The sequence below is a fragment of the Alosa sapidissima genome, chromosome 1 (assembly GCF_018492685.1).
Source record: "Alosa sapidissima isolate fAloSap1 chromosome 1, fAloSap1.pri, whole genome shotgun sequence".
Classification (NCBI taxonomy): Eukaryota; Metazoa; Chordata; class Actinopteri; order Clupeiformes; family Clupeidae; genus Alosa; species Alosa sapidissima.
In genome coordinates, this window is record NC_055957.1 from 15,296,392 (window position 1) to 15,358,963 (window position 62,572).

Sequence of the window (62,572 nt, forward strand, 5' to 3'; positions counted from 1 at the left end):
ATTGACCCAGGAGGGCGCCGTTACTCAATATCTGTTTCTCAGCAGCTTGGACAGTATGTGCCTCTATAGGTGTTTTCGTGAGTATAGATGTAAAATGGGGTGGGGTAAAAGACAGGCTCTAATACAGTATGTCATTCAGTTCATTAATAAATTATCTTACAATAGCCTTTTTAATGTGTCATATATGTCGACACAATTTCATGCATAATCAGAAGCCCTCTCACAGTTGAGTGTAGAGGTCCCATCTAGAATTTTCAGATGGCTTGTTGTAGGCCTATCAAAGTTATGACACTCTGTGCTTGGGAAATCTTTGCTTGACTAAAGCTGCTGTGTGGAGTATAATGTTGGTTGATCCACACTTCAAGGGGAAAAGTACTCTTTGGCACCTGATCAAACATCTCCTAAGACCTCCAGGAGGAACAGGGGCAGGATTTCTGTGATGTCTTGTGATAGACTGGAATTATACAGTGCTTCTACAGATGGAGCACTAGAAGATGTGTTAATCTGGTGGTCAATTTCATACAACTAAATATTATCACAGGTAACTCTTTCTGTATTATTAGCAAAACTATAATATTTGTCTTTGCCTCTTCTACAATAGATAATCCAGAGGTCACATTAAAGATGGCAATGTTTTGCTCGATGTCTTACAAATGCAAATGCATGATGTGTTCTTGCAGTTCTAACATGGGTGCTTAGCTCGTGTGTCAAAGATTCTGTCCATTCTGATGTTCTGATGTTTCCATTCTTGAATTTCCCCTTGGGGATCAATAAAGTATCTATCTATCTATCTATCTATCTATCTATCATGTTCTCATAATATGCTGCTCATTTAAGTTTAAGTTCATTTATGGTGATCAGAGGCACTATAGTGAGGGCAAAATCACAAAAACATGCGAGATGGCATTCTGACTTTTGTCGGACAACCGGCATCTCCACAGTAGATGTTATTTATAGCGAACACGAAGAGGAGAGAATAGCTTCTACTGCATTGGCCTAATTTCCTGTGGAGCATGAAATTATGCTGATGCCTATACATTTCTATTTCTCCCTCCCTTTGAAGTCCCTCTCACCAGCAGCAGCAGCAGTGCATCTCGCACAGGCTGAGGAGCTGCAGACACTGCATTAATGCTGACACAAAGCCCAGCTCACAACACAGCACTCTGACAGAGAGGAAGAGGGAGAGAGAAAGGGTGAGACAGAGAGAGAGAGAGAGAGAGAGAGAGAAAGAGTGAGAGGATGGAGAGAGACATAGGGAGAGAGAGAAACGGGAGAGGAGAGGAGGGCAGGAGGAAAGAGAGAGGAAGAGGAAGCAGAGAAACAGAGAGCAGGAGGAGAGGAGAGAAAGCGAGAGGGAGGGGAAAAAGCTAGGAGGATGGAAGGAGAGGCGGCAATGGAACGAGGGAGAGAGAGGGAGAAGGAGAGAGAGGCAGCCAGTGGATCAGTCAGAGGGGAGTTGAGTTATTTCACACCGGCTCCCAGCAGCCATTTTCTAACGTGTGCTTCTGGGTAGCAGTGGATCAGAGGCCTTTGTCACTGCGCGTAATTAGCTTGCTGATTGAGCCATAGCCACCGCTTGCTCTTTAAATCAGTGATTCCGTTCATTTCTCATGCTGTAACATCTACTTGGAATGCTGAAACAGTGCGATGTTATCGTCTGTGCTTACGCATGGGCATAGGGATTCTATTCTTGTAAGCATTGTATGGTGGGAGTGGCTCAGTAGAGATCAGAGAAAAAATGGTTGTCAAGGCCATGGACATGTGCTGGTACAAAATCATAATGAAATTCCCTTCTCTCTCTTATTATGACAACAAGTGTCAGCGTCTTCTTGTTAAGAGATTACTGTCTCAGGATTGACATCAGTATGTGTGCAGGTGGAAGGCATCCAACAAGAGGGATATGCTTTGAATATGCCTCTATCAATATGCCACTCTGTCACTTTTATTTCGTTCTGCCTTTCTGTGCCATTCTTTTATGTAAGCTGTTAATGGTGACGAAACTAATAAACTAGGCTATATAAAGCATGGCTCCTCCTCATCTTGACATTTGTTCTCGTTCATTGCTGTGCTTTGGTAATTTCTGTGTAAAGTGACTGTTATGACGAAAGCGTTTGTTATTTGTCGGGTGCCGGGCCTTTGGAGTAATTGTGCCATGTTAGGCTATGTGTCAGCGATGAGCAAAGTTCACTGCCTCCACATGCTCCTGTCCTGAGCCAGCCAAGCATAGGACGGGAAGACCAGCATGACGTTGCCATGGAAACAGTGCACGGAATCTCAGAGCGGAGTGGATTATCTGGATAGAACTTCAAAAGCATGGTAGCTATACATACAGTACATTGGCTATACATGCAGAGTTGTGCATATAATTATGTAAAAACAAATCAAATGTCAGTCAGAGGAATGTGAATTTTAATTCCATTTTATTATGAAAATCAGTTTGCAGATTTATCATATATAATATCATTTAAGTATATATCATATTTATATATGTCATATTTTTGTTTGTTGAGGGATGCATGAGGACAGCATATTTTTAATAGGAAGACTATTGCTAGAGGAAATGTCTGTATACTGTATATCAGCTAGATTAAAAAATACTCAAACCATAATATTGTACAAAAAACATATTCAGTAAAAGCAATATACTTCTCAAACAAATTAAATGCACAGGAATCAAAGTGAGAAGTCACTTCACAGTTGTGTTTTTTTTGTCCTTGCCCTCATGCTGGTGAACACCAATAGGGACCATGCTGTACAGGTTTCGTATGGATTGCAACATTACACGCGATACCAGCACCTCACCATCCACAGGACCCAGTACATTCCTTAACCCACACAAGTTTAAAGTGCTCTCTATGCCAACTAGCTAGCTTGGCATATGCATCCAAGTTATCAGACATTGTTTAAGGTCCTTTTTGACCATTTTTTAAGGTGTGTTTATAACCAGAGTTGTGAAAAGAAAGAAAAAAAGGCCAAGGAAATATCTTTAGATCCCTCAACTAATAATGACCAAAGCCATTATGAAGTGTTATGCTAATTCCTCTGTTTCCAGTGTGGGAACGTGAGAAATCTTATGAAAGGGTCATGTACATACAATTTTACACTTATTTACAATCATGAAAATGTGGAAAAACAGGTGACACCAACAAAGTTGAAACCGTAGAGCCTGCTGACAGACATTGTTAAAGTAGTTTAGCATTGCTTAAACAGGAGACAGAGGGAGATGGGCAGCTATATGCATTGCGGAGTGATGTGACAGAAGAGCCGTTATGATCGCAAGCCTTTAAGTCTTTGTCTTGTGACAAGCTCTCTACCTCTCCACCATACTGGCCACAGCCTAAAGGGAAGTGGAGGATTGGAAATTGCACAGACACTTTGCCATGTAAAGCCAATGTGATTGCCGCTGAAGGGGAATGAGAGATGTGGGGGTGGCGAGACTCCCATGTCCCCTAGTAGAATCAATGGTGCACATCTCAACTGCCACCAAACCAAGAGTGAAAGTTTGGTGAAACTTGTGTCAGTCCTTGTTGTCAAGTGTTGTCTGAGTAAGCTGGTGCATCCAAATGAGCGTGAAATTGACAACGGCGTTTGCGCGACTCCCCTCCCACGACACGTTTGCATCTTGCCGAGCGCATTCCACCCCCTGATCCTGAGCCTTCCATCATCTCCGGAGGCATTTCAAGGATGACTCACTCGCGCTCAGAGCTGCATGGGATTCTATGGGAAGCGGATACTGAGGCGTTTTCACATCTCACAGTGGCAAGGGGCCTAGGAAGGCGCCGGCTCTGGGCTAAGATCTGAGCCAGAACCGTCTCCAGAGCAAGCTACAACCTGGGCAATTCCAGATGACTCATGTGGAAGTCAAAGAGAGCAAGTGGAGGAAGGCTAGTCCGGATTCACAGTAATGTATATTATCAAATTCATTCATTTTCACTTTGGCTTACACTGGAGACATGGCTGTGCAAGATTAGAATTAAAGGACTGGAGGACTCAGGAGAGGGTTTGGTTGCACAATAATATTTTTGCATATAACCTTGTGGAGTACAACCAATGTCACCAGATGTGTCTGCAAGGTGACAACTTCTTCACTCATAGCACCATTAAAGTAGAACTATCAGAATCAACATCCTGCTGAATGACATGCTAAACATACAATAAAAAACAGCCATGGACAAACACATTTAAAACATATGTTTCAGCAGGGTGGACAGTAGCTGTTATTCTACAACTTCATATGAATCCACAGGATCAGAGCAAATAGTTCCAAATGTCTTAGCAATGACCATATTGTGCATCTCATGAATGCATTTAGAGATTGAAACTGCATGAGTTTACCCTAGAGAGCATCTGTCGCTGTTCCCCACCCCGGCCAGCTTCAGGCCATATCTGGTCCAAGATGGAGCCGCTATCTCACTCTGTGATAGCCTTAGCTCTCATTATAATAGAATATATTTGGCATTAACATTGCTTTATGCTTGGTTTTTGCCTTGTACACAATGTTTACATTGGTATTTGCCATAATCATCTCTGCTTCTCATCTGAGATGCAGTATATACCATTACTGCAAAATTGATTGTATGTAGAGTGAATTTTACACTGACTTTGGACATGTAATTTCAGAGAGGAAAAAAAGTACTTTTGCACAAATTCACTTGACCAGTTTGTTAAAATAAAATAGATCCGTACATAATGTTACAGGGTTCAGTACATAAAATGTCAATGGCAAAAAAACATTGTGACACAGAGATACGTTGACACAGTGCAATAGCATGTTGTACTGTATATTACTTTTGCTTCTGAATGATTTTCCAAACAGGAAAATTCAATTTGCACTACCGTACGATTACACAGAAGAGTACTTGACAGATATCAATTTTACATATTAAGGTATTCAATGTACCTTTTTCCACCAACCTATTTTACACACTGAGGTCAATACAGTGACATTAATTAGAATCTAGTAAAGTGCCCAGTTGTTTTGTATTAAATGAGATACAATGACAGCGCCAGGGGAAATTGGTTTAAAAAATAGAAGTGTGCTTCTCTTCGGCGTCAGAACGAACATGTATAGCAACGGATTTGTTTGGTATTATAATCAATTGACACACTGACTGAAGCCATAACACAACAATATCAAATTGCATCTCATAGATAAAAACAAACAAAAATAAACATTATTTTTAAAGGTACCTTTAAAAAATGTAAGACCTCTCCGTTATCAGGATACCCTGTTGGTCACATCAGCCAAGCCAAAGAAACAAATAAATAAAATAGATAGTCTTGTGCTTTTGACTTAGTGCTGAAACATATCACCATCCTACTCTGGGTAAAATGACAAGGGCCATTTTGTTCAACAAATGCATTGAGTCCAGCCAGGCCATCACCCTCTGATCAAACACAACAAGACAACAACACATACTCAAAGCACAGAGAGAGAGACCAAACAATGTTCAGCCTCTCAGAGTTTGACTGAAATAAAGTGCAATGCGAGCAAATTCTCACACTGAATTTGAAACAGGTTAGGGGTTCTGCCCAGGTACTGGCTCATTAGTCATCTGGGACACACAATCTGCATGGTGAACTGAGCCCATCTGTTTCAGGACAGGGACGCCATGGAGTTTGTCTCTCCACTTCAGTCCTGACTCTATAGAACCTTGTGCAACATAAATCTGAATAAATAGGTAATAAATAGAACTCAGTCAGCCAAATGATCTGGACTGATGTTTGTTAGTTCACACAAATAAGTGTTTTGTTATTTTGAGATATTTTTTAAAAAATCAAAGTAATTTTTCTTTCTCGCAAAAGGTAATGATGTTCTCTGTCGGGGCAAGCACTAGTTGACAAGCAGTAAATAATCAAGATGTACTTGTATGCAACACATGGTCTATTATTACATACTGGCCAAATCTGATGAATTGGTCTGATACAAGCCAAGAACAAAGTCCAATTCATTCTGGGCACTGTGTATCCTGTATTCTGTCTGTATGATATCATGAGATGGAAACTAACTGCCTGACAAATTACAAGCCTATATTGGTGGTTAGAGTGAGAGTGTGGCAACAATGGACATGAACTGACCTGCTGTCCAAGCCTAAGACAACATGTCTAATATTTATGTTAAGTGTTTTTGTTATGAGCAAACTTTGTTTTGTAATATTCTTTTTTTCCAAAATGATACCACTGAACTTGAGTGAAGAAGGGTCTAACAGCAATAATGGTCCTGGATCCTGAGGATTTCAGTCAAACATGACTGCACAGTTAAATACAGGCTTGGGAATACTATAAAAGGTTACAATACTGTCAAAACAAACATTAGTAAACTGGGCGTATAATGAATAGAAGCAGTGATGTGTTTATGTTAAAAGCACAAAGAAGGAGAGATCAGCAAGTCTGAAGAATTTTCCTTAAGCTTGGACATTTTTGGACACATTTATAATCCTACTCTAATTGCAGTATTTGCACTATCTTATTATTATCTCTAACATGAAAACCATGCAGATAGACGTGTTATCTTCTATACTTGAATGAAATGATTGTCATAAATATTTCTGTCTACACTCATGAAATGGAATTGTGGAACTCTTAGGCCAACAGATAAAGGAAATCTTCCTTGCATCAAATCTACCTTTGAGAGTTAGGTTGATATAATATTCAAACTTTTATGCGTGATCTTTTTGTCATTGTGCTTTGAATTTCAAAAAACCTGTTGTGAACACTTTAAAATATTTTTGCAAGATGTGAAAGGCAAAAAAAAAAACAGTGCATTTCTGCTGGATGCCCTTTCATCTTTGCTGTTTGTCCGTCTTAGGGAAACTTTTATGGAGTTTCAGAAACCCATCCTGCAATGATGTCTGCACCACAGTGCCTGAATGACAGCGTAGAAACCCAACTGCACTCAATGTTGTTGTGCAGTTGGGTTTTTAAGCAGTTATGAGAAACTAAATTTGCATAATGTAACCAGTCTCATCTCAGCATAGACATCCTGACAAAACGGAGGCCCATCGTATTACATCTCTGTTGAATGGATCTTCCATGTATTCCTTTCCGGTGGGAGGGGGGACATGGGAGGGGGGGGGGGGGGGGGGGGGGGTTGAAATTCTATTCTACCCAAAACCATGATGGTTTAGTTGCTTGACATACAGTAGTTTACACAGACAAGGCAATAAGAATGGTATGGCTTTGGAAGAGCATATACATGTGTACCTGTGAGTTTAAACAGGCGGCGGGCCCCCTTAAGGAGAGATGGAGAAAGATGGCTGGTTGAATGCACAGAAGGGAGAGGGAAAGGCATGCTTGCCATTAGGATGAGTAGGGCTACACTGACGACAAACAAGGTCCCCAACCATGGTGAACCATTCACTTCCTCATACCTCTTCCTGTGAGGCTGACGTTCCTCTCGCTTTGTTGGTTCCAGTCTCTGCCATTAGCCATTAGCGTTCCCCCTGCTATCCCCAGCTCTCATCTGTCTACATGACGCTGCATTTGCCCTTGAGCTTGTCAGCTCGCGACTGCTTGCCTGACCGCTTGCCGTCAATGTTCAGGCTCATGTTCCTCTTCTTGTCCAGGTTGAGCAGCTCCTGGAAGAGCTCTGTGACGTTGTGGTTGGTCTTGGCCGAGGTCTCCATGAAGGCACACTTCCAGGAGGTGGCCTGGGCCTCGCCGTCCTTGGTCTCCACCTCACGCTGGGGCTCGTCGATCTTGTTGCCCACCAGCATGATGGGGATGTTCTCCACGTTGCCCTTGATGGCCAGCACCTGCTGGTAGATGGGCTTGAGCTCCTCCAGCGACTGCTTGCTGGTGATGGAGTAGACCAGGATGAAGGCGTGGCCCTTGGAGATGGAGAGGCGCTGCATGGCGGGGAACTGGTGGCTGCCCGTGGTGTCGGTGATCTGGAGGGTGCACACGCTCTTGTCACAGCTGATCACCTGCCTGTACGTGTCCTCCACTGTGGGGATGTAGGTGTCTCGGAAGGTCCCCTTGACGAAGCGCAGCACCAGAGAGCTCTTGCCGACGCCACCGGCCCCGAACACCACCACGCGGTAGTCGTTACTCTGCTCTGGCATCTTGAGCGTTACCTGGGCCTTCGGTTCCTACACCTGATGAACAGATATCAAAAGATCAGCATGGCAGTTTTCAGCATAAAACACGCTGTTTAGAAACACACTAAAACAGAAAAATAATGCTCACTGTGGGAAATGAGTTCTAGGGATCCCCTAGCACCTGTTACATTTTGCCATTGTTACATCAATGAGCTCGGAGAAGTAATTTTGAAGTTGACAGCAAAAAGGAACGTTGATTTGGGATGGGATACATATCTCTTACGCATACTGTTGTTAGCTATGAAGGTCTCCATATCAGTGTCATTAAAAGTGCCTTTATTCCTGAAACACTTTTACTGACTTACTTAATTCTAGTCTAATTCTTTATGTGACAACACAATTCTATAATCATTAGCCATAAACCTTATCTAGATTTCAAATCTAGATACTTGGATTAATTTCTAGAGCATTTTGATACACTAGCAACATGTTTCTCAAATGAAGTGGTTGAGACACAGTGTTCAGCACTGTTATTCAGTTCATCATTACGCATCTGTGCTAAGCCCTAAAATAACATTTCGCTTCCTCTGCAGAATAGGCCAGTGAAATATTTATTACATTCAAGGCGACAAAAAATGTATTCATAGTGGAAAGGTCTCAATAAAACAGTGAGTGTGCGTGTGTGTATCTGCTATCTGCTGACATGATTGCATTGAAGTTTATATTCACATGTACACAGATGGAGTCAATGGTCACACTTTCTATCCCCATTTCCTATTGTGACTGAGGAGTATCAATGACTCGGGCCTGTAAGGACTGGCAAGAGACACTGACAAAATCACATGTGAAGCATAGCAAGATCAAGAGAAGAGCAAAGGCAATAGCTCAATTCATTTCAGTGGCCTCATCCAATTCCAGTGCCAAATCAAACCAAAATAGATGGTAAAGGAAAATGGAAATGGTATAACAGCGAGACTGACAAACTGGCCATTGCTTTCCACTGAATGCATTATCATCACAGCTAATCAACAAGTGCTTCAGTAATACAACAACCCACATGCATTACCCATCATTTGAAAATTGACATTGGAGTGAAATTACATGGTGTACAAAGTGTGACAGTGAAATTTCAAATCAAACGTACAACCCGGGGACATTCCAATCTCACTATGGCGTAATGCTGCTGACGGTAATCTCTCCAAGCTGGTAACATTGCCTGCCTTCCCTTCCTCGTGGGGAGAGAATTGCTGTGTCCACCCTGATGAGACTCAACTCTACACACTCTGCATTGGAATGGACCAGGACATGCTCACTAAAGCGCAACAAGCCCACGAACAGACACGCAGACAGGCGGCCTATCTGCTCTGAGAACACCACTGTGTGCTCCTTCCCAGTTCTCCTGCTGTCCAATCAATAAGCAAAGACACTGAGGCTTTGATCAATGCCTGTGTCTGCAGAGTTAAGCCTGATGACAGGGCACAGCCCCCCACCCCCACCCTGACTTCCCCCTTCTCCCCACAGTGAGGGGAGCTGTGGATGCCAGGCTGCTCCCTGTGATTGATGTCAATCCTCCGAAGAGCAAGGGTTTCTTCTTTATTTATTTGCCTTTGCAAGGCGGAGGGGCCGAGTGACTTATTAATGGCTTTAACGGATCTATCCATCCAGCCAGACTCCATTATAGATTAAGTTGGGCACTAGCGGAGATTGCTATGCATGTCCCTCATTCAAGGTCCTCCAAATCACGCCCACGGTTGTGCTGATGTGGCAGAATTTGGGAATAACCTTGCATTTAAGTGCCAGCTTTGAGAGTGGACGAATAAAGAGTGTGCCATTCCAACATCAAACCCTATTTTAGTCCAACTACTAATGTATGGCTTTAGCTGACACAGGGAGCTTCAGTACAATCTGCAGTAGAAATCCTCATATACACACCATACAACACAATTGCAAACCATACAACACAACCATGACCACCACACATATTTTGTATTCATGTGAACACAAAACATGCATAAGCTGACAGGCAGCATGGCAATATTGTGTACATAGGACTCACATAAAGAAAAACACCAGAATATGACGATGATGACTACAGATTATACTATAGACTATAGATTCCTAGACTGAGTCAGTGTTTTCTTTTCACTTTAAGACAAAAAGCAGTGTGGTTTGTCATTCAACTGGAGTCGATTAGATGTTAGCCTTCACTAATCTCAACAAGGAGCTTTATGACATACACACCATTCTGCCTAAAGAGCTGCTTTCACACCATCACACATGCCAGCCTGCACAACAGCCACCCAGGGAGCGCTATCTGCTTCCCATGCCCATAAAAAAGGCTCCTCAACTCATCAAGAGTGGCATTAAGGAGCATTAATTACTGTGTGTTTGAATTTTTTTGCCACAAAAGTAGGCCATTCATAGCAAACGTAGGCAAAGACTTGGCTAGCAGGCTGACCCCTTCCTCTCCCCCTCCCCCTCCCACGGCCCTAGATTGCTAAGGGGTGCGAAGCAGCTGGAGGAAGCATCTGTGTGTGTATACATTGGAGTCTGTATGTGCAGTTGAGTGAGAGCAATCCTGTGGCTGTGTGTGTGCGTGTGTGTGTGTGTGTGTGTACGCACACATGTGCGGGAGATACTCTAGTTCCGCACGTCCGCTGGGGATTTCTCTCGCTCCGTGGGAGAGCGTTGGTTACTGCAGGAACGGGGCCCTGGGGCACGGCCATGAGAGAGCGAGTACGATGTGGGGGCTGGGGGAAGGGAGGTGGAGAGGAGGAGGAAGAAGGAGCAAGATGCACAAGGCGAGAGAAGGAAACGTACACAGGCTCTGGTCTTACATCACGATTGTCAGGGATGGATCATGCTGCATTAGGAGAACAGGACGCAGCACGGTTTTCATTGTAACTGAAGCGTATGCCCATGAAATTGTTTTTTATTTTTTTTGATTGGATGATTATAGCAATAAACATGGTGCCATGCAAATATCCCATTCATTTCAAGAGATACAGTATCTAATACAGTAGCTAATGCTCTAATGCATCAGATGGGAGATATCAGCCTGCTAGGGCTAAGTGAGTCATCAGCTTCAGCACCAAACAAATCACCAAAAGCCTCTGGACAACTAAACATTGCCTACAACATTAACACATTATATTTATTTTTGAATTGTTTAACTGGTCTTACCTATCTTGGAACAGTATGCGTGTGCATGTGTGTGTGTGTGTGTGTGTGTGTGTGCATGCATGTGCATGTTTGTGTGTGTGTGTGTGTGTGTGTGTGTGTGTGGTTGTGTAAACACACCTCTATTGCAGGCCTTAATGTGAGAGTAAACCCACAGACTAAAAATACCCACTATCCATCTGCCATCTCTCTGCACCAAATGTTGTGTGGATTAACACAAAGCCATTCCCTCTCGGAATTGCATGAGGGGATGTAGCCCATGTAGACCAAGTGAGAAGTTAAATGGTGCTTCAGAGTTTTGAGACACTCCCTGACACTAGCAAGCAGTCAGCTTTCATTAATCCACAAGCCCAAATACAGTAGCAAGGGCACAGGATTTCAGTCATCTCAGCACCATGATATTTCTTTCACATGGACTACTGAAAGACAGGATGCAAAATAATGATGCATTAAGCACCACCAGCATCACACAAAACCATGAAAACCATATTTATTGTGCTATTATTCTAAACCGCACATTCTACACACAGTTCTACAACAGAATCCTCCAGCTTGCCGTATAGTGCATCATTATCAGTGCGTATGAAACACTAATACAATGAATTAGTTTTTCACTGCAAAGCAGAGCATTCATTTGCAACAATTATTTTGCTATAGCTCTCACTAAAAGGCACACAGATAGACTAATAAATTGACCGAGCGCAATACAGCCAAATCAGCATACCTTGGCTCAAAAAGCATCTTGTGTGAAGTTCTCGCCTGCATACTTTCCTTTGCTTTGGGATTCGATCATTTGGAGACTCCCTCCCTGTCAGTGTTAAAGGACAGCACCGGTCCTGATGTGGTTCATTTTCAGGCTGTCAAACAGATTGACCCACTGTGGGCAGGGCTTACTGGCTAATCATCATGATTAACCTCGTCTGCGCTTCTGGACATGATTCCACTGACCCAGTTCAGAGGATTTAATACCCTAGCATGCAACCAAGACATTAACCTTGAAGCTCACATCTTTTACAAGCATTCACTGCTGGTGAATTCTTTTTCCCAAAGCATGTTTTTCCACATGGCTTACACATTATGCACATGTGGGCTAAAACTTAAAAAAAGTCAGCAAATATGTAAATTGTGGAGAATGTTCCTAAATTTAAGCTGAATTAATTTGATGATGAAGTTAGAGATAGCTCTACATCAGATGTATGCCATGTAAAATCTATATCACCATTGACTAGAACATTGTAAAATATTTCATTCATGTGTGTAATGCTAGTAAGCATGGACAGTCTTCATGTTCTTGGAAAACCAATCCTTGCACAGGACCATGGACAGAGGGGCAGGGCATAGTTACATATCCAGGATTGGTCAAGGTCTAACCTGTTCATCTCTAATGAAGATGGTTATTGAGTCTGACTCTTCATTAACAGCATTCATTAATTAAGGCCGGAGCACCTGACGAGCCTACTCCGCAGAGTATCATCCCTGCACTTGATGGATGATCAGTGGGCTGGAATTAAGAACTACTTACTGTCATACTGGGCTCTAAAGGAGGATTTAAAGGATGATTTAACTCATTCAGCCTCTAAATAGTATAAAGAAAAGGCACTCTAGCAGCCCTAGGCAGTCTATTCATCATGGTAGCATGATGTTAGCATTGTAAAAACTGTCATACATATGTCCTTAGTGATCATATACCACTGATTAAAGTGAAAGAAAAAAAAAGCTTAATGGAATGGGCTGAGAGGAAAGAGACCACCCTTTGATCCTGGCTCATAGAAGAAAGAGACATGGCCATGGTTGCTGGTACTATAAATGAAGAGAAGACCAGAATGTGTTCTCAAGTGCTCTGTTCCATGGAAAGCATCTTACATATGCAGGCACTGTTTTTGTTTGTTTTTGATGTCCCAGAGATCCAATGGTCATCTACCTAGCTGCATCTTCTACCCCACAGCACCCATTATTGCTATAGGTTAATTAATATGACTAACATTCTACAACGCACAGATTAGTGGGCCACCTTGAGGCAAGGTTTTATGCCACAAAACAAAAGAAAGACAGGGATCATTATGGATACAATACCTTCTGATACACTCTGAAACAAAACAAGCAAATATTCTGCGCCATTACCACATGCGCCATGCGTCTAACATGTTGTGCCAAATGAATGTACACCAAACGTAGAGTACTGCACGGCCTTTACTCCTCAAGGTGTTATAACCGAAGATAATGTCCCTACAAACCACGTCTGCAGCACCCAGCAGCACCATTATAGCCATTATTGTGAATGCACGTCGTCTACACTGTGACGTCGGTATCTCATTCAGCAACGCGAGTATGGACATCAAGCTGACATGTGTGCATTGCCCTCACTTTTACACCCGTTCAGGCAAAGCCATGAGCTTTAAATGGTATTCACAGCGGACTACTGACATACTTAATTGCTTCGTTGTTGCAAAGATAATGTGTAATGCAATCTGGTCTTGTTTTCCAAAAGACAATCACGGCAGACCAACCAAGAGGGCTGCGCTGACTGCCATCCGTACACAAACTGAAAGCGTTCACAGAACCGACATGGATTCAGCGAATATTGCTGTGACGATCCAATTTAAACTGTCGACACAAATAACTTACAACCTTTTCCGTGACTGGTAGCCTATACTAGCCTATACGCATGGTTGAAAATGTAGTCCGACGCGCACGCATGTGGGCTATTGTTTTTTTGTGTGCATGGAAAAACCTATAGCGTTATTTCCTAGCCCTACCCACAGGCTCCGTGGCTTATTCTTCCTACTTGTGTACAAGGGTCTTTTAGCAGTCCTGATAAATAAATGACTTGGTCTTGAAGTAAAGCATGATTTGAGCATCACCACTAGCGCATCCGCAGCTGTTTGTCGATCCACCCTTGGTATATCGTACGCAGCTCGTTTCATTCATAAATAGGTGAGGATTGTCATCACGTCCGTACTGTCATTATTTTCCGGGCATGCCATGATACTCCGCTCATGAACAGAATGCGTTTTAAACCCCCGCCTGAAAACTGCCCCACCACTCATCCACCTAAACGATGAACCTCACGTTGTTACATTTATTCAAATGATCATAATCACAGCAAAACATTCTCCACAGGCATGTAGCCTATGTTTTCCCCACGACAGGATTATATGCTGTAGAACTATAAAACAACAATAAACAAAATCTTCCAGGGCTGACGTATCGACAGTACGCGCGTAACTGTAAAAGCCACACCAATTCGTACGAAAATAGTAACAGATTTTGTAAATCAGCGTCGATTCAAATTACTTACCTGAACTTATATTTAATCGTCCCGTATGACTTCAATAAACAGATGAATGACAGACCAATCGCGTCCTAACGCATTTTACAGAAAATAATGAAGACCTGATAGCCTATAGTCCAGTCTCAACTGCGGCTCTCTCTCTCTCCCTCTCTCTCTCTTTCTCTCTCTCACTCACTCTCTCTTCTTCGTTCTCTATCTCTCGCTCTCTCAACTCGTTTCAACCTTTTGATTCCAAAGATAGAAGGTGGGAGGTACTTCCATTTCCCATCTTTCTTAAATAGGCACACTTCACTCCAACGTTCAAATAAGGTGATAGGCTATAGTGATAGGTCGGTGGCGAGTATATGCAAGTCCTTCAACAATCCCATGACGCTTCGCCCACCAGTGTTCAGAGATCGAGCCAATTATTGTTTAACACTGATACTTGAATAGGTGGGCTTGCAATTGGTAATGTCGGAATGCATTATTGTTGTACAGTCTGTCGTTTTGCTCATTGCAGCATTTCTGCAGAGAAGGTTCGTCTATACGAGTGACGGATGAGTCAGAAATGTCCAAATCAGGCTCATTGCCTGATCACTGCCCGTTACCAACATGTGCACTTCTACTTGCTCATGTGCCAGCGTGTGCAGCATAGAGAGCGCGCTCCTCAAGTATTACATTAATGCAATGGAACAAACAAATGGTCCTGAATACTACACAAATAATCGAGTGTCACTAACTATGACAAAATCGCCTCAGAGTGAATACAAATGAAACACCCAAATTGAATTGCGTGCGCTAAAATGACATCTCCCTGATAATTATCCGTCTAATTTGAATATGTAAGGCAGCAATGCAAGGAAAAGAGAGGCCCTGTATCACAAATGGAAATGATAATTTTACGTGATGATAATAATATAAAGAGTCCAAAAGAGGTAAGCTTATATTCAAATATTGGAAATGAATAGCTCTCATTTCTTGGTAAACATGCATGGTGCTTCTCACACTACTGCCTCCAGTCCCCATTACCTGCTCCATCTGAGTCCCCCACCAATCCAATTCCGTGGGAAACTGAGGGTGGAAAGATGATAACTTTATGACCAGCTGGTCAAGCAGGTGCCAAACCCTGAGGAGGCCGACTCCTTGTGGAGAGAATAGTTTGCTGTCTCTGACTGAGGTGATGTTCAAGGTGAGTCTGGTTTAGGGCATAGATTAGGCTATAGGACTTACGTTTATGTTGGATGCAGTTAAGAAGTGTGCCTTCAAGTCATGATGGATTTGATGGATGATGAATATGTTGCCTATTTAGTTCCGTTAAGGGCCCAAAGCATTCTTGAAAGCATTGTAAGCCTGAGAAATTCCCTCTTCCCCCTCTTTTGAACGTCTTCCGCCAGGATTTATCACTCTCAAACCAGGGGCCAATGTCCGTACATCTGTCAAAAATGGAATCTCATGGTGACAACAAGAGTGCATGCACAGTGTTGCACGTGTGGTAAAACAAGCAGGAAGGTGTGATCAAAAGCATTAAGTGGACAGACTCAGATTGAAATAAAAAATAAAATAAATAAATAAATACATAGATAAATAAATACATACATACATAAACAAATACCATGTACAAGTTTGGAAACATCTAATCTTTTATGGGTCCTTCTTTTTCTGACTATTCTAGATTGTAGAACAAAACTAAAAACTCAGAACTACATAACTCACATGGGGTTATGTAGTAAACAAACAAGAACTAACAAAGCAAAATGTTTCATATTGTAGACTCTTCAAAACATCTGCTATGATGGCAGCATTTTACTTTTGGCATTCTCTCAACCAGTTAGGCACTGGGAATTGTTTTCCAACAGTCCTGAATGAGTTTCCATACATGTTGAGCACTTGTTGGCTGCTTTTCGTTTACTCATATCAAGGCGTATTCTAGATCAGTGGTTCCCAAACTGTTTTTCTGCGTACCACCACCTACCACTGACTCGGCTTGCGTACCCCCACCATCCGATACATAAAAACGTAACACATTCTATTAACGCATTCCAGGCATCATAATTATCCCATGATAACTAATAACAAAATCAAAAATGTGCAACTGGTCTATGAGCTCACACACTTAAAAAACAGTGTGGAGAACAACATTATGAAACACAAAGAACAAAAGCTTAAGATTTTGAAAAATACCTTTCTGACATTGCCCTTTTCATCTTGCGTACCCCCTAGTAGAAGCTCAAGTACCACCGGTGGTACACGTACCGCAGTTTGGGAATCCCTGTTCTAAATGATCATCTTATGAAGTCTATGATGATGCACATGAGTTTTGTTCTACAATGTAGAAATACTGTAGTCTGAAAAAGAAAGACCCTTTAAAGACTATTCCAAACCTTTGCATGTACACACTCACACACACAAACACTAGTACACATTGATGTATAATATGAGTGCTGCATAATGGCAGAAGTATACTTGTGCAATGCATGCATTGGTGCGTCACCAGACTCAGAGTATATTTTGTCTGTTCTGACAGACCTGTTTGTGAAGCATGCACACACACGCACGCAGGCACGTCAAGCACTTCAAGCAGTTCAGACTGTATGGTTGTGTTGCATTTAAAAATCATTGAGTAACCAAAAGAGAAGATGTAAAACTTGATATTTACACAGAGATATAGGACTAGGGGATGGAGAGGATTTGGGAAGTGTGCTTTACTGCATTTTATTTTCATAGGTGTCACCATGTAGCGGTCATGTAGTACATAGTTAGAAAAGATAGATAAAGACAGCAATGAAAACAGATGCAATAAAGTCAATAAACAGGGTCCAAGATTAGTACTTGTGTAGTTTGAAGCCCTATTCACAACAAACAAACAAACAAACAAACAACTAGAATACTAAATATCCTACTCTATTATAAAAAGGCTAGGTTTGACTGAAATAATGTCATATCATATATGACATGAGTATGGTTAGGCATATGGTTATATATTGCCATAGATGTTATATGTGTGTTTTTTTTTTTTAAACATTACCATCAGAAATATTTCACATGGGCTTTCATTTTATCAATCTAAAAAGATTGAGTGAAGACCTTATGTTTCAAAACGGTCATATTTCCCTGGAACACAGCATAAGGGTTAAAATGACCGGAAATTACGTTGATACTGTAGTGTTTACGCTAGCGTTACTGTTTGCTCTTTTGCGTGCAAGAAGCCGCAGAGAGTTGACTGGGACAGGACATTGGTGGAGGGCATACGAAGTCAAGACAGGGCACAGCAAAAAATATCCAGAAATGTTTTCCCTGTCTTCTACATTGCAACCACAGGTATGACAGTGGAGCAACTTGGTGGTTGGTCTAAACAGCGTTGATTAGCTTGCTGCGCTAACACCCTTTTAAAATTAGCACAAGCTATCGATGCTAACTGGCACCTCGATAGTTTGCTCGGTATGATGATGATTGGTCATTTAATCTCAATTAATTTAGTTTAATCTCGCCCTTTTCTACGATGTTATCAGTGTAACGTTATATATATATATATTTATATATGGCTATGTTAATTCCTTTATGTTGTTGACAAGGTAATCCGAGCACGCAACAAGTTTGTTAACCCCTATGCTCGCTAAACGCTTTCGATATCTGAAGGCCCCTGTTTATGAATCTGTCAACTATGTGACGTTATTGAATCTCGCAGCGTTAGCGATGCCAGCGTGAATACATTAACATGCGAGTTGTGAGGTAAAGTAGGATAGTGGCTTACCTACGCCAGCTAACGTTAAAATACAAATGTGCTTACGTGACCAGCTGTCTTCGCTGTGTTGACCAGCTAACGTTAGGTAGCCAGCTCTATTAACGTTAGATGACATTTAACCTTGTTCATGAGAAAGTCAGAGCCATGTTTCTTTGGACTGTGTAGGTTTAAAACACAAGCAAGGATCTGCCATATGATTTTGCATATGTTTGATGCATTGTCTCAAATTAACAATTCTAGAGGTGAACAACACGTTATGTTTGTTGGCACGCAATTTCTCCATCCTCCAACGTTTGAATGAGCTCAGTTTGTTGTACATTCTGTAAATAAATAAATTAAAATAATATAAATAAGATAAATTATGGGGGTTAATAAGATGGACTCACTTGTGGTTTCAGGTTACAGTCCAACTGAGCCACCTCATCAATGCCTTTCATTCTCTCAAGAGCTCTGTTAGTAGCACGCCTGGCAGAGTTCAGCATAGAGATCAGGCCCCAGAACAAGATGTACAGATCACAGAGGTAATCACTCTCATTTCAAACACACACACACACACACACACACACACACACACACACACACACACACACACACACACTTTTCGTTCTCACCATCTTGCCCTCTACATGGATTTTCAAACTCTTTCTCTCTCTTGTATTTGCTTAAAGGTGCATTTTTGAATACAAATCCCACAGATTTCCCCCTGGTTTCCCCTAATCATATCAGATTGTGTGCTGTAATCTGCAGACTACCTGGAACCTGAGGGAGCTAGGTTTGACAGACCTAGGGGTAGGACAACTAGATGAAATAATGAATAAGTTGCTGCCTAGCATTGTCCAGCAGGGGGCACTCCCAGCCTCAAACCCAGCCAAAAGCCCATGGAAAACCTCCCACAGCTCCACAGAGTCATTCTTCCACAACAAGCATGGTGAGAAATTATCGTGATACTTTAGCATTATTAATATAAGCCTATGCATGGTTTGAAATGTCCATATTTGGTCACATAAACTTACCTTGCTCTCTTATTCAAATTCTGTATCTCCTTATGGTAGGATTTTCAGGTGGGCGTATTTGTGGGGCTTCCCCAATCTTCTGTAGACAGAATATTTCTCCTCTACAGACTTTACATGTAGATATGCAGTTTTGGCCATGTAAGTCACTTGTCATCAGTACTCATGTTTTGTTAACTGTCTTTCAATCTTGACCTGTTAATAAACTGCTTACTTAATATGACCATTTAATTGGAGCTGTTTGTTTGGATGTTTAATTGTGAAGTCTCTTTCTTTTTTCAGCATGGCAGCAGAGTCGGGGCTTTAAGACCTTGAAGTCTAGAAGACGATTGCAAGGTTTCGATCGCTCAGTGGAATCTGAGGGGTTTACTCCTTCTTTCATGAAGGTTTGTTACACTGTATTGTTGAAAACTAAGGTTACCTCTACATTATTGCGGATTCTGTTTCGTAATGGGTTCCGTTATCGAATTTGATCTACGTCCACAGTGAGACGAAATCAAAATGTTGTGCGTCCACTTTACACCATTGATCCGCAAATCACACAACCATTCACTTATGTCTACCCTTTGTCAAGTCCTACATTCCTGTTATTGATTCTAGGTCAGATAAACAATGACCATTTCGTCCATTGACGTGAACATGCTAAGTGAAGAAACTACCGAAATGCCTCATATGGTGGACATTTTAAAACATTACACGGTGCCTCTCAAGATCTGCAGGAATTTATTTATCACATACACTGTTATAACCGTATACCATTTCTTTGAAGTAAGTTGCATATAAATCCATTACCATTCTGGTCAAAGTGACTATAATAGACTATAATGTTAAGGAATTTTGTCGTGGAGTTTGTTGTGGACTTCTGGAAAAGGGGCACATGGTCATTATCGCATGATGGCTGCACAACAAATCAGGTAAGGAAACATCAGACTGACAAGGTCCAATCAGGAAGGGAACATGGACTTGTAATGAGATGTTTCTGTATTAAGCGTCCACACTATAGGGTCGCCAGCGGATTCTAATCTTTCTGTTTCAGGAGTTCGATTACGATAGATGTGGACGCGGTCGATCTTGGAAAAAAAATCAAAGGAATCCGCAATGATGTAGACGTAGCCTAAGGGGCAAGCAGCCTTAGCTCTGAAGCATCTGACTTTATCACTGATCATGATCTGTGAATACCGGTATGTGATCTCTTATTTGGAGGAGAAGTGCATATGGAAAAGAGTTGTTATAGCTATTAAGGTTGGTATGTGTCATGCCCAGTTCTGAACCAGATACCTACACAACTTCATCTTACTTTAATGAGGGAGACCACAACTTAAGTACACAAGTGTGAGGAGTTAGTAATATTACTTTCGTCATCAGAGGGTGTACAGTACATGTGGCACTGTGTGGACGTACGTTGACCCTCTTCAATTTTTTATCACCATGCAGACAAGTCCACGTGGTCATAATGCTAAAATGGCACTAACAGTGGACTTGGACATACTCCAAGTGGACTTAAAAGCATAAGATCAACTACGTGTCCGCAGCCTGCCTGTTCACAAGCGAGTACCGACCCTAGCCAGGAATGTGAATATGAGTATAGTCATAGCCACGAATGTGAACATGAGTATGGTCATAGCCAGGAATGTGAATATGAGTATAGTCATAGCCACGAATGTGAACATGAGTATGGTCATAGCCAGGAATGTGAATATGGGGCATAGGAGAACAGGAGATGAGGAATGTAAGAAAGTCCGTGATCAAGAGATAAGTCCTTGCTCTTCACAAACCCATTATATGCAGAATAAACATCATACCATTTTCATCAGTTGTATAATTTAGTTGTAGGAAAAATTGGCAGAGAACTTCAACTGAATTAATTCAGACAAACGTAATCCAGAGTAATTGTGAAAGCAGTGCCTCCAGTTTCACATAAACTGTGATGAATGAGCTTGGTTTATGCTTTTCCTTTGAAGAATTTCCTGACACGAGACAAGGGACAAGAGGTGGAAACTCTTGACAAGATGCTTAAAACCAGAAACATTCCCAACGGACAGCATGACGCTTTCAAGACTGGCTTTGCTGAAGGTTTCCTGAAAGCCCAAGCACTTTCTCAGCGCACACAAGGTCTGACCTGTCTTATTCGTCTGTGTGTGTGTGTGTGTTTGGAAGTCAAACCAAATGTATTGTAATAATTCATGAAATACTGTATGTCTTTTAGACTATTTGTATGCTACAATATTTGATGTACTGATAAAGGTGATTGGTATGAGTTTATATGCATGTTTTTATTTGAATGGCAGAGGCCTTGAGGCGGACTCGACTCATCCTGCTAGTGTTGTTGCTAGTGGGCCTGTACGGACTCTCCAAGACGCCCTTTCTGTCAGGTAAAGACTCCCTTTCTATCTTGGCCCACAGTTTGGCTTGCTTTGCAGTGCACAAACAACGTTTTACTGCACTTAGTGCATGTTTGACTGCAGTTAAGCGTGCACACTCTAATTGTTTATGGTGGATGGTTTTTACCTGCTTTACTCACCATTCATCCCTGCCCCCGGGCATGTCAATCATTGGGAAATCCACGCATGCGGTGTTCCCCGAGTGCCGTTTGAGTGTGAACTTTTAATCTAACCATTCCGGACAGTGCGATTCCGAACCACATCAGGATTGGACTCAGCGGTGGACCCTGTTCAGATGAAAAATGTGACCTTTGAGCATGTGAAGGGGGTGGAGGAGGCCAAGAACGAGCTGCAGGAGGTGGTGGAGTTCCTGAGGAGCCCACAGAAATTCACTGTCCTCGGGGGAAAACTGCCCAAAGGCAAGTCTGCACCTAAAATCCCAGTTTCATGAGCCAGTGCGTAGCGTCTATATGTACTCAGTTCTATAAGGCATGTTGTTGCTGTGCTTTTCCAAATAGGGCTTGTAAACTCTGGGAATCATACTGGGAGACATTTTTGTTGGTACTAACGGTTTGTCATGGTAGAGCCATTGTGTGTGAGTGAGTGTGTGTGTGTTGGTTGTGTTTTGTTTTGATTTTCATTTAGCGTTCCCTTTGTGCAGGCATCTTGCTTGTCGGCCCTCCGGGCACAGGGAAAACTCTGTTGGCCAGGGCTGTGGCAGGAGAGGCTGATGTCCCTTTCTACTACGCCTCTGGCTCTGAGTTTGATGAGATGTTTGTGGGTGTTGGAGCCAGTCGCATCAGGAACCTGTTCAGTGAGTGATCTACTGTACCAATATAACACAATACCAGTATACCCCCCCAGCCCCTCCACCAATGGCTCATCGATGCATGTGTCTGCCCTCAGGGGAAGCCAAGGGCAATGCTCCATGTGTGATCTTTATCGATGAGCTGGACAGTGTGGGGGGCAAGAGGATCGAGTCGCCCATGCATCCTTACTCCCGACAGACCATTAATCAGCTCCTGGCGGAGATGGACGGGTGAGCTTTGTGAAAAGACCGCTTCGGTGCTCTTCACATTATGGCACACGGGCGTCGGTCAGTGAAACACATCAGCCTTTGTGCGTTGTTGACTTTGGCTTGGTCTGATCACTGATTTGAATATTCTCAGGTTTAAACCAAATGAGGGGGTCATCATCATCGGGGCGACCAACTTCCCGGAAGCTTTGGATAAGTAAGTCTTGTGAATGAGCCCTATAGTTAGCTGGTTTGGGAACTGACCAGAGGTCAATACCATGTCTCCTCCTCCTTCCCTTCTGAACCAGTGCTCTGATAAGGCCAGGTCGGTTTGACATGCAGGTCACCGTCCCCAGGCCAGATGTAAAAGGACGCACAGAGATCCTTAAGTGGTACCTCAGGAAGATCAAAGTAGACCCAGGTACGTCTCTTGTGTCTCATGGAGAGATAAGAGGGACTGGTTAAAGTGTAAATCCCCTAATGCAGAAGACCATGTGCTGTTTCCTGCAGCTGTGGAGGCGGAGATCATTGCCAGGGGAACCGTGGGGTTCTCGGGGGCAGAGCTGGAGAACCTGGTGAACCAGGCGGCGCTGAAGGCAGCTGTGGACGGCAAAGACATGGTCACCTTGAAGGAGCTGGAGTTTGCCAAGGACAAGATCCTCATGGGTACGTAGCAGGGGTAGCATTGCAGTGGTCTCAGGAGTAGTGTGGACTTCCACCTCTGTCCACTTTGTCCACTGTCCACATACACAGCAGTTTTGAGAAAGGGTAGAACATTGATTTCAACTCCTGAAAGCAATCATTCACAGACTACAGGGTGAGAGTTGTACTTTTAGTGGGTGATATGGTGTCTTTGTTGAAGTAAATTCCTATCTTTATTCAGGAAGCTGTTTCCAGCTCTTTCCTCCTCCTCTCACCCTTTGTCTCCTCCCTTATCTATTGTTCAGGCCCAGAGAGGAGAAGTGCGGAGATCGACGAAAGGAACAAACGGATCACGGCCTACCACGAGTCTGGACACGCCATTATTGCATATTACACCAAAGACGCCATGCCTATCAACAAGGCCACTATCATGCCACGAGGCCCTACCCTGGGCCATGTAAGTCCCTCACAGTCATGGCTCAGCAAGGCTGTTGAGCTCAATGCAAATCAGACCAGCTAATAGGCTAACTGAAATAAAACCATGCCAATCTCTAGGTATGGTGAAGGGTATGTGATGTGGGTCTATTTTAATTCCAAAGGCCAAGGGAACTTTATCAGGATGCATAGTATCCTGGATCCATGAAATAACTGGCCTTTAAAAATAAAAATCTGCCTGCCTCTATGGGAATTTAACATAGTATATTTGTACATAATATATTTATGCCTCCTGTATTTTAAAGAAGAACATTTATTTATTTGTGATACATTATTCAGAAAATGGGTGTCCTTAAAGGTTGGATTTTTCCTCATTTTTTTAATTAAGGCATTAAGATCAATTTCCAAAAGATGATTTTTTTTTTTATTCCTCTTTTTAGTCAACTTTAGGTTTACATTTTTTCTTGCCACTGTATGTACTGTAATAGAACATGGCCTTTGAGCAAAGGTGTTTTGTAGTTATGACTTCACTTCCTGTCTGTGAGAGCTTGTGTTCTTGTGAACTGTATCCTTCACTTGAATGCTTACTTTCTGAAATTTGCATGGCCAATGCAGTCCATATAATCACTGGAGGAAAACAAATGGCCTTCACATTGATGGCCCTCTAATGGTCTTTTAATCAGTTGGTCTTCATCAGAAATTGAAGGGGAAGTGTGTGTGTGTGTGTTTGCTGATGAGCCCTCTTGTTCCTGCAGGTGTCCATGCTGCCAGAGAGCGACCGCTGGAGCGAGACCCGAGCCCAGCTGCTGGCCCAGATGGACGTCAGCATGGGGGGCCGCGTGGCCGAGGAGCTCATCTTCGGGGCCGAAAACATCACCACAGGTCAGCACTCCCCGTCTTCTTACTCCAGTTCTCTTGTGGACTTCTTCTAGTTTAGAGAGAGAACTCAAATGATGTTTTGATTTTATCGTTTGTTTTGTTTTGTTTTTGCATAAGATGTAAAACCAACACATTTGTTCCCTCTGTAGGTGCATCAAGTGACTTTGATGGTGCAACAAAGATAGCCAGAATGATGGTGACTCGATATGGAATGAGTGAAAAGGTAAACAGCTAGTCATTCCCACTAATTCAGATACATTGTGCCCTCACATAAATTTGCATGGTTATCATTGCATTAGTCATGCACATGCATTAGTTATGCTGTAGCTTCCCCCTACTGGAGTTGACACTGACTGTTTCTCAACCTGGGCCATATTTATAGATGTTTTTGCAACTAACTTTTTACACAGAAAGGAAATTAACTAATTTTGTCAATCATTGAGTCAGAACGTGAAAATAGTCAACTTAAAAACGGAAGCTCTTTCAGGCAACGGAAGCACGATGCACATTTGGACACACTGTAGACTAACAAAATGCAATTAAACAAGTCTGGTAACATGGAGACGGAGATAACATCACATGCATGTGTGTTTGCACTGCTGTAAATGTAAAGGAACTAACAATTTGGTCCAAAACCATTAAAAATATAGGGCCCAATTCAAAAACACCACAGTTCCCCTTTATGTAAAATGTACACCATGCAATTCTCTGTAAACAAGCGACTCTGAAACTTAGTCAGTAATTTCATTTGAACTATTTCTGTAGCTGGGTGTGATGACATATGTAGACCAGACAAAGCAGAGCCCAGAGACACAAGCAGCTATTGAGAAGGAAGTCCGGATACTCCTGAGGGTAAGTGACCCTGCACCGACACTGCACAATAGTTTCTGGAACATAAAACATGATGTAGCCATAAGTCATTCTGTAAATATTAGTGATTTTATAAATCATGTTTAGGCAAGCCAAAACATGACCCAGAAATTAAATAGTACATGAATTTTAGTTCCCTTAAAACCATGAAACTATTTTCTGCCTATTTCATTTGATAATCCTTGAGGCATGTGCTTATCCTCCTTGTCCAGGACTCTTATGAGCGGGCCAAAGCACTCCTGAAGAGCCACACCAAGGAGCACAAGAACTTGGCCGAGGCCCTGCTCCGATACGAGACCCTGGACGCCAAAGAGATCCAAATGGTCCTGGAAGGGAAGACTCTGCAGACCAGATAAGCTCTGGAGGCTTCAGGAGGCTAAAGCCACGAGTCCTGAATGTACATGTGCAACCTCAACAAGAACAACAAGTCAAGCCGCACAAGCTAGTTTCTCCAAGTGTTTTTGACCACGTGTCTAGGCTACACATCTGTCACTTTATCCTCTGGGCCTCGGCGCACAACAGAAGTAGTCCGCAGGACCAGGCCCAGGAATTGTTCACCCAATCAAAGTCTGTCCACGTATGTCTTGTGACTACTCAGGCTGTTTGTTGACTGTCTTCACTACCTGTTATACCCACGCTACCCCTCTGCACTGGATCAAGTCATCTGTTCCATGGCAAACAAGCCCACAAGCAGCAAGCCACTCATGTCACTAGTAATAAAACAGAAATAAGGCCAGCAGTACATACGTGTTTTCAGATGTCATCTGATGTCTTTTGGTTGGTGGTTTCTCAAATTAATGCCAGTTGTGTTTTCTGTATGTGTGTGTGTGTGTGTGTGCTTCTTGTAAAAGGTGGCCTTTCAGAAATCTTTAGATGGAGGTATTTGTTTCTTGGGAGGAGGTGCAAAAAAATGCATCGTTCGTAGCACTTTGGTCAATGCAAAACTGTAAGTGTGTGAGTGTATAACCATGCTTTAACTGAACACGGGGAAATTGCTGCTGCCGTTTGGTCATTTGAAATTGCAATCAACATCTGAACGCAAGCATGTCTTCTGTATGTTTCTCCTGCTGTGAAGAGTAAGTGTGTGAGTGTGTACACGCCACAGGAGCCCCTTTGTGTGTGTGTGTGTGTGTGTGTGTGTGTGTGTGTGTGTGTGTGTGTGTGTACACACAAAGGCGTGGGACTGATGAGGTTGATAGAAAGTCTTTGAAATGACTGACTCCATGGACTTTTTTTTTAATGAGCGACTCAGGGATGTGAGGGGATTGGTGTCTGGTGAATGGCTGGATGTGAGGGGATTGGTGTCTGGTGAATGGCTGGCCACGGCTGTGTTATACAGACTCCCTGTTTCATGCATATCAGTAAGGAGATATTGGTCTATTCAAGTGTGACTGCTTTTAATTTAGCTACGGTCCTTTAAGGGAAACTATTCTATGCTTATGTATTTAGGGTTTTTTTTGTTTTTAAATTATTATTTTTTTTAGGGAATTCTTTTTTTAAATCAAACTGCTGATTTATTTCCCCTGGTGACATACAGTTTAGAAAAATATGATGGTTTATGTATGCTAGAGTCATACCCGGAAGACTCTGAGCACCTTTTACATACATTATGAATGTTTTGGTTCATTTGCTTTGGACTTATTAGTAGTTTGCCATGTTAAATCCACAAAATATAATCTGGTTATGTTTATTCAGTGCACAACTCTTGCCCTGGCTTCTGCATCTTGCCCTTGTGTTTGCCTTTTTACCCATGATATGTATTGTACATATTTAAAGCACTTCAATGGGAACATTGTATATAGCTGTATAGAGGTATTTTAAGTTGAGTATTTAGTTTTATGCTTTTTGTGTCCGAACTTGACAGATTTGTCAAACCCCAGCTATAAATAAAGTATACAACAACTCCTACTCCGTCTAGCATGTGTGGTTATTTTTAATGTCTCTGTGCATAGGGCACCCCCACAAAATTGTATACAAGTATTTATAATTCCTATACATCATGCATGTGCTTGTGCCATTTATCTTCAATTTTTATTTTAATAAGTTCTGCACCAAACCTCAAGCTGTACATTAACATGAGCAAATACTAGACATTTCACTATAATAGCGTTTTCCCAACATTATATGAAATAGATGTTTATTGTAAAAAATATTAAACATTTTAAAGCATTTCCCAAACAAAAATCATCAGGTTGCCAGTATTACATATTCTTGAAAAATGAATGCCAGACTCATTGTGTCACCGATTCTGTTTTTCGATTGCTGCATGTCCCCAGAAAGGTCAAAAATACAGGAATGAAGGCAATGCCATGAAGCAGCCCAAACAGGATTACGAGAGACATGATCACAAAGAATGTCCTGAAGATGTAGCTTGAAGAAGCGGAGAGCACCACGATACCTGCCAGTGTAGATAGCGCCCCCTGTAGGATGGGGTAGCCGAGACTGGACAAGGCCTCCACCACCTTCTCATTGGCCTTCGTTTTTGGGCTGGAGACAAAGGCGTACGAGATGTGAGCGGAGTAGTCCACGGCGAAGCCGATGCAGATGATCAGGTTGATCATGGAGATGGAATCCAGGTTGATGCCGCAGTAGGTCATGAAGCCAATGACGCCCATGATGACAGAGGCAATGGCAAAGGTCACCCAGAGTGCACAGAAAGGGCTCGGAATGAGCAGCAAAGATATGATCAGCATCACCACGGCAACCACCAACACAGTCTGAATGGTGATGTTCGTGATCACAGCATACTGGTCAGAGTAGATGAAGGATGGGTGATACACCAGCACAGGTAATTGGCAGTGATTTCTGGTGTTCCTGAAGTCCACAAGCATTTTCTTCTCATCTTCGGAAGTAGTAATATTAACAGTCTGGAGGAAGAAGCGTGATGCGTAAATCGTATTGTTAGATGACATGTTGAGGTCCTCTTTGAACTCTGGATGATAGTCCAAAAAGGACAACAGGCTCTTTGTGAATGTAGCCTCTGAGTTTACAATCATTTTAGTCTTATTTGTAAACTCTTCAAAAGACTGAAGCCATGACACAGAATAGTCTGGGTTGACCTCGGTCAGACTGTGAAAATGCTCTATGCACATGTCGAGTTTAAGACGCGCCTCCTCCTCCCAGTAGGGATACGTGTCCTGCACTGCTAGCATCACCATCGCCCCATACTCAGAGAAGTATTTTTTCTTGTACTCATAGTATTTCTGTATGTATGAGTCATCATTAGCTAGGTTCCCAAGGTCTATACCCTCCTTGATGTTTACACACCCATAAATCCCCACGGCAAGATAAACAGCATAGAGAACACAGACAAAAACTCTCATCCAAGTTGAAACCAGACATGGTCCATAGTACCGCCTCAAGAATTTCTGTATGGGCGGCTCTACCTCTGTCCCTGTAACGTGGTCGTAAGTCCCTCCCACACAGCAAACACCAGAAGCTCTAGAACCTCCCTGTGCTGGTTGTTCTGGAACCTTCATGCAGGTGAACCAGTGCCTTTTGCTCTCCTCCCTTTGCCCATTCAGTGCCAGACATGCTCCGAAAAAGGTGATGTTGTAGATGTAGCAGAACATGACTGCTGTGCCCGTATACAGGCAGAATGACTGCACTGAGCGAAACGGGTTGCTGTAGCTGAGGAAGAAGGCAAGCACATCGGTGAGGGTGGTGATGGTGATGGAGATGGCAGATGCCTCAAATGTGTTGGACAGACGGTCCGGCACGCTGTCCTTCACGTTGGTCTGCTGCCAGCTTGAGATCATGATGAACATGTCATCAACACCGATTCCTATCAAATTAATAAATGTTTAAAATAAAAAAATAAAATTATAGAAATGAAATGGATATGCAAAATTGAAAGAGGCTATTTCTTCTTACCAAGGATCAAGAAAGGGGATGTTCCCACTGTTATGACAAAGGGTACACCCATGGCAAGCAACAGGCCAAAGCTACTCAGCACAGCAAGGCCAGTGGAAAAGACACCTAGACAGGCCATCCACACCTTATTTCTAACATTGTCAAACCTGTAAAAAAGAGGTTGCACTGTAATCCAAAATATGTGTTAGGCCTATGAGTTTGCTATAGGCCTACCACAGAAACGGAACCAGACAAACCAGAATTAGTAAAAACATTCATATGGTATAAATGATGAGGTCCTGTTGAACTCTTCATGTTTCGGGAATAGTTTACTTCTAACCTATTGGGCTACAGGTGTTTCCAAACAAATCTCCGATTTTGGTTTACAGGGTCTTAAACTTCTAACAAACCCGTTTCTCTTGCAGGAATAGACCATATTAATTTAGCTGTATTCATCTTCAATTAAATTATTATAATAAAATGTACAAACCTGAAGCAAGATACTATTGAAAATGAAATGGCAATGACATATGCAATGGCAAAGAATTGGATGACACTCTTTGAGGTTTTCTCAAACTCCTCCTGTCTTGATTTTGTGGTGTAGTAAGATATCTATAGAGAAAAAAAAACATTAATGGCATGATTAATTTATTATCAAGATATGGTAGTCTAAATGATTGCTGAATTATTTGACCACGTACCGTGTCCGACGACTCAGAGGACAGTGAGTCCACAAACTTAGTCAGCCATAGGTCTGACTTTTTTTCATTATCCTCTTGTAAATAGAAATACAGTTGTATCGCTTCTGCACTTAAAACTATATCGTTATTGTCCACTTTCACACCTCCAATAAAATAGCCTATGTGAGTACCGTTCTGCACTGGAAATTTGATTTGAATTGATTGGACATTATTCGGGTTAGGCCTATAACTGACCATATCAAGTACGATATTGGAAAAGCAATTATGGTTCACTTTAGCACAAATATCACTGTAGTTAAAGGTTTTGTCGCCAGACGTGACTGTCATTTCACGTATTTTGTGCTCGATGCGTACGACCTCTTCAAATGCCTCTTTTTCTAAAATGTTTGTTTTATGCGTAAATATTACTGTTGCGTAAATTCCTTCTGTGCTGAGTCGCAAACTTGAAAACATAGACGCTTCGTTAGGAAACGTATCTTGGATATATTCCCTTTCCAATTTCCCTTCTCCATTCACAGGGGTGAATTCTTTTTCAATGTCGTTTGACGTCATTTCCCGAAGAAAGTAGAATCCTGCTCCCATAATTCCGGACAAAAATAAGGGAATTAAAAGAAAATACCAAGGATGCTTCCCGATAAACTTGCCAATGATCCCAAAACAAAACCGCACAGGTTGTTCAATGAAATCTACTTGTATGGCCATCATTCCAGATAGCCTATTCTGTTGTTCCTCCACTGTCTGGTTTCTCAAACTATTCTCTAAAAACACTATAGTCCTACATGTAGCCTATAGTATATCCAGTGGCATGCTAAAAAATATCCTTCTGTTTGTCTTTCAAAAAAGTAGTCTCTTGGCAAAATGCTCCAAAGCAGTACCTGATGGCAGTCTGCCAATGAGCAGAGTGAGACTGAGGATGGGAGGCTGTCTTTTGTATTTCTCCCTGATCATCACTGGGCTGCTATTTAAAAGATAGGGTTACCTGAAAACACTGTAATTTCCCCCTTGCTTTTCATTGCCTACAGGCAACTATTCATCTTAGACAATACTGAATGAAAACAGTTCATCCGCCACAGCTGTGGCAAAGATGGTATGCGCACTTAATGATCCTGAAGGAAATTTAAGAATATAGGCTTTTTTTTCTGTTTTTATCAGTCTAAAATGCTGAACCCCATTATCTGAACCAAATGATCAGTGGCCTGAACCTATTTATTGAACTGATCCCTCTTTTGGTAAAGCCATTAATATTTCATTAGGCACACTTTTTTCACAAAATTTTGTTGAAAGTTGATGAATGAGGCAAATGAGGAGAAGTGTGTCTGAAGAGGTGTTGGAAGAAGATGTAAGTAATTTCAGATGAAATTTGAGTAATTACGATGCTCATTGATAAACTTTTAACACAGAGAAAACCAAGACCATTATGGTATGTGAATGAAATAACATTCAATACTGTATTGCATGCAGAAATGACAGTATGCAATATCTAGGCCTACATTTTCTTCTTACTGATTTTGGAATTTTCTCCCAAAAAATGTACTCCTGACAAATTGATCATAAACTTTTCCTTTCATGAGCTATATAGCACTGTGTCTCCCATTTGATGCAGTGTCTATAAAGTGTCTATGGAAGTGGATTAAATGTCTGAAAATAATATAGGACTTCCTGTGCTCAGTTACACCATGGAAAATATGTTAATAACTTGAACAAACTCAAAAGAAGCCTATATGCTATCCTATGTCTAACTAATGAGGGGAATGCATCTGAAACACATAGTGTTTCATGGAGAGAGGAAGCTTGACTGTATTTACCATGCAGGTTCAGGAGGCTGGAACAAATTATCATATAATTTCACTTCCCCCATCATAAAACCATAACCAATAACAGCAGGCAACCGCTAAAGTAATATACTCAACAACAAAGAGAGTGGGTGGCTGCAGTGATGATACCTTTATGATCCTGAAGGAAATTTAAGAATAGGCCTATAGGCTAGGGTTTTTTTCTGTTTTTATCAGTCTCAATTGCTAAAATAGCCTACTGAACCCCATTATCTGAACCAAATGATCAGTGGCCTGAACCTATTTATTGAACTGATCGCTCTTTTGGCAAAGCCATTAATATTTCATCTAGCTAGCTCATTTATAGCCTATTCTTTTGCAAAACTCCATTCTCATTCAAAATTTTGGGTTGGGTCTCAGGAGGGCCTCCTGAGGAGGCTATCATAAAAATAACAACAATAATACAATCAATGAGTTTTCATATGAACAAAACCCATAAACATAACTGTAAGAGAAGTATTGAATTAAGTTCTGTGGTAGTCTATGTAGAGCCGGATCAAGAGCAGGGTGCAGATTGAAGGATTTGAATTTAATTCTGGCTGCCAATTCAAAACTAACAGAGTTATAATTACAAATACGCTAATGGTTGGCCTAATTCAGAAAACAATGAAGAAAACACAAAATGCATCGAGCTCTATTAGGTCCAGGCTACATGTGGGCTCTCTGTGTTCCTTTGGATTCCGACGACCATCAACATCTCCTGTTATGTTATGCAACACATCTGGTGCTGCTGACGGGTTTGTGTCGACGTCACATTTCTGGTCCGAAAGTCTCAGCAGTAGCATAGCAGAGCAGCGTCTAACCAGACATCTGTAAACAGGCGAGAGAATATGGATGACGACGTGTTAACAACTTTAAAAATATTAATTATCGGAGAGAGCGGTGTGGGGAAGTCGAGGTAATTACTTTTACTATATGTCGTTTGTTCATCACTAGTTTTTGCCATGACAAACATGTCAGAACAACAGAGATATCTGGTGGCTAGCTGGCCAACGTTAGCTGGTCATTGCTGCTCCACTTAGCTATCTATAGCTAACGTCTGGAACGTAGCTGCTAGTTGGCTAGTAAATTGGATGAGTCCTCGGACATCATGTAGGCGAAAATATAGCTTGACAGTCAGTTAAACAGTTACGCGTTTTTCTGATTTATAGTGTCATCGTGTAATCAGTTCAATCCGCAAATTATTGGATTGTGTAATAAATGAAACAACTCGTTAGCTACCTGTTAGCTGTCTTGTTCTATGTGACTTGACTTAACGTTAACGTTTTGATAGCTAAACTAAGTTACCTTGCAAGCTAACTTATTTTCTCATTGCATCAGGATCAAAGGCTAAATTAAACGTCAACGTTTTTGGCCACGTCTTTAACCAAAGGCATCAGGTCATATGGATTAACTTTAACTTACATATCTTCATGATATCAACAATCAATATTCTGTAGCAGCTATGTTTAACTTTCTTGCCATAGGACGTGAAAGTTCTTTGTGGTGTTTACCATAATAACAATCATTGTGTCCCAGTGATGTTATTAAGTAACATGCAACTTACAACGTTACTTAGCCAATCCAGGTTATTTACACCGTTCGTTTACTGCCAGAAGCTCGTCAACTAACGTTACTCAGTATTAAACTGTTCTAAGAAACTTTTGTTTCTCTGTTGCTTAGCATTACACTACTATGGTAATGTACGTTAAACCTTGCGCCCTCTTTTTTCAACAGTCTTCTTCTAAGATTTACTGATGACACCTTTGACCCCGAACTGGCAGCAACTATTGGTAAGTTCAGAATTTTTTTTTTAGTCAAACAACAGAAAAGAACAACATGGCCTGAATAGATGTGTAGATTAAAAGAAGCTATTTGTAGGGTAATGAAGATATGATGTCATGTAAATGTGGCTCATGAAATAGTCAAGTCAAGTCAGCTTATTTGTATAGCGCAATGTGTTGGCCTGAAACCTGCAGTGACTTAAAATAGGTGTGGACAAAGATAACTGTATGGCAGATATGTACCGGTAATATGTGTCATTTGTACAGGTGTAGACTTTAAAGTGAAAACAATTGCGATTGATGGGAACAGGGCAAAGCTGGCAATATGGGTAAGTTTATATCCTCCATAATTAACTCATGAGACTTAGAAATCACTTGCATCAGTCAGCTGTCTGACTCAATTGCATGATGTCATGTAGCCTACTGGGTTGAGCAATAGGTGGGCCACATTCCTCACATCTAACTATTGTCATTAGAGGGCGCCAGAACACAGTTTTCCACAGAGTCGTATAGCTCTGGTTTTCCACTCTGAAGGGTACTGATTGGAAGATCATCTTCCAAGATCCAGATCATCTTCTCTTCTCTGATCATCTTCTCTTCTCTTCTCTTCTCTTCTCTGTATTGCTTAAATTACAACAGATATTGGGTCTGTTCCCTCAAAACCAGTCCCAAACAGTGCAGGGTTTTCAATAAGAGAATCTGGTGACAATGCCGTTTTCTCAATATAACAGTACCATTTTACTCTATTATCGAATATTTAGGTTATTTTGGAGCATGTTTCTATGCAATATTAATGCCAAACAATCTTGGTGTCCTGATTGGCAGGACACAGCAGGACAGGAGAGGTTTAGGACTTTGACGCCCAGCTACTATCGGGGTGCGCAAGGAGTCATTTTGGGTGAGTTCAGCTCTGACTTATTCCAGAAAACCAGTTTGTTTGGAAATTTGGTATTTAAAACAACAATTCACAGATGTGTGACATTAATTCCTTCAGCAGGTTGCGAACAGGTTAGGTTACATACAGCTATGTTAGCATACAGATTGATTCACATTGATGCATTAATGCCATACACTATTTCTGATCTAACGTAATTATGTAATTACACAATTATTAATTTATACAATTAGAATATATAATTTACACAATTAGAATTTATTGTTTTGTTGAGTTCCCAGTCTGCTTTGAGACTATTGACATTTATTTCTGCTGCTATTGAGCTCTCAGAATGATGTGCTAATTTGAAATAGTATAGAAGAAATTATTTAGCAGATTATTATTTGCTACATTTAGCTTTATTCATCTCTCCAGAGGATAACCTCCGCTTGTTAATGAAAATAAGTCTGTGCACAGTTCATATACCAATTATACACACACACACACACACACACACACACGGCAGAAAATATGAAATTGACAAAAACTGATAGGATGTTGAACTTGGAACTCTGTAAAAGAAATCCAACAGTAACTCATTTTGAAAATCAGGCATAATGTTCAAAATTGTCTAAACACACCTGCAACTTCAACCTATTAGGGTCATATGGAGACATTAAACTTGATGAAAAAGAATCAAGGGACTGTCCTCGGTCAGTGTGATAAATGTGTACATTTTTACCATGCTCTTTGAAAGGCTGCCATAGAAGATGCAAAATAATAAGAAATGGTAGAAACACAATGAGTGCCTACATAGCTTCACTGCTTCGCCCCCAAATTAGAGTTATTTGTTATCAAAATTGATTACACTGACTATTAAAAAGGACTAGCTGAAGTGAGAAGAGGCTCTTTTTAGCACCTACACTATTTGGAATGTGTTTCTTTCGAGAGCAAAAAGTGACTCCATATTTCGGTTGCTCTAATTCATGAACAGCTTAAGCTAGACACAAGATTCAAAACCTCTGCGGTCTGTATTATTGGGTAATTGTCATGCATGTTTGAAGCTGATACTCCTTGGCAGCCTGTTTCTTTAGAACTGAAATGAATATTCAAGATTTCAAAAGGCATGAGCCAAATATCTGCTCATTTGATGCCAGCCAGTCAGCTAAAAGACTTGCACTGCCAGTGTCTCTCTCCCACTCTCTCTGACTTGCTGTTCAACCATATTTAGTGTCTGACATCAAACCAGAAGAATTCCTAATGTTTCCTGAGCTCTCACCATATTTGCATTCTCTCTCTTGTAGTGTATGATGTTACAAAACGGGACACTTTTACCAGACTGGAAAACTGGCTGAATGAACTGGAGACGTACTGTACACGTAATGACCTTGTGAAAATGCTGGTTGGAAACAAGATTGATAAGGTTTGTTCAGTTCTGTAAGTTAAAAAAAACAATATCCCTTTGTGGTCCAAGTAAGTGTTGACCTTGTTTACTCTGGAACACTTCTGTGGTTGTGACTCCCCTTTTTTGTCTTAGGACAATCGGGAAGTAGACAGAAATGAAGGCCTTAAGTTTGCACGGAAACATTCAATGCTGTTCATAGGTAAGTAGGCTGCGTGTCCTTTCAGGAAATTGCATAGCATATGCAGATGGGATTTTGTTTTTGAGAGATTGTTCCCTGTTGGCTCTCCGTGTTGGCTTTCCTTGTTTCCACACACTTTTTTAATGAAATCTGGTTAATGGCTCGTGGATCACATGTCCTGTGACATAAAAATAATCACAGGTCTCTCAGTTATTTATAGCCACATAAGTATACGCCTTCTTAGATTATTCAAGTTTAGAGCTGGACACTGATTACATGCTAGTTAAAGCCAGTCATTATATTGTTTTGCTGCATGCACTGTATTTCTCTCATCATGTTTAAATGACCTGCCCTGACATGAGCTGTCATTTAAGGGTTTCTCACAATATTTGGACGTTCTCCTCTGACACAGTGTCAGCCAGTGCATCAGTGCAAACTCGAGGTGCTTTTTGTGAATATGAAGTCCACGTTTACATTGATGTTAACTATTTGCATTTCACAAAAGGTACTTATCCAACAGGTTACTTGCTTTAGTCCATTCCTTCACTTATTAATCTAATTTTGTATTAGTTATTCCTAGATGCTTTCTATGTTTTTCCTAATTGTACCATATTTTAATGTTCAGGTAGGCAAGGTGAGACTGAGACATGTATCCTCACAAACCTGTCTGCAAATCTGCCTGCCTATTTTTATTCATCTTCCTCTCTCTCTCTCTCTCTCTCTCTCTCTCTCTCTCTCTCTCTCTCTCTCTCTCTCTCTCTCTCTCTCTCTCTCTCTCTTCTCTCTCTCTTTCTCTCTCTCTCTCTCTCTCTCTCTCGTTGTCTGCTTACTCCAGAGGCGAGTGCTAAGACACGTGATGGCGTGCAGTGTGCCTTCGAGGAGCTGGTGGAGAAGATCCTGCAGACCCCGGGCTTGTGGGAGAGCAGTGTGCAGAAACAGGGCGTTCGCCTGACGGACCAGAACCAGGCGGCCGGTGGGGGCAGCTGCGGGGGGTACTGCTCCGTCCTCTAACCACCCCCACCCCCTGCCCCCATCTCCACCTCCACCCAAACAACAAAAAAAAAGACAAACTGAGACAGACCACTCGCCCCCCCCCCCACCCACCCACCCCCGCTTCCCTCCTCCCCCCGACAGTGGGTTGGGAGGGGCTGGTCCCTCTGAGGCGCAGTGCCGAGGGGCTCTACTGTTTGCACACTTCATACCTAGTACATCACGTTGTATGGGCCATGCCTCATGTTCTACTCTTTTTATCCGTGTTATTTAAACAAACAGGCTTCTTGTTATTCTACAATCCTGCGGGATGCTCGGTGTTAAATAGATCATGTACAGTGTAGTTTCAGTTTCACTGTCCCTGTATCTCCAGTATTGGCCGTGGATGCCACTGCTTGGTGGATTCATCTCCTGTGTTTCTTCCACATACAGCCTGTACCTTCCAGCCCTGAGGGCAGTGAGAGGAGGGAATGGCGAAGCAGTAGACAGGGAGTTTTAGGTCAGGTGACATCACTGCAGACATATACATACTCACTGACTATGAGAGAGCCTGCTTTTCATCTGTTTTAATATATTGTTTATCGATGCTTCTCTCGGCATTGGAAAGCATTGCCTTAGTTCCGTATACTTTGCCTCTTCTGTCTGGATTTTAAATCTGTAGTTGTTATAATAGGCACTACTTTTCTAAGCAAGCACAAAAACGTGCTGTCTTGCATTTTGCTTTAGGAACATGCCTGCTGTATTTTGCATGCCTTTCATGTCATGTTTTTTTTTTTTTTTTTTTCTTCAAAAGAATGTTTGCATTTCAACTATGTTTGTTTTGAAACATATCAATTCTTTCAGTTGACCAGGACCTGTAGATAAAGTATCATGACAAATACCTCTGTCAGGCCGCTATGGACGTCAGAGCTCATGCCCCAAGCATACAGTATTATAAAGAAGAGGCATAGTTACTCAAGGCAAGCATCTAAATATTTGTGGCCACAACAAAAGCCTTTCCATGATGTCTCCATACTTCATACACACTTCATACTTATGAATTGGCATATTCTCACTTTATTTTTCTGAGTTGTTCCAGAAGTGTTCCTTCATGCTTATATGCACATCCTATTTAAAGCAATATTCTCTGTTTGTGACTTTTGTTTGAGTTGTCTCCATCCATACTTTACTCTTTAAAACAATTATGCCTTAACGTCTGACTGTGACATGATAATCTTTGTATCACTACGACAAACTTGATGTCAATTAATGACACAGCACCAGTGATGGAAAAAGTGGTAGACAAAGAGATTTTCAGAGTAGATTGATTTTATTTTCTTTCTTCCTGTCATAACAGATTATGGATCTGTGTCTTTTGCCTCACTGAGCAGTTTGGACATTAATGGAGGCATCGTTAATTGCTGGTTCTCTGGCCAATGCTGTAATACTTGGCTTGGCTTGTCAAAGAAAGGTATTGATTGAACCATTCCTGTATTTGGATGTGGATTGTAAGCCGGAAAAAATGTATGTTGGAACATTAGATCAGCTCTTTTATTTTGCAATAAAACATGTTGATGTTCACCAGGAAGTTGTCATAATTTTGTAAAGTTCTATGATGTGTGATGACCAATGATATGTAATTGAATTTTGTTCTTATCCACAATCATGTTGGTAGTTAGTTGGGACAGTGGCATCACAAACCTTTTGGCCTGTCTTGTAGTTGAAAGTTTGAAAAACATGATTCAGTTACTAAAATAACAAGGAGTGCCATCCCTACTCATGCTTGTAATTCTCTCCAGACCTTTCATTTGTGACGAGCACCAGTTGGAGAACATTGTTTTGTTTTTATTTTCTCTGGAAGCTATAAAGACAATTTCCTCTAGTCCATCAGATGTTAATGCTGACATAACAGATTATTAAATACTGACAATACCTACACTGATATCCAGTCTGTATAGGTGTGTCTAATACATGCCTGGACAATGGAAGAATGTGCACCTCGGCTCTCACGACATTAAGCCTAGATCCGAACCAGTAGGTCTCACCAGAGTGAGAACTGGGCCTTTTCATTCACAACCAATTATTTCAATTGACATAGGAACCCCATACTGTGTGTCCAGTATCATTTTACTGGGCCAACAAGCTCAGGAGTGACCCTAAACCCGGCCATACTAGAGAAATAAATAGTGACATGAGTACAGCTATTCATGTTCCAGTGCGCCCTCTGTTATTAAAGTCATGTGTGGCACGCCACAGGCAGCACACCCATGCACACACCCAAGTGTCTCTTTCGGAAGGTCATCCGTCATTCCGCTCATCAAAGAGAGAACCCCCAGATTTCATATTTCATTTTTCGACAGAATGAAAACATACCCATTAGAGTTGTCTGTTTTGTTAAATGAGGGTAGAAGAAGTCAGTCAAAGCTGGTATTCCTCCTTGAATTTATGTTGGAGGAGTTCCATAGCCATTGATTATTTACAGAATGTTAATAAGACGGTGATTAGATGATGTTAGCCATAAGAAAATAAATGTGATATTATGGTTGACCTCCTGTCTGTTATAACACAGCTGAGCTTATTTATGTTTTTCAGGAGCCTGATCTTGTCTTTGTTAGACACCCAAAATGTTCATGAAATAGATCTGGTTGTCTTCCTGAGTGAACTTCCCTTTAACATGTACAAAATTACAGATCTGTAATTAGTCTCTTCCAGAGTTTTCCCTCGTATCTTAAATCATTTTATCCCTGCCTAATCCGTTCTTTTACTAGGTGACATACTAGGCTGTTCTCTAGCCTTTTGCAAAGATGGATGAGTGTAATATGGATATTATGTTTTTGTATGAAGTTGAGTTGATCAATTACACCTAGAAGTGGTGGAACTGGAACATACTTCCTGCATACGCAAGGTCATAAGTCCAAGATGTGATCAGACATGGAGTCTATACTCTTTAGTCCACCACAAGACTACAGCATAATGGTATATCAGACCATATACATTTATATAAACATATTGTAGTTGGGAATGGTGTTCTGTGTCCGCAAAATCACATCCACACAAATCCATCTCTGGATTTATGCTTCACTGCCTTTCCCTTCAAAACCTGATGCTGCTACATGTACACAAACACTCATGCACTGATAGCAGAGGCAGCCATGCAAGAAAATAACCACAGATTTTTGGAGGCCGTCAACCTCTATGCTCCCCACATACAGGCACACTGTGATACAGTGTGGGACATACCATAATAATAATGGCATGGAACCTTGTGTATAATCCCATGTCATTGTGTTATTTAGTTTTGAAGTTCAAACTATTGCATTGCCAAACAATCATTGAGTAACCAAGACATGAGATTTAAACATGAGTAGGGGATGGAGAGGACTTGGACAATGTGCTTTATTTTCTTCATATAGAAGGTGGCAACACCATGTGGCAGTCATATCATGAACCACTATGGTGTACATGTTACTGAAAGACTAACACTTCTCACCTGAACTGAGTATGTAACATGCGTTGATTGTTTCACTGTTTAGGGCTGATCCCTAAGAAGGATGATCATAGAGGTTGATGACTTGATGTTCACTTTTCTGCAGGTCCAGGTGTATGACAGAGGTGCAGGTGCTTCATCACTGACAGGGTTGTGAATGGGGACTGCTTGTTATCAGCATTAAAGGGGTCAGTGAGAGTAATGCCCCATTGTTTTCTTCTGAGGACAATGTGAACACCAGCACAAAGTGTCCTGTGAGGAGAGGTGACAAGTAGATGTTGATGGTAGCCAGTTCTGGTGTGACGATTCTTTTCCATCCACTATCTCTTGGAGACTGTCCTTTTAACTGCCTTGGATGAGCATATGGAAGACCTTTTTACTGCAGTGAATCATATCTGATATCTGCAACATCAGATGGAAATACCTTCAACTCCAGTCTGGTAGACCTTGCCATGCCAACAATGTGTTGCTCAGATGTAGATCTGTAACATAAGCTTGAAACAGCCTAGATGTAGCAGTGGTGCAAAACCCATAGAGGCCATACCAGCTTCAATGTGCTGTTCAGACATAGCAGGGGCTAACTGTTTCAGTATGAGCAGTTTATCAGATTGGAAGTGGCTTTTTCCTAGATTACCACTCAAAATGTCCTGCACGCTCTCTATTTTCCACATTACATGTAACTAAATTTAAAGTGGAAATAATTAGCCCTTTCCATGCAACCGTCCACAACACTGGTGTCTCTCCAGTGGCAAGTCTTGTGGGAACCTATTCTTACACAAGCAAGGCTAGTGGTGTAAATCTAGGACAATTGTTTTCTCTGGAAAAAGTGGCTAAGGAAGACAGGAGTGAAATCTTGAAGGAACCAAAGCCATATTGAAGCCCTGACCACTGACAGTGACAGTGTCCAAAATGGAATACTCCAGTCCCCATTAGGTGACATACTTAGGAGAGACAGAGTAGTCATTCTTGGAGATCACTCAACTTTTCTTTGGAGAGGAACAGCAGTTATCAAAGCAACATGTGGTTAGTGGTTATTTCCAGACCAGTATTCATGCAAATAGGCAAAGAAATATTAACAGCAATGGATGTTGCAAGAATAGTGCTACATCAGACTAAAGGAAATGAATTTGACATGAACACAATTTAATCTATCCACAATAGGAACACTTAGGAACACTTACAAGAACATTGGTTTTATGCAAAAGATGAAACTTGAAAATGTCTTACGCATTCAGTCATAGGACAAAAATCCAGAGTCTACCGTACCAACACTGAATGTCATATAACTTATGAAAATGGTGAACATTCAAAGAATATATTACATTTTCCGACCACAGACATGAGGTTTTGTGTTCATGTATGATAAATGACCATAAGATTAAAGAGAAAGGGTACAGATGAACATTCCCTCCAACTAGTCAGTTGCTGTGCATTCAGGTTCAGTAACACTGATGACTAAAACTTCAGATGACCAAATGGACCAACAAGAAAAACAAAAACAAGAAACCTCTTTATCTTTCTGAGCTCTGTCATGGGAAGGCACGCCAGTGAATGCAATGCATGTCAAGCACAAAATTATTGCTTTTCATAAAAAACACTGTAGTTGGTAATAATAATAAATTCATATTTGAGGAATTGAGGAAGTCAAGTCTCTGGAAAATGTCACTTAATCTTATTTAAAGAATGGAGGGAACTGTCTCTTTCATTTTCTGTAAGAATCCCTTTGTAAAGACTTTTGTGGCACAGAAGAAATCCTCTTTCTCTCTCAATCTCTCCCCCTCTCTCTAGTTGTCTTTACCCCATGAGGACTGTTCAAGACAGGGCTGAGTTAGTGTTGGGGCACCAGGGGCACTTTGACAGTCTTTATTTCGGCTATATGGGAGGACTTCTGGATGATACAGCTGGTTGTCCCCGTGGCTGCTGTCCCTCCTTCCTTTCCCTGGGTAGCCATGTTTGTCAAGGCCATGGCGGCGTGGATCTCCTTCCAGTATGTCTCGTCTTTTCCTCTCCCGCCCTCCTTTCGCTTATTACTGGACAGGAAATGAAATAATATACTCCAGTTAGACATCACACAGGTTCACATTATACAATGTAAACCAATTTAATATAGAATAAACAGCCATCTCAACAGCCATCTCTTCTGTGCTCTACCCTCTAAATCAGGGGTGTCAAACTCATATTAGGTAGTGGGATGGATTTGTTGGAATGAGACCTCATGGTGGGCCGTCTTTTTCATGGTTATTATCATTTTCTGCATGCGTATCAGAGTGTTATTTGATGATATCATTTATGAGCAAACTGCTGTCATATACTGCTCTCTCTCTTGAAATGCTCTCCTTCCATGTTAGCTTTTCCACTTCCTTCCTGAGGATGGTTTGTAGTGCTAGGTTATCAATTCATCATATCACAGAGATATTGCTTAGCTTATTACACTTTGTTGAAGACAACTGGATGTGATCTTTTTTTCTAATTTTCCCTTCCTACCTAAAACATCTGGGTATGAAACCTGCTGGCGGGCCTGATCTGGCCCCAGGCTTTATGTTTGACACCCCTGCTCTAAATAAATAACTGCTAATGGGTAAATGTGTAGATAACACTGAACATTGGAGAGGATCTCTGGATTTTTAGTTCTTGACGATATGGGAATGACACACGCAATGTTTTCTCTCTCTCACCTGTCACATTTGTTTGAGCTGCAGTCCAAAGGCTCTGTGGAGGAAACAGAGGAGTGATTAAATTCATTGCATAGAGATTTGGCTTCTTGAACATGTCTTCTGTCTTATTTGTTAGCTTTTATTAAGGGAGACATATTATTCATTAAGACAGAAACCACTCAGAGAAAATTTCAAAGTATAATGTAATCAATACACATTAGCGGTTCGGTTATTTCAGCTGATAAGCCAGAAAGGTCCCAGAATGGCTTTTAACAACTAATGTCAGGTGGCTGTACCTTACGTCAGGATAATTCCTGAACAACTACACAGCGGGGAAAAATAGGGACAGTTAGTCTCAGAGTGCATCTCACTGGTGACGTTTTACAGCGCACAAAGGACTCAGAGTTGAAAAGATTTCGGCTCGAAGAAAAATGTTGTAATAACTTAAGGGATGCAAATGAGCTGTGCAGCACTGGAACAAAATGCCTGTGTTGCTGACACAGAGCAGATATCATTTTTCCATCTCTAAAGCACTGGAGGAACATAATTGCATTTGTTTTGGCGGGAGCTCCCAAGTCCAGCCAAGCCTGGCACACTTCACTCTTTGGCTCTGCAGAGGAACTCACGCACACTTACACACTTATAGTTCCATATTGCATATGTATGTGTGTATGTACACACACACACACACAGCAAGACAGTGCACATGCAATGCACATCTAAACTATGTCTATGGCTTACATATAACACAGAATACAGTTCAAGTGTTGCAAAATGTGCATACATTAGAGCACCTAGTGGAAATATTTTCACACAAGCAGTGGATTACACTTTTGTGCTTTTTGTATTCTGCTAATTGTGCTAAATGTTGTACTCTCCACGGTAAAGCCATTAAATGGAATGAATTATTGACGAGGGAAGGATTCTGTACCTTGAACTGAATAAGGAATAAAGTCAGGACAGTGTATTCTGATACAGTTGTGTTGAGCACTGCTGAGCATCTGTGTGCCTTTGTGACTTGCACCTGCTTTAAAGCTTACACGCACTGCTCTAGGGTCAGTGTGAATGATGTAACTCGGCCACCAGGTAAAAAACTTAACACAGTCAATGGCTTTACCTTTAATCTCTACATTTCTGTTCCCACTAAGTCCTTCTAAGTGTGTGGTTAATATGCACTGCCATGCAAGACTCAGTTGAGACCCCTCTTTGGCAGGGATACAATTAGGGGGCCAGGCTACACTAAGCTCCTTGATTTTCAGAGCTCTGCGCTCGGTTGAGGGCGATCCAGATCGGTGGAGGGGAAAATATCTTTAGGGAACCATAGAGAGAAAAACTGGAAACTAATACATAACAAAACAGAGTTTTCAATATTCTTCGCCTGAAATACATTCAACTCAGATTCTTAAAACATCTGTCCTGCCAAGAACTACTGTGAACCATTAATAAATCATTTACCATTTGCTTCTATGAGCTACTGAATGCCTCACAGATCAAACTAAATATCTGTAGCTCTGTTGCACCTCAGCCACACTTTACTTGGAGGGGAAAATATTTCTTTGGGCACAGGGAAGAGACAATGTTTTTTTAAAAGATAATAAACTTCCTCTTCAATTTCAAGATTAAAAAGATTTCTCTCCCTCCAGTTCATTGCTTAACTTTACTTTTTAATGAATATTTAATTGAATAAATTAACATGAATAAAATGCTTTATTTGTTCTTTGGTTCTGTAGAGCAATCTTAGGCAATCTCTAGTACTCAAAAACAGAGGCCCTTGAAATAACTTAAAAAACAGTTGATTTTAACAGTGGTAACAGTGGTGCAGTAGGAATGCCTCTGAACACAATCCAACACAAGCATAGGTACACACAAACACACACACACACACACACACACACACACACACACACACACACACACACACACACCACAGCCTATACAGCACGTAACAAAACCTGACCTGGCCTTTAGTTTCACACCCTATTGCCTTAACTAAACAGTGGCCATATTGTGGGGTCTCGTGTTGCCTCCCCTGAGCTCTCTAATGACCCTAAATGGCTTTCTGCACCTCCAGGTTTACTCTGTTTCTCTGAAGTGCTGTCTGTGGCCCTCTTGTTCTCTTCAGACAGTAGGAGCCTATGAATAAAAGGGCAGAACTGAGCGTGGGTCCAGACCAGGGTGGACCAATGTAGATGACACAAGAGAGTTCATTTTTCTAAATCATTATTCACCCCTTTCCTGAATTTGGAGGGACTGGCTTCCAAAGGACTCTCAAATGATCTCATGCGTAAGTTGTCAGCTGGGAAATGTGAAGAATTCACAAATTCTTGTCTCCAACAACATCCTTCTTCAAAAATTTCCATGCGCATATGCTACACAGGAAACTATGTGTCTGTGTGGTGTCAGTCCTAATTTCATACATGCTTGCACAACAGAACACATTTGCTGTCCCAGATATATGGAAAGTCTCTTTACAGTCCTTTTACCCTGGAGTAGAGTAAATGCTTGGAGTAAACAGTGTGAAAGTTTTCATAGTTCTCCTGTGCCATAGTTCCACTCTGCTTCGAGTAATATGTTTCCACTGACATTCCGGGATGATGAAATTTTAGCAGGTTAAGTGCAATGGCAAAAATACCCCAGGTCTCAATAACTGCCAAGCAGAAACCGAATTTGAATGCCGCATACAAGTCTCTGTAGCCCAGTCAAATACTAGTATTAATTTAACACATTTCTAAGCAGTGTCACTCTTAACACTGTGTTCCTGTGATTAAGTACTGATGAAGACTTAATGATAAGACTTTGGTTGTCTGTATCTGTCAGTGCCAGGAGTCATAATTATGGTTTTACTATTATGTAGTTACAAGGGAAATACCACACACAAGAAAGCCTGGCGCAATGTGTCCAGTCAGCTGGCTATGAGTCTGTCAGTCTTTGCCTCTTTTCATGCAGTTGGAAAATATTTACACAAATACACACAACCGTCTTAGACAGCAACTTATAAGTAAACTAATATCTCTGAAAAGTCATATTCCCTACAACTGCCTACAGCCATTTTTTCAACAATTATTACAGTGAGGACTACTTTGTATATCTGAATAGGCAGCAATGAAGTGTTCTTTATACTCAGACATTTCATCATCCTCTATTGGATTAACCATAAATTTGTATTACAACTGATTGTAATGTGTACCAATCAGATGTGCATGTAATGCATATTCCCATTAAGTATGATTGTGGATGCATAAAGAACCATGTTTAAACACCAAAGCATTTAGTTAAAAAAAAGGTCCAAATGGCTAATGACACGTCTTTGTGTTAAGCATGTTTCTGCCACTTATAACTGTGCTCTCCTTTTTCTATTCTGCCTGACTTGCTTACCCTGGCTCACTGGTACAGGAGGTGCTGATGATTCAAACCATTTGCAGCTTATACCTGGCAATGGAAAATAGCAATCTCAGGCATTCCTTAATTGCCCCTAAAGAGGGCAGTTCCATGATGGCAGGAGTACAAAACCAACAGACAGGGGAACATGTTAAGCAGCAAGGGTGGAAATTATGCAAACGATAAATTAGACCCAATTATTTTGGCGTAGTCGTCAGACATCAGCAGGTGTTCCTATACACTGGGCTGTTGATCAACTTTCCACATTCAAAGCAGGCACATAGCACCTGAGCCCGAGCCCGCCATTTCCCACCAACTCGACTCAACTTCGAGTGTCAGAGGGCAAACAGCATCAATATGTCACTGTCAACGAACTCCCCAAATCCTCAAAAGTATTAAAAAACACGACCTTATATGAGGCCCGAAAGCTCTTACCAGCTCTGTAGACACCGTTGGCCTCCACTTCAGATGATGAGGGCGAGAGAAGGTCATCATCGTACTCGTTGGAGCTAAAGGACCCTGAGTGGTTCCTCCGTCGGGAGTCCAGGACTTTGTTTGACGCCATGACGTGGTGCAGGGAGTCGTTCAGGTAGCGGTTCAGCAAGCTGCTCTTGTATTTTGGCGGGGAGACGTAATCGTCGCAAAGGGCGGGGTCAGTCCTGAGCCCCACCCCTTTCACCCGTCTGTCCTGCTGGATGACGCTCTGGTACGATGGCCGGCTGAACTCGCCGTCACCAGACGGCATCCGAGAGGCATTCTCACCATCTGCGGAGTGGCACAGGACAGGGCATGTTCATCTTAAGGCAGTACATAAGATGACCATGCGCGCACACACACACAAACGTACACACTCACCCAAAGTTCTTTCAAACCAGTGCATGTGCAACCTCACACAAACACAACCACAACCACACAAACACACACACACACTACCCTCGGAATTCGTGTCATCGCTGCTGATGCTGAGTCTTTCGGCGTTGCCCTGCACATATTTGTTGTACAGTTTGATGCGTAGAGCCCAGCTAAGGTCAGGCTGCCTCACAGTGTTCTTCAGCCGTCGTCGTGCATTAGCAAACCAGTTAGAAACCTGCAACATAAAAGAGTATCATAAACACAGATATCATGCACCTTGAAAAGCATGGCACAAGATGCACCAATACAGGCACATGCTGACCACACACTGTGCCAAATCCACACAGGCCATTCATATCCATCAAGAGCTTCCACTCAGTTTCTGTTTCCAAAGTGTCTCCGTAAAACATAATACCTATTCATGGGATCACCCTTTAAACCTGTAAAGCCTCCATGAGTAATTTTGTCATTTTCTCTGAAAATTGTTGTCAAAGACCACAAGGTGGCTTCATCCAGTGTAACACGTGTTTCATCCTGTGTAACATACACATAAGAGTGTTCAAGGGGGTGGAGATGTGGCCATGTCCACATAACCCACATCCCTACCAAAGATTCTAGAGCTCTGTTCTAGAATCTTTGATACCAACCTGCACCAGAGTCATGTGGGAGCCCAGGGCCAGGAGAATCTTCTCTGTCTTGGTGGGGTAGGGGTTGTCTCTGTGCTTGTACAGCCACTGTTTGAGAGGACGGGCCATGTCCTGGAGAGCCTGACGCTTGTGTCGAACCTTCCCTGCGCCCGACCGCGACCTGTGGGGAGTGCAGATGGTCACTGTTTTCACAAATCCCTCTCAAAATGTCACTCTTTAAGCTAGCTTTTGCCTCAGAGACTGTCAATAATTTTGATTACCCAGACTTCAACACTTGTTCTACAAAAGTGTTTTGCATTTGTAGTGATGAAAGATTTGTTAGGACTTCTTTTTACAGGAGCTGCTTGTGCATGACTGCCTCTGTATGTTAGATGATCAGTAGAGGTCACTGTGGAGCTAGCTCACTATGCACATTGCTGTGGCATTTAGTGCTCTGACTGCAACACAATGCTATGTAAATGCAACACATTCCCTTCCACCTCTGGCTTGCCAAGGGGTCACCACTCTGCCAATATTTGCCTTGTAATCCTGATCTGTATGCACAGCCTGAAGACCATTTACTTTCATGTAAAGCATTTGGCACACATATCTATTTATATTAATGCATGCCCACCTATGGAGATACTCTGCTGGCTGAATCTATAGTCTGCTGGCTCTTTCATACCCTCCCAAAGCACAACTGAAACTGTAACCTGACATAGCCTATAGTCTCTGTTAAGCAGACCATTATAGTACACATTAGTCACCCTTTTTGACATTTAGCATGGAGAATACACACACATAAACACAGACTCACACACTCATGCACATACCGGTACTTTTTTTATATTTATAATCAAATGAAATTAAAACAAAATTAAAACAAACAATTCTATCAAGAAAATGGTAAGAAGACTCAAGTGTATAAAACACATAATTCTTTTTTATTGCTGTTCTTCATTGAATGCTGAAATTGGCATTAAGCTACCACATATTGATAAGATGACAACAGCATCCATTACATACCCATTTCTCCTGTGCTTGATAGAAGGGTCATCATCAATAACTTTGTGATTTGACAACAAATCTGAATGCTGTCCTTCGATAACTTCCAAATAGTTCAGACTCTTCATTTCCACCTCTTTAGCATTCTTTTCAAACATAATGTGGTTATCAAATTTATTGAAAACCACGGCACTCATTTTGATATCCGAATGCAAAGCCTTTTTCTATAAAGATGCACAGTTGTGTGTCACACTCCAGGTTGCGTGCCTACGAAAGACAGAGATCATTTACGTATTATAACGTATTTTTCATTTTTACATTTTCATTTGTGCGCCTAAGCCAAACAGAGGGCAAATAAATGTATCATGCTTAGTAGCCTACCTAATAAAAGTGTACCAACTTGTACCTTCAGTTCACAAACGTTGACAATTCATCAGAGCAATTTCTAACTTGGCACATCCCATAGAATCCGTCAAGAGTTGTACTCCAAGATAATCAGGGTAGTTCACAACATGGGCTACTGTTCATCTCTCTTGAAGAATGAGCTGAATGTAATCCTGTCACGGACTGAGTCCTAGCGCGCGGTCAGACCCCCTTTGAACATCCTCCCTCTGTGAAGTCAGAGTGGTAGTGTGCGTGTACTGTGCAATCTTCGACAGTCTACCTACTTTATTCAACATAACGATGGTGGTAATGCGCCCCGGAATATGAATACGGTGCCTATCTCATGTTTCCCAGCGAAAATGAGCAGCCTCCGAATTTACATGAGAATGATGAATGCGTGTTCCGCGGCACAGGTGAGGGAGTCGAGTATCGCCGAGCTACTGCATGTCTGGCTGTTAGGATGCTGGAGTTCGGCCAAAGATTAGCAGCTCAGGGGAGCGTTCGCCATTCAGCAGGGAGACTTCATCCTAGTCTTATTTTATGAAGAACGTTTTTTATTTCGGAACAGCAGCAGCCCAGCTCAGCTCCAACAGGTCGACAAGGGAGTAAAGTGCATGAAATTTTCAGGCATCGTTCGAAAGTGTAACATTTATGTCTTTTTAAGCACTGTTATAAAGAAAAGCACTTTTAATGATTGCACTACTGGTTAGATGCATTTCGTTGTACTAGTTGTCTTTACCTGTGCAATGACAGTAAAGTTGAATCTAATCTAATTTACAGCATTGTCAGCATCTGAATGAGAGCAAAGAGGTATATGTCCAACTTCCTATTTCCATGTAGGTTATTCCCATAAGTGATAGCCACACTACAGTGTAGAGAGATCAGTCTCTCATTTTTCTAGGCTACATGATGGCATGTCTGCTAGAAGGCCCACTTAATGAAAACATTTGTAGTGAATGAGCTGATGGTGATAGCCTACTTTTAACAAAAATGTCTGCACTGCACGCACAATGTTTTATCGACACATTCCACTTTCATCTGACTTGTAGTGGTGGCTGTGGCAGAGGTCTTTTGTATTTCAGCTAAATAAAACCTCCCCCATAACACCTTAAACTCCAACGAGTTCACTGCACTGGTAGAGGCATACAGCGCAAACCACACACATCATAAATTACCCTCCCTTGGTGATCCACTGGCCTTACCACTTGTTGATATTAACCATGCACAGTGACTTGCTCAGGAGACAATTTCAGGAAAACCTTCAGGTTTAGGTCTGTTTGCATTTCGTGTATTCACTGAAATTCAAAAGTGTTCCACATGATGGGCAACTGTTGATTTCCCCTCTTGTTTTTGGAAATCCAAGCCTATTTTGATAGAGCTGAATATGTTTGCACAGAGTAAGGAAACCATTAATCATGTGGTCTGTGTCTTTCCTTTGATACTCTTAGACAAGGACACCATTCATCCAGATTCAACAGACATTTTCAAAAATGCTCCCTTGAAAACTGATTGATTCAAGAAATGTGTCTCACCTTGAAATACCATGTTTATTACCCACCATTAAGCTTCAGTAGGCTACTCGATAACGTCAAAGAAAATAAGTCATCTCCACATTTGGCATAACCTCCATTTCTAATAAATATCTGGATCAGCTTCAGTTGTTATAATAAGACCTGTTTATGACAATCCAGATTCCATTTTGAAACAAATGTAAACAGTAAAATGTTCTTAAAGGTGAATATGATCTTCGAAGAGGGGGTTAGTCAGAGTCTGATCACTGTGAGTAGTGATGAGTCTGACTTGATTTATCTCTGACACACAATGAGTCAGTCAAATATTCTCTCTGGTCTACAGAAGAACCATCAGCTGCTGTCTAACCCTGCCACAGATTGTTTCTGAGACCCTTAACCAAATCCACATGTCTTATCTAAATAACCAGCACGCCTGGGACTATCATGTTTCTTCATGGCGTATGCCAAACATACGGATTAGCTTGTCATTGGTTTAGACATAGATATGTACGGCAAATTGGCACTGACATATTAAATATTATTTATTTAAACCATCACAGCAGAACATATCTTCAGCGAGACTTTTTACATAGGCTATTGTAAAAACAAACCTGTATTCAAAATAAAAATTAAGACATCTGAATGGTTATAACAATCTTATTGCATTTTGTCTGTTGACAAGCTGTAAAACTTGCAGAAGGAACACTAGTGACAGCCTAACTGCGCAAAAGCTACATCTGAGCTAAGGCAGGATTTTGATCCAGTGGGGCCGATTTTTCACTCCTACCAGGTGTTTAACAAGTGAACACAAACATCAGTTCTCCACTGAAAACTAAGAAGGCACCACTATACAGAGGCACTTTGATCACTTTTTTCATGGTTTCTGAACAGCTCATCGTTTTTGTACTATGAGCCAAAGCGTAGGAGACTTGAGATTCTGTATGAAATGAACAAAAGTATTATGCCAGCCCCATCACAAGACCAATATGATTTCCATGTGTGCAACCAAGAAACCTAACATTGTCTGCTGTCATAATTACTTAAACACTCTCTAATCAATATGTCTCCATGACTAACAGAGCATTCAGTCCCATTAGGATGGGCCTTTACGTCATGTATTTTTTGCCCTTTTAACAAGTCAACCAAGGATTCTTGATCTCTGTGGGGTCTATGAAATTGACCCTGATGACATACTAATGTGAACGTCATCCTTGCATGCTGTTTAGTCCATCAACTTGAGAGACCCTAAACAGATAGTTAGATTCAATCGCTCTCTGCGAAAAGATTCAGAAGACCAAATAAGTTGGATTATTAACTTGTTTTTGTCTCTGCTTTGACCTATATCTCATATGTGTGTGAGAGCTTAACGATTACCCAAAATAATCATAAATCTAGCCTACACATAGTATCACAGAGTAGTGGTCTGTGTTCATTTTTTGACCCACTCCTTCCTTGAGAAGGTTCTGCTGGCATGTCTATTGAGGTATTGAGGGTAAGGACACTAAGTGGGACAGATTTAATTCCGTCCAGGGTTTTTGTTGGTGGCTAACTCCACAGGGTCCAAACCTCATTTCAGCAGCTCACCTCATTTCTCACCTCAGGAGCAGCACAGCTGCCCTGGTCTTCTGCAGTACATCGCCAAACAGGAACTACACGACGAGATTAATGGCACCAAAAGCAAATTGTCAGAGTCTTTTATTTTTCCCTTTGACCCACCTTGCTAAGGGTCTTTTGCAGTATATGGAAATAGCAGAGCGCTACACTCATGTAAAGGATCTTCAGAAATTGGGACAAGTAAGCCCTTGGCAAAGGAGCCAACTATATGCTACCAACTATCTGACTACCTTAGTACAAGCTAGTTGTTCCTGTGTGGTTGGTGGTTAGTGATCGCATTAGTTTTCCAGACTGGTTTGTTTGGCTGAAAAACTACCAGCTTGATTTTTATGAAACTTGTTGCAAGGGATTTAGCATGGGCCAAGGAGGAAGCCATTCAATTCTGAAGCAGATCTGAATCAGCGGCAGGTCCATTAATTACTTTTTGCTTTCGTTAACATTGCAAGATTGGATATTCAGCCTTGGTGGAGGTCTGAAATCTCCTGATCATGTCATTGACATAGTACAGTGTACAGAAAAACAGGTGTGAAAGTATTGAAGGCTGTTTATGGAATCTGTTTCAGTATGTTATTGAAATATGCTCATATAAATGATCAGACAATTCCCACTTTTTGAATTTAATGATTCTGGAAGTCACTCCCTCTTTTCAGTGCCTCCACCCTTGGCCCAGTGGTCACCCGTCAGAGAAAAACAGAACAGGACCCCGCCTTCTGAAGCCTTTCAGCAGAGATGACCTCGTGAACCAACCTCAGGGCCCCCACCAAAGAGAGTTTGGGGTTTTGTCTTTTCCTGCAGTTTCATGTGCTGTCGGGATCTTTATGTTGTCACTCAACTGGATCCAGCGACTTGATGATGTTTTGAAACCCTTTCACATGTCAGTGAAACCATCCCAGCAGAATGGTAGACCCACTCCTTTACTGTCGCTCTTAAAAACAGCCAGGGACAGACGTTACCATGGGCCAGCCTGCACTCAGAGACATTAAATGGCCATGTTTTCCAATACTTATAAGATGCTGCTCTTTTAAATAGAGGCTTTTGACTTCTTCTCTATAGAGTAAGCACGAGGAGGGGATTTTTTTTATTTGGGATCGTTATAATTTCTTTCTGTGGAATTGTTATTTCAGAGGGTGCCTTCAGAAGTCTCTGCTGTACAGTTAATTTATACGACTGTGTTTTGACTCCCTGTTTCACTTCCTGGCAGCAGAGACTATGCAGAGTGTCCAAATGTCACTTGACTTTTGGTCCGAAGCCACCTTTTTCCGTCCCAAACATGAGATATATGAAAGGTACCAGTGTAAAGGCCTGCAGCTACAAGTTTATTGAATACGCAAATCCATCCAAAATATGATAGTCTGCCCAAGGATTATAGCCCTATAGCTATACCTCTGCCAGTAAACATCATAAAAAGATAGAGTGAGGATTGTTAATGGTATTTTGGAAAAAGGTACACAGATGGGACATTGCAAGCATTGATAATAGTGTGACCTTTTGTCAGTAGTTTTTGTAGTTCTGTGGTAATTTGGTCATAAATGTACCATCTGTCCTCAGTATTCCACTAAAAAAACAAAACAACATTTTCTTGCTCATGAGTTTGAAACTCATGTTCAGTCTGGTCAGAAAGGGCCGGAGAGCTGCTTGAAGTGCCCAGGCTGAATTGTCCTTGATCGATCACTTTGTGAATGAGCTCTGCTGTGCCACGTCTGCTGTGAAACTCTACGGGTGTTTAAATACCGTAGTGCCTCTCATCTAATTATGACTTTGCCATCAATCACCATCTCACACTAATGCATCATTAACTTAACAAATCGCTCCCATATGCCTCTCTCTCTTTCTGCCCAGCGCTGCCATCCGAGCCCTGGTTGTCTTCCATATGCCTTTCCCCCGGCACCCAGTCCTTCAGCAGTGCACAGCAGGGATCCTGGGTTCTGTTTGACCTTTGTCATGTTTTGCAGGCTTCATCCATTGGGTCATGTTTGTTAGGGAGGGATATCACTGCTAATCTGCTCCGAGTCTGAGACTTTCTCACTGACTTCATTGCTCCGCTGACGCAGGCTGAAGCATGACCACGTGTTGTAAACACCACCTCAGACTCCTCTGTTTCTGCGAGTGGTAATCTAATTTGACAGGCAATAGCTCCATCTTGCCTGCACACCCGCCTGCCTATGAGGCTGGCCCTCTGTGGAGGCCTGAAGTTTTGTGTCCGTGTGGTTTATGTTCAGTTATAACTCCAGGCCCTGCTGTACATCACAATTCCCTTCATAGAGCATTATACCTCTCTTTAGCGAGCTGGGGTCCCATGACTTTCGTTAGTCCAGGTGATGGCCAATTTTAACGCCAGTCACACCTAATTGACTGCATTATGCACAGGAGATGGCCCTCCCAAAAAACAGTTGTTTCTCCTCATTATACTCATTGATTGCTAATGTGGCAGTGGAAGGGTCCTGGCTAACGATCTGTCATGCTTTCAGGTAGCATGTCAAGAAGACGTCCGCTGTGATAATTGTAGCCGTTGTTGACAACAGCACCATGCATTCCACCTTGACCGGAGTGGCGCAACACTGGAGTGGTGAGTGGATACTAATGGGGCGTAACGGGTTATGTCGGCCCTAATGAGGGCATCAGTGGAATTAGGGTTCCCTGGCGGGCACCTTCGATGAGTCACCATGCTTAGTGTGTCAGTGGCCTCCACGTGTGACACAGCTGCCACCTCAGCATAGCCCTGCTGCCGCCGCTAGACCCAGCTGCTGCCTCTCAGCGTATGGAACTCATCAGTGACAACACAGGAAAGCCAAGGCTCCAGGCCGCCATCTTTACTAGTTTCTTTCACAGGTGGTTTCATGTGGTGGTCAAATGTTTCTGTACAGTAGGTGAACTGGTAGAGAGATATTTTAACCATGTTGAGAGTCCAGAGCTGCCAACCCTCACGCATTCGATTGGTGTAATAGCACGTGGAGCCAATCAAATGAATGAATCTCACTCTCAATGTGTGAGCGATGGCAATGACATGCCAATGAAATGGTTAAAATAGGTATTACCTCTACTTGTACCTGTATTTCCAATTTTCACATTTACTTGAATAACTGTATTTGGGGATTAAAGGGACACCAGGCAAGCCTGATGCTTTTTCTCTATGAAACTCCCCCTCGTTTGGTCTGAAGCTCTTTTCCTTTTCTTTGCATCTTCCGTCAAGGGTTTTCGCTGCTTCTTCGCCGGCTCTGCCATTATACACACGTTTGCAACAATCGCTAGTGTTTCGTTAGCCTGCCTCTGTGCTGTAAACTGATCCTGCTTCGGTCGGCGGGTACGATACACTGAACTTGCAAGCGAGATATTCTTCCTACAGGCAGTAGGAGCGGGCGAGAGAGTCTTCATTCGCCCTGTAATGAGTCATTTAACCATATACCGACTTACGAAGACGAGTAATTAACACGAAAACGTTGCCTGGTGTCCCTTTAACACAATAAATGACCACTTCAGTGCAGTGCAGTGCATGCCTTCACCCCAGGCATCCACTTTCATGGAACTTGTGACAGACCAAATTAAATCCTACACATTCATCTCACTGGCCTTCATTTCAAGCAGATTTATTTCGCTTGATTTTCCATCTCGACAATCCTGCAAAGAAATCTACCATTTATACAACACGTGTTAAAACTGAAACAAGTTTATTTTTCCACCTCTGCTTGGGACTGCAGCGGCATTTCACACCCTCTGCTTTCAGCCGAGGTATCAAACCCTGATTGGCTAAATTATTGCAGTCCTTGTGCATAAAAACTCCCGCTCCAGTCTTGGCAGGCCTCAGCAACTTCCCAAGCTCCTGATGCGCAGTGTAAACACGGGCTGTACCATTTCGCTAACAGGGCGGCGTGAATTAATGCCCAAGTGAGGATCGGTCCAGATGGCCACTAACCCTTTCCTTGCGCAGGAAAATAAACATCCTTAAATCACCATGATGGGAGTTCCTTGAGGTCCAAAAAACACTGAAGTCATGCTAGAAGTCGCACCTCCTCAGAGATCAGCACTTAGACGGCAAGGAATGGATCACACACACAAAAAAAATCCAGAGGTTGTGAGTGTTTAGTGAACTGCCTTTGTCAGTGGCATGTGATGGTTTAAAAGAGGGGTTATGAAGTCTGATGCCCACTACAGTGTTACACTTCACCTGTGAGTTTTCACCTTTTTTTTTCTTTAAGCACATACTGTACAGTGCAAACTGTGGCATATTCAGAGGAAATATTCTATTTTTAAAAACATCTGTTTGTTCCCAGTTAATTAAAGCACCACCACAAAAACACACAATGTTGGGTGTTTGGAAAAACCTCTAAACTGTAAGTCTGTACAGTGGCCAAAGGCGCTGTGACAAAGTTCATAGGATAGGACGTGCCTTAAATAGAAGGCTGTTAACTTGGCAATAAACTTCTATACATAAATAGAACTCATTAGGGGGAAATTTTATTTAAAAAGGGACCTAATTGCAACCTTGCAACTCTTTTGAAACAGGAAAAAAAACCCTATGGTTGGCTTAGCCGTGGTTGCCCTGAACAGAATTTGGTCTCCTCGGTGAGACTGTCCCATTTATCTTCAAGTGTCTGTGTTCCCATGGAGGATCCGCTAACGTCAGCTTCCACCTCCTTGTCTTCTACGCAGCATGCAGAGTTTGTAGGCCACATCTGACCTTGTTGGCTGCTCTGGGGTGCTCACAGTGCCAGAGTCGAAATCTTGCGTTTGCTTTGACTAATAACCATCCCTCCTGTCTTCCTTGAAGCTCTGTGTGACTTAATGAAGTAGCTGGCAAGGGCACGATGGATAAATAATGGTGCAAGCAATAACAATAAATGTGTAGTAAAAGTGTCAAAAACAGTCAAGTTCACAAGGTAACGTGACACGACTGACTCATATTTTACTTTGCTTTTCCTTCAGTTTTCCAGTGTTCTTGTTTGTGTTTTTGTGTTGTTGCTGTTCAATATCAAAAACAAGCCATTATGATAGAAATTTCTGTCATAAACTGAAAAGAATTCATTATGTACTTCTGGAAAGTATGAGCTGTTTTTCTTCTCTGTTTAGCTGTTTTTCTTCTTGTAAGTTTGCTTTTTTTTACTAACCTCTTACCTATTAAATACTATATCAAAATATACAAATAATACTGCAATATGCACATTATTATACCACAATATTGCAATCACTACTACTTTTTCAACATTTCATCATTGTTCACTGCTTTTCCCCCATAACAAAATGAGTTCCATCATTGTCACCCAGGACCAACGTCCTGCTATTGTTACACACTCTGGTCAGTCCCCGACGAGCAGCAGCAAATACACACCGCCCATGCGGCCCATACAGTCCGTACAGTACACGGGAGCAGGTCCTGAGGTACAGTAAGAAAAACACATTCCTGTACTCCCCACGCCAGGAGCCAGAGGGCCCGGTGAGCACTGTGGTCAGAGGTGAACGGCAGGTCTCCCAGGCCCTTTACGCTCCCTTCAGTTCTGCTCCATAAAAAAGCACACACACACACACACACTCACACAGACACACGTGCATATGCTGCCCTGGAAGTTCAGCATTAATAAGACCTGATCGGAAATCGTCATAAATCACCAGCTGAGGATATGTGAAAAAGGAACAGCAAAAATGAGTTAGCCAAGAGATGTTTGTTCCTGTGGTGCTGTGCGGTGCAGGCCTGGAGGAGGTGAAACACGAGCGTGTTGATAGCTACTGATCACTCTGCACTCGTCTGCAGAGGTTATTTGGAGAAGGTTGATTGATGAGCATATTTCGGTGTTATTATTCAATATTACTTGCAAAGAGAGAGACAGACACACCACCACTGGCAATGTGGACATTGGTGTAAAATGAACAATGCTGTGTCTGTTTGGAGAGAGAGAGAGAGAGAGAGAGAGAGAGAAAGAGAGAACAGAGTGAGAGAAAGAGTACACAGAGAGGGAGAAAGAGAGAGAGAGAGAGACAGAACACAGAGAGAGAGAGAGAGAACAGAGAGTGGGGGAGCGGTGGGACCGCTCCTGGTAAAGAGTGGGGCCCAGCTGGTGGTAGAGCTCTTCAGGACCCTCTTCAGGAATGTCCAGTAGAAGGAACTTCGTGCAGTTCCCTTGTTCACCAGCGGAGGGTGAAATACTTTTCAAACAGCAAAAATACATACATATACTGTTTATATCACAAGAGTCACAATATACTGTATACTGTATGTCACAAAAGTCACAATGGATTTGTGGAGTTGTTGTTTAGTAATACACAAGGATTACATGGGGCCAGCCGTGGCCTACTGGTTAGCACTTCGGACCTGTAACCGGAGGGTTGCCGGTTCGAACCCCGACCAGTAGGCATGGCTGAAGTGCCCTTGAGCAAGGCACCTAACCCCTCACTGCTCCCCTGTTGATGCAGGCAGCTCACTGCGCCAGGATTAGTGTGTGCTTCACCTCACAGTGTGAGACCAAATTTCCCTCACGGGATCAAAAGAGTATATATACTGTGTGTGTGTGTGTGTGTGTGTGTGTGTGTGTGTGTCACATAACCCAGCATCATAAAGATTCACTTAATGACAGATTATTTCCCCTCGCATAACTAGGACACTCTGGTGACTCATTCGTCAGATATGCCAGTGTGGAATATTGATCACTGGACCCGGCGTCCAAACAGATGCTGTCCCCTGCTCGGCAGCGACTTTTTCCAGATTTCATGCGCTTGTCCGCCCCAAATGGGCCACGCCACTGAGGGTCTCCCCCAGCGGGGGATCTGTTGCGATTGGCCGGGCCTCTTGTTTGGAGACTCCGCTCCCTCGGTGTAACTCCTGCACTTCATGCCCTCATAAATAACACTTCATTAAAGCGCCCCAGCTGTCCGAGTCATCACACGCTTGCAACTGGGTGCCTTCTGCCAAGAGAAAGGCTGCCTAGGTGGCTGCTGTTACAGCTTACTACACGTTTTGGAGGGGGAGGTGCTATCTCCAGCCAACACAGTCAGGGCAAACGGTGGATAACACAAACAAACATAAACAAACAAAAAGGAAAAGCTCACATCGGTTGACCCAACAAAGACTTCGATTAGGACACCAACACATGAAGTGACTGTCTCCACAGACAATATTCTTTTGAGACTTTTAGAGAGCCGCCCTGGAACCACCTCTACAGTCTCCCTTCAGACTTCCACCACGTTTGAGAAGTTCTAGTGTTCATCATTGTTTAAGCTTCTCAACCTTGAGGCAGCAGAACCACGGTGGGGTGGAGCGGGGCTCTGCGTAGCTGTAAATAAAAACCCGTTGGCTGCACAAAAAGCCCTGTGTCTCCCTGTCACTCATACTTGGCCTTGTAACTGGAGGCTGGTGGTAAGCAAACTTTCCTCCCCTTATTATTTTAATTCTGATTTCTCTGTATTTATAAAAATCCATGAGTTATGATTCGTATATGTTTTTTGTTACTCAACATGAACAAATCATTGTATAAAGCTGGAAATCTGGCATGGCATACTGCTGAGTAAATTCTTTTGTAAACTCAAAGTGCCATAACTTTATATGAATAAATGACTGTTCAGATCCAACTTAATACGCCTCAACCATCCACATAGTCAAATACTTAACATAGGAAAACATTTTTGGACATTTTGTGGCCTATTAAAAGAGTTACTACAGAGTGCAGCCATTTCTACAAAATGCTTTGCTGTAAGATTTGCCCCATGGAGAGATGGATAAACAACTGCACTTATATTTTTTTTAATATGACCTCTTTGCGAGTAGCCTCTTTTTCCAGTCTTTATGGGGGAGAGGAGACATTTCCCATAAAACAACTTTTTCTGAAAAGTTCTCTGTGTCGTATCTCATGTCCTTCTGTTCTATTCTCATATAGAAGATTCCAGAATCGACTCCTGCAGTGTAACTGAGCTCTGTTATGGGAGCAGGAATAGAGGATTAGGTTATAGTTTCACATGGACATTTGGAAACCGCAGTTACTAGTGGTGCACCTGTAGAACAGGGGATAGGGGTGTTTTAGCTTGAGGTGGAAGATTTGAGAAGGAAGATGGGGACATCTTGATTAAAGATGCTATAAGCGATGCAGGGTAACGTCACTTCTGTTGGCGTTCAAACAAAACAGAAAGCTGCAATTGAATTGAAACTCTCCCAAGCGTGCATCTCATCTGTGATTTGCTGGAACAGTTTGTTATGTTTTTATGGGCAAGATTTGCCCAAGTTGTTTTGTGGCTGTTTTTTGGAGCATAGGCTGTCCACAGAGACAGTGTTTTTTTTACAGTGTATTCGGGGCACAAGCAGCTAACAGATGTTGAGGTGATGTTAGCTGTATGTGACAAAAAATGTTTTAGCTTAGAAACCGTGTTACATCGCTTATAGTACCTTTAAGCTCAGACACACACTGTGATTTTGGAGAGAATATGTGCATGTCTGTACTACCAGTATTTTCAGCTTTTATTCTAACACCAACTGCTTGGGTCAACTGACATTACTGCAAACACATCAGAACCAAGTCCTACTGCTCCCAGCCCAACCTGTAGAGACCTCTTCCTCCCCACTCACTTGCCCTGTGCAGTCTGGCCAGCCCATATATCACTCGGACCTGTGAGACAGTCAGTGCAGAGCTGCCGCGTCTGCTCAGCACTCTCCCAGCTCGCTGCGCAGATAGCCCTTTATTGGGGATGACATCACTCGTGAGGGAGTCTGACCTCTTGTTAAAATCACTAAGCATGGTGCTACCCCCTCCACCCCCACACCACTAGCTATACATGGAGAAAACTATGCTCATCTCTCCCAGCTACTTTGTCAGTCTCTCTCTTTCTCTCTTTCTTTCTGTCTGTGTTTCTCTTCCCATTGCTTTAAATCAATTACCAGGAAGGGGAAAAGAAAAACAACTCAGCAGACACACGCTGACATTTGGATGGGATTGGGATTGACTCTACAGTATGGGTAAGCTGCATATGATTTCGCAGGTGTTTGGAAACTTGGACACGAGCACCGTAATGGTGTCCCTCCCTGCCTAAGGGACGCACACCATGATTTTATTTTCAGCGATCGAACGGATTGAAGGCGGAGAGAGAAAAGGAGCTGATTTCAGGCCGGCGAACTGTGTCGTGAACCCTCCTGCACACAGCGGCTCTAATGTGTCTTGGAGAGCATACATGCTGAGAAAGGGTCCGCGACACAAATTGAAAATGTTTCAGCTTTTCTCCTGCACTTTCCAAAGGAGGTGAATTTCAGATATGCGTAGGGTTTCCCTTCCTCAGCGGTGCCCCAGTAGCTGGCCAAGGTCATCCCAGAAAATTCTCCTGTCGCTCTGTAATTCCCCTTTAATATACTGAGTGCAGGAGAAATAAACTCTATTTCCTCTTGGCTTCTGTGGAAGCCCCTGCCCTCATCTTCCAAAAACTCTCTTCCTCTCCCTTTTTTTTCTCTCAGAGGCCATGTCTGCCTTCTGATCAAAATAAACGTTCCCTGCTGAACTAAAGAGACCAGCTAACCCTGTTGGCTCTCTCTCTCCTCTCTCTCTCTCTCTACTCTGATAAAAAAGTCCAGATGACTTATTAAAAAGCAAAGATGACTCGTTGTTATTTGCCCCTCTCACTACTCAATCCAGGTGGCAGGTTTCTCAGGCTCAGTGCATAATAGTGCATAAATCTTCCACCCAAGAGCCAAGCATCAGAAGTATGTGCGCGCAAGGGGCCAGAGGCCAGGGATGAGGGCCAGGGCCCATTTGTTTGGTGATGCTGGCCGACGGAAGGAAACGTGGGGCGAGTTTGTGTACCTCATCCCTGAGCTCACTCGCTCCAGCGCAAGGTTGAAGAGGATCAGAGAGAGACCCGGCGCTTCAACCCACTTACGCCCCCAAATTGAGAACACATCTCGTCCAGCGGGTGCCAAAGCCTGCAAGCTTTTAACGTCAAAACGTGGACGGCAACATTACGCAGAGGGCCTGATGAACACCGGGGAGGGAGAAACATGGCCACGGCACCAGGTATGACACAGGCTGCGAGGAAGCACACAGGCATTTTATTTACAGGCGC

At 42.2% G+C, this 62,572-nt stretch overlaps 6 protein-coding genes across 9 annotated transcripts in view; 2 read left to right on the plus strand and 4 right to left on the minus strand.

Moving 5' to 3' along the window:
• Positions 1–7,090: 7,090 nt before the first annotated feature.
• On the minus strand, positions 7,091–14,971 carry diras1b (DIRAS family, GTP-binding RAS-like 1b). Of its 2 annotated transcripts, none has more exons than XM_042056423.1 (2): positions 14,518–14,971; positions 7,091–8,096 (listed from the first exon to the last, which is right to left on the minus strand). In XM_042056423.1, exon 2 carries the CDS (start codon positions 8,061–8,063, stop codon positions 7,467–7,469), a length of 597 nt encoding a protein of 198 aa, XP_041912357.1. In that variant the 5' UTR covers positions 8,064–8,096; positions 14,518–14,971; the 3' UTR covers positions 7,091–7,466. The 2 variants fall into 2 exon arrangements, with proteins under 2 accessions (XP_041912357.1, XP_041912367.1); XM_042056433.1 differs by lacking the exon at positions 14,518–14,971 and adding an exon at positions 13,293–13,415.
• A 2,682-nt stretch (positions 14,972–17,653) lies between these two features.
• On the plus strand, positions 17,654–27,372 carry yme1l1b (YME1-like 1b). Of its 2 annotated transcripts, none has more exons than XM_042102575.1 (18): positions 17,654–17,808; positions 18,631–18,753; positions 18,980–19,160; positions 19,285–19,383; positions 19,525–19,628; positions 21,204–21,354; positions 21,531–21,614; positions 21,869–22,042; positions 22,285–22,437; positions 22,530–22,662; positions 22,793–22,855; positions 22,947–23,059; positions 23,149–23,304; positions 23,586–23,737; positions 24,471–24,597; positions 24,744–24,817; positions 25,360–25,446; positions 25,677–27,372. In XM_042102575.1, the coding sequence occupies exons 1-18, from the start codon at positions 17,776–17,778 to the stop codon at positions 25,818–25,820; spliced, it is 2,151 nt and encodes a 716-aa protein (XP_041958509.1). In that variant the 5' UTR covers positions 17,654–17,775; the 3' UTR covers positions 25,821–27,372. The 2 variants fall into 2 exon arrangements, with proteins under 2 accessions (XP_041958509.1, XP_041958510.1); XM_042102576.1 differs by having other exon boundaries at positions 21,890–22,042.
• Positions 27,373–27,413: 41 nt separating this feature from the next.
• On the minus strand, positions 27,414–33,602 carry LOC121718533 (patched domain-containing protein 3-like). The gene is made up of 4 exons (XM_042103547.1): positions 33,396–33,602; positions 29,807–29,928; positions 29,338–29,483; positions 27,414–29,248 (listed from the first exon to the last, which is right to left on the minus strand). The coding sequence occupies exons 3-4, from the start codon at positions 29,453–29,455 to the stop codon at positions 27,696–27,698; spliced, it is 1,671 nt and encodes a 556-aa protein (XP_041959481.1). The 5' UTR covers positions 29,456–29,483; positions 29,807–29,928; positions 33,396–33,602; the 3' UTR covers positions 27,414–27,695.
• On the plus strand, positions 32,591–38,619 carry rab18b (RAB18B, member RAS oncogene family). Of its 2 annotated transcripts, XR_006033961.1 has the most exons (8): positions 32,591–32,747; positions 33,566–33,621; positions 33,880–33,941; positions 34,438–34,510; positions 35,791–35,909; positions 36,024–36,090; positions 36,905–37,558; positions 37,903–38,619. XR_006033961.1 is itself a non-coding variant. In XM_042103560.1 (7 exons), exons 1-7 carry the CDS (start codon positions 32,680–32,682, stop codon positions 37,078–37,080), a joined length of 621 nt encoding a protein of 206 aa, XP_041959494.1. In that variant the 5' UTR covers positions 32,591–32,679; the 3' UTR covers positions 37,081–38,619. The 2 variants fall into 2 exon arrangements, 1 of the variants encoding a protein (XP_041959494.1); XM_042103560.1 differs by having other exon boundaries at positions 36,905–38,619.
• Positions 38,620–41,682: 3,063 nt separating this feature from the next.
• LOC121716595 (homeobox protein Mohawk-like) lies at positions 41,683–49,648 on the minus strand. The gene is made up of 7 exons (XM_042102497.1): positions 49,422–49,648; positions 49,062–49,307; positions 48,057–48,216; positions 47,491–47,644; positions 46,993–47,322; positions 43,201–43,234; positions 41,683–42,555 (listed from the first exon to the last, which is right to left on the minus strand). The coding sequence occupies exons 2-7, from the start codon at positions 49,235–49,237 to the stop codon at positions 42,354–42,356; spliced, it is 1,056 nt and encodes a 351-aa protein (XP_041958431.1). The 5' UTR covers positions 49,238–49,307; positions 49,422–49,648; the 3' UTR covers positions 41,683–42,353.
• Positions 49,649–62,571: 12,923 nt separating this feature from the next.
• The window catches only part of LOC121714990 (MAGUK p55 subfamily member 7-like), a 29,706-nt gene continuing 29,705 nt past the window's right edge, over position 62,572 (minus strand). The window contains exon 19 of the mRNA XM_042100269.1: position 62,572. This exon is cut by the window's right edge and continues 358 nt beyond it. The gene's annotated coding sequence lies outside the window, so the exon portion shown is untranslated.

What these genes read in the sequence shown, in the direction of transcription:
- diras1b (XM_042056423.1), bottom strand. Translation starts at nt 8,063, where the DNA reads ATGCCAGAGCAGAGTAACGACTACCGCGTGGTGGTGTTCGGGGCCGGT.
- LOC121716595 (XM_042102497.1), bottom strand. Translation starts at nt 49,237, where the DNA reads ATGAGTGCCGTGGTTTTCAATAAATTTGATAACCACATTATGTTTGAA. An exon ending in CCCACATGACTCTGGTGCAG is followed by an intron (nt 47,645 to 48,056) that starts GTTGGTATCAAA and finishes TTTATGTTGCAG; the next exon opens with GTTTCTAACTGGTTTGCTAA. An exon ending in AGCTCAAACAAATGTGACAG is followed by an intron (nt 42,556 to 43,200) that starts GTGAGAGAGAGA and finishes TTTCCTGTCCAG; the next exon opens with TAATAAGCGAAAGGAGGGCG.
- rab18b (XM_042103560.1), top strand. Translation starts at nt 32,680, where the DNA reads ATGGATGACGACGTGTTAACAACTTTAAAAATATTAATTATCGGAGAG. An exon ending in AGCGGTGTGGGGAAGTCGAG is followed by an intron (nt 32,748 to 33,565) that starts GTAATTACTTTT and finishes TTTTTTCAACAG; the next exon opens with TCTTCTTCTAAGATTTACTG. An exon ending in TGCGCAAGGAGTCATTTTGG is followed by an intron (nt 34,511 to 35,790) that starts GTGAGTTCAGCT and finishes TCTCTCTTGTAG; the next exon opens with TGTATGATGTTACAAAACGG.
- LOC121718533 (XM_042103547.1), bottom strand. Translation starts at nt 29,455, where the DNA reads ATGGCCTGTCTAGGTGTCTTTTCCACTGGCCTTGCTGTGCTGAGTAGC. An exon ending in ATCCCCTTTCTTGATCCTTG is followed by an intron (nt 29,249 to 29,337) that starts GTAAGAAGAAAT and finishes TTAATTTGATAG; the next exon opens with GAATCGGTGTTGATGACATG.
- yme1l1b (XM_042102575.1), top strand. Translation starts at nt 17,776, where the DNA reads ATGTTTTCCCTGTCTTCTACATTGCAACCACAG. An exon ending in ATTCTTCCACAACAAGCATG is followed by an intron (nt 19,161 to 19,284) that starts GTGAGAAATTAT and finishes TCCTTATGGTAG; the next exon opens with GATTTTCAGGTGGGCGTATT. An exon ending in ACTTTCTCAGCGCACACAAG is followed by an intron (nt 21,355 to 21,530) that starts GTCTGACCTGTC and finishes TTTGAATGGCAG; the next exon opens with AGGCCTTGAGGCGGACTCGA.